Raw genomic sequence first — 72089 nt, 5'->3', positions numbered from 1 at the left:
AAAAAAATGTCACATATCTCAGCTGTGTACCAAAAATAAATTAACTCTTACTGGACAAGAGCTTTTAGTGGCACTGCCACATGAGGCTACATACAAAAATATTTTTGAGGGGATTTTCAAAAATGCAAATGTGATAGGTAGAACATAAAATACTAAAGCAAAGAATATATAATAATTAGGTGATAAAGGTGTTCACACAATAGGATCATAACAACTGTAAATTCAACATCACACTTTAAACAATTATTTTTATTTATTTTATTAAATGGACAGTTTGCCAAAAAAAAATTCTCACCATTAAATTGTTTCCAACCATCAATTTTACCTGCTGGAGTGTATTAAATTGTTTACAGGTAGCTTGTTTATCCTTATTTCAGCATTTTAAATAGCTGATTTAGACTGTGGAAACCCAACCTACACTGAAAGTTTCTATACTGGAGTCTATGCAATTGATAAGCATATGTAAACACAGCCAGCAGAAGAAATTACACTCCCAGTGGGGTGCAGGATAGTTGATTAATAAAATGTTAATTTTCCATTTTTCACTCTATGTATTGAGCTTTGGTTTACAATCAATATTAGTTTTAAGTGATTAAACATTTTAGTGTTAAAGGGAAAGTCTAGTCAAAATTAAACTTTCATAGTTCAGATAGGGCATGCAATTTTAAACAACTTTCTAATTTAGTTCTATTATCTAATTTGCTCAATTCTTTAGATATCATTTGTTGAAGAAATAGCAATGCACATGTGTGAGCCAATCACACAAGGCCTCTAGGTGCAGTAACCAATCAGCAGCTACTGAGCATATCTAGATATGCTTTTCAGCAAGTGATACCAAGAGAATGAAGCAAATTATATAATAGAAGTAAATTAGAAAGTTGTTTAAAATGACATGCTCTTTCTAAATCACGAAAGAAAAAAATTGGCTTTCATGTCCCTTTAAGTACCTTTAATTATACATAGCAGATTTAATCACATAGCCGCTTGGGTAATTTGCAGCATTTTGTAACATACTTGTTACATCATTTGCTTTTTGGCAAAGAGTGGGGCAAGCACTATTTTTTTTTAAAAAAAAAGGGGTGTTTAATTTCCCTTTAAAAAAATCATCGAGGCAATGACTATATAACAAATAAAATATGTTTATGTGTTGGGGTCTCTGCTTTGTAAAAGCTTCAAATCTGCCAACATATTAAAAAAATCACTGTTCACTGATAATGTGTGAATAGGTTATATTTTTCATAATTTTCACATAACATCTGAATTCTTTTTTTCTTATAAATCTTAGCTACATTTAGAATTGCTGCTTTTAATAAGTTGGAAAAATACAAATTGATAAACTCATTTGGGGAAAACTGCAGGTTGCTAATAATACAGCATGACATAGTATTCCACGGCTATTGTGGATATGCATCTTGTGCACTGAAAGCCAAGCAACAGTAATTTACAAAAGGCATTTCTGTGAACAATCATCAAAGTGAAGCATTACTAAAATGTAAGAAATGATCCAATGTCATAAAAATAATGTCATTATTATCATATGATGATTTTATCCAGTGGATAAGACTTAGAAAAAACAGGCTCCATAAACGTTAGCTTAGGGATAACATTATTCCATACCATATAGATTATGCATTGATATATTTGCCTCATTTTACCTAGAGAAGTAGAATTGGGAATTGTGTTTTAAATCATTATGGATCATGCAAAAGACTTTTTTGTAACAATTTAAAAAAATAAAATAAATAAATAAAATATATATATATATATATATATACATACACAAACACACACATTATTAATATAATATATATACTGTATATATATATATATATATATATATATATATATATATATATATATATATATATATATATATATATATATATAAAGTAAAGGAGAACTGGATCCAACGGACGGCCTCCGTTGTTGAATGCGATCCAAGAACAGCCGGCACACAGGAAATTTTTCAAACTCCGATTTATTCAGAAAAAAGAGAAACCAGACGTTTCGGCTCTATCGTGAGCCTTTCTCAATGGTATACAATGGTATACAAAAGCCTGCCATCCATGGATTCTGTCAGTGTTTTGATCTGTTCACCATCAACATTGCGTGCAGCAGCAACCACAGCCTCCCAGACACTGTTCAGAGAGGTGTACTGTTTTCCCTCCTTGTAAATCTCACATTTGATGATGGACCACAGGTTCTCAATGGGGTTCAGATCAGGTGAACAAGGAGGCCATGTCATTAGATTTTCTTCTTTTATACCCTTTCTTGCCAGCCACGCTGTGGAGTACTTGGACGCATGTGATAGAGCATTGTCCTGCTTGAAAATCATGTTTTTCTTGAAGGATGCAGACTTCTTCCTGTACCACTGCTTGAAGAAGGTGTCTTCCAGAAACTGGCAGTAGGACTGGGAGTTGAGCTTGACTCCATCCTCAAGCCGAGAAGGCCCCACAAGCTCATCTTTGATGATACCAGCCCAAACCAGTACTCCACCTCCACCTTGCTGGCGTCTGAGCCGGACTGGAGCTCTCTGCCCTTTACCAATCAAGCCACGGGCCCATCCATCTGGCCCATCAAGACTCACTCTCATTTCATCAGTCCATAAAACCTTAGAAAAATCAGTCTTGAGATATTTCTTGGCCCAGTCTTGACGTTTCAGCTTGTGTGTCTTGTTCAGTGGTGGTCGTCTTTCAGCCTTTCTTACCTTGGCCATGTCTCTGAGTATTGCACACCTTGTGCTTTTGGGCACTCCAGTGATGTTGCAGCTCTGAAATATGACCAAACTGGTGGCAAGTGGCATCTTGGCAGCTGCACGCTTGACTTTTCTCAGTTCATGGGCAGTTATTTTGCGCCTTGGTTTTTCCACACGCTTCTTGCGACCCTGTTGACTATTTTGAATGAAACGCTTGATTGTTCGATGATCACGCTTCAGAAGCTTTGCAATTTTAAGAGTGCTGCATCCCTCTGCAAGATATCTCACTATTTTTGACTTTTCTGAGCCTGTCAAGTCCTTCTTTTGACCCATTTTGCCAAAGGAAAGGAAGTTGCCTAATAATTATGCACACCTGATATAGGGTGTTGATGTCATTAGACCACACCCCTTCTCATTACAGAGATGCACATCACCTAATATGCTTAATTGGTAGTAGGCTTTCGAGCCTATACAGCTTGGAGTAAGACAACATGCATAAAGAGGATGATGTGGTCAAAATACTCATTTGCCTAATAATTCTGCACTCCCTGTATATATATATATATATATATATATATATATATATATATATATATATATATATATATATATATATATATATATATATATATATATATATATAGGTATAGATATATATTTTACATTAACATTATCAAGACATACAGCTCTGGAAAAAAAATAAAGAGATCACTGCAAAATTATTAGTTTATCTGGTTTTACTATTTATAGTTTTTGTGTTTGAGTAAAATTGACATTTTTGTTTTGATTTTTAAACTACTGACAACATTTCTCCCAAATTCCAAATAAAAATATTGACATTCAGAGCATTTATTTGCAGAAAATGACAACTGGTCAAAATAACAAAAAAGATGCAGTGTTTTAGGACCTCAAATAATGCAAAGAAAACAAGTTCATATTTATTTTTAAATAGCACAATACTAATGTTTAACTTAGCAAGAGTTCAGAAAACAATATTTTGTAGAACATCCCTGATTTTCATGCGTCTTGCATGCTCTCTGCCAGTCTTTCACATTGCTGTTGGGTGACTTCATGCTACTCTTGCTGCAAATATTCAAGCAGCTCCGCTTTGTTTGATGGCTTGTGACGATCCATCTTCCTCTTGATCAAATTCCAGAGGTTTTCTATGGGGTTCAGGTCTAGAGATTGGGCTGGCCATGACAGGGTCTTGATCTGGTGGTCCTTTATCCACATCTTGATTGACCTGGCTGTTTGGCATGGAGTATTGTCCTGCTGGAAAAACCAATCCTTAGAGTTGGGGAACATTGTCAGAGCAGAAGGAAACAAGTTTTCCTCCAGGATAACTTTGTCTGTGGCTTGATTCATGCGTCATTTACAAAGATAAATCTGCTTGATTCTAGCCTTGCTGAAGCACCATTAGACCATCACAGATCCTCCACCAAATTTCACAGTGGGTGCGAGATACTATGGCTTTTAGGCCTCTCGGTCTCCGTCTAACCATTAGATGACCAGGTGTTGGGCAAAGCTGAACATTTGACTTATCAGAGAAGATGACCTAGAATCGGTCTGCTCTGACAATGTTCCCAAATTTGGTAGATTGTTTTTTTCCTGCAGGACAATGCTCCATGCCACACAGCCAGGTCAATAAAGGTGTGGATGGAGGACCACCAGATCAATGCCCTGTTATGGCCAACCCAATCTCCAGACCTGAACTCCATTGAAACACTCTGGAATGTGATCAAGAGAAAGATGGATGGTCAAAAGTCATCAAACAAATGTATTATATTAATAAATAGAACATATTCTTCCATGTGAAGAACATTGGAATGTGAAATATTCATATTTCATGTCGGGTTAGCACACTTGTTTAATCTTGATCAGGTTTGCACGACTTGATGGAAGTTAGGTTTTATTCACTCATGTCCGTTGGACATATCTGTCTGCATTTATCATTGCACAAGCATTTCATCAGAAATGCTTGCGCAATCTGTCCCCTGCTCACTGATGGCCAATTGGCCACTAGCAAGAGCTGTCAATCATCCTGATCCTATCGTATGGGGATGATTTCAATCCGCCACTTTTTAAGTGGCGGACAGGATAAGGAGCAGGGGTCTTACAACCACTGCTTCTTTAATTTCAGTTGAGCCGGAAATGATGGGCCTCCAAAGCAGCAACCACTGCTTGATAAATGGAGCCCATAGACTGAACTTCACAATCACCCACCTACATAGTTTAGCAAGTAACATAAGGTTTGCGAAGAACTGGATAAATATAGCATATACATATAGAGCATATATCAAAAGTCTATACACCCTTTTGAAATGGCAGGTTTTTAAAAATGTAAAGACAGTAATAAGATCAAGGCAAATTTTAGACTTTTTCCATCTGTAATGTGATCTTCAAACAAAACTCCAGAGAAAACCCCCCCAAAAAAATAATTATTAGGAACATTTTAAATAAAAAAAAATACAACAGACTGATTACATAAGTCTGAATACCCCACCCAACTAATACTTTGTGAAAGCACCTCTTGCATTTATTACAACAGCTAGTCTTTCTGAATAAGTCTCTATTAACTTTGCACATCTATATTTTGGAATTGTATCCCCCTTTTCTTTGCAAAAAAGTTAAAGTTCCTTCAAATTGTGAGGGAATCTTCTGTTTACAGCTCTCTATAGGTAATTCCATAGGTTTTCAATGGGATTGAGGTCAGGGCTCTAACTGGGCCATTCCAAAACTTTGATTTTCCTTATCTGAAGCTGTGACTTGGTCTGCTTGGATGTGTGCTGTGGGTCATTGTCATGTTGCAATGTGAAACTCCTCTTTATCTTCAGTTTTATTGACAGAGGTTGTTGTAGTTTTTTTAAAATTAAAATGTTCCTAATAATTAACGTTTTTTGGGGGGGGGGTTCCTCTGGATTTTTGTTTGTTGGAAGATCACATTACAGACTGAAAAAGAATGACATTTAGATTGTTGTTATTTCTATCTTTACATTTCAAAAACCTGCAATTTCATCAGGGTGTATAGACTTTTTATCTCCACAGTATTAACTGGCATCTAGATCAACAGTTCATTCAGGACAATAGTCTAACATATTTATTGCATGTTAAACTGTGTCATGTTATAATCTTAACTGTAAAATTTTGGCCAAGAATGAAGTGATTTTGGTATATATCCTATAAATACCCAGTATTTTATTCCTCCTTATTACCAGCATTTGATATTACACATTTTATAGAGTGGGAAAGGTAAGGTATTAGTGGGATTGTTTGGTGGTTTTTATGAAGAATTATAACCTACAAATTTTTTTTTTAGATTTTTCCACAATATATGTTACTTTGATTCCTTTGAATTTCTCAAGTCAAAGTTGACTGACAATACATTTAGCTCTTTGATGAGTAAAAGGTCCTTTGTTATGCTGTTTGCATGGCCAGTATCTACAAATATGATCAAAGGGGGATGTTCCTAAAACTACTTAAAAACACTCTTATGCACTCTTAAAACACTCTTTGCCTACTTTAACATATGCTGTAAACTTGGTGCACACTCAATCTAAAAAGAATGCATGTTCAAAATGCAAGTCACATCACAAGGATTTCACTGCTGGACAACAAAGACCCAAAACTCCCACACAAACAATGCTGCCCCTAAAATACACTTAAGCATTTAAACCATAACATATTGTCCTAATCCCCACCACCACATACAGGGAGTGCAGAATTATTAGGCAAGTTGTATTTTTGAGGATTAATTTTATTATTGAACAACCATGTTCTCAATGAACCCAAAAAACTCATTAATATCAAAGCTGAATATTTTTGGAAGTAGTTTTTAGTTTGTTTTTAGTTTTAGCTATTTTAGGGGGATATCTGTGTGTGCAGGTGACTATTACTGTGCATAATTATTAGGCAACTTAACAAAAAAACAAATATATACCCATTTCAATTATTTATTTTTACCAGTGAAACCAATATAACATCTCAACATTCACAAATATACATTTCTGACATTCAAAAACAAAACAAAAACAAATCAGTGACCAATATAGCCACCTTTCTTTGCAAGGACACTCAAAAGCCTGCCATCCATGGATTCTGTCAGTGTTTTGATCTGTTCACCATCAACATTGCGTGCAGCAGCAACCACAGCCTCCCAGACACTGTTCAGAGAGGTGTACTGTTTTCCCTCCTTGTAAATCTCACATTTGATGATGGACCACAGGTTCTCAATGGGGTTCAGATCAGGTGAACAAGGAGGCCATGTCATTAGATTTTCTTCTTTTATACCCTTTCTTGCCAGCCACGCTGTGGAGTACTTGGACGCGTGTGATGGAGCATTGTCCTGCATGAAAATCATGTTTTTCTTGAAGGATGCAGACTTCTTCCTGTACCACTGCTTGAAGAAGGTGTCTTCCAGAAACTGGCAGTAGGACTGGGAGTTGAGCTTGACTCCATCCTCAACCCGAAAAGGCCCCACAAGCTCATCTTTGATGATACCAGCCCAAACCAGTACTCCACCTCCACCTTGCTGGCGTCTGAGTCGGACTGGAGCTCTCTGCCCTTTACCAATCCAGCCATGGGCCCATCCATCTGGCCCATCAAGACTCACTCTCATTTCATCAGTCCATAAAACCTTAGAAAAATCAGTCTTGAGATATTTCTTGGCCCAGTCTTGACGTTTCAGCTTGTGTGTCTTGTTCAGTGGTGGTCAGCCTTTCTTAACTTGGCCATGTCTCTGAGTATTACACACCTTGTGCTTTTGGGCACTCCAGTGATGTTGCAGCTCTGAAATATGGCCAAACTGGTGGCAAGTGGCATCTTGGCAGCTGCATGCTTGACTTTTCTCAGTTCATGGGCAGTTATTTTGCGCCTTGGTTTTTCCACACGCTTCTTGCGACCCTGTTGACTATTTTGAATGAAACGCTTGATTGTTCGATGATCACGCTTCAGAAGCTTTGCAATTTTAAGAGTGCTGCATCCCTCTGCAAGATATCTCACTATTTTTGACTTTTCTGAGCCTGTCAAGTCCTTCTTTTGACCCATTTTGCCAAAGGAAAGGAAGTTGCCTAATAATTATGCACACCTGATATAGGGTGTTGATGTCATTAGACCACACCCCTTCTCATTACAGAGATGCACATCACCTAATATGCTTAATTGGTAGTAGGCTTTCGAGCCTATACAGCTTGGAGTAAGACAACATGCATAAAGAGGATGATGTGGTCAAAATACTCATTTGCCTAATAATTCTGCACTCCCTGTATAAACCTAATACCAATTATTTCTTACCATGACTTCTCCCCAAAACCATTAAGTACAATTTCTGACCCACTCCCCCAAATACAACTAACCTTCACCACAACAAACACCACTACCTGTAACTAAAATAGGTGAACCTATCATAAGTAATCCTTACTATAACCTTTCTCCCTTAGCTATAACCCCAACTCGACCCCTCCCAACAACCTTCACTATCAAAACAATAAAAATACAATAAAAATGAATACAGACTGCAATCGGTACGAACATATCAATTTGAAACTAATGCATTTAGCATTAACAAAGATGTAAAATTGCATGATTCCTAATATGCAACATTAATTAATTCTCTTTAACTTAAAAAAAAAGTTTCAGTGGTCTAGAGGTAGGGACAAACAACTAAGAGGGTTTTTCGGATGTGGTTTGGAAATCTGTCAGCAAAACTCGACCTTTCTGGGATAGTGTTAGATGGGCACATAAATGGGAGCAATCTTTATAAATTAGAGACAAAACTACATATAATGCTAAGAGTTGTAATAGTTTATTTGGTGTAAATCCACTGATTAGAACTGTAAGTATAAATGTCAGCAGGGCCGGTGCTCCCGCTAGGCTAGCTAGGCAGCCGCATAGTGCGCACTGCCGCCTAGGGTGCAGCTGGCCCCAAAGTATAACGGTGGTGTGATGCGACCACCATGACATCTACATGCAAATACAGTAAGACAGTGCAGCAGTAAACATAGTAGTACAGATGTGCTTCCTATGTAGCGGCTGCGCAGCACTATGTGTGTAACTGTTCCTAGTACCTACAGGTTGAGACACATCCCCTTCCCCCACTCTAGTTCCGCTCAATCAAAACTCTGTGACCTGCCCTCCATGTCCAGGTCAAACCCCCATCACGCTCACGCTGTTCCCGGGCCACACCCACGCCCCCGTCGCCACTCCTGCCGTCTCCACACAAGCCCGTAGGGACAGAGCGGGGGAGACTTGCATTGACAAGGTAGCAGAGATTTTAAGTGGTTTTTTTTTAATGTCTCTGCATATACACCATATTAGCAGTATATTAGCACACACATCAATCATATAAGTTTTATTTATTTGGGTCTTAAAAGGGGTGTTGAATGTCTGGAATCTGGGGGGGGGGGTCACAAGTGCCAGAATATATAGTTTAGTCACAGCTTGCCTTGAAGGCTGTGAATACAAAGCCTTTCGTTTAGAAGCTTTTTTTTTTTTAAATTGTTTAAGTTGTGCTTAACACACCAAGCAACATGCTTAACAAAAAAACAAAAACAAAAACAAAAACAACTAAGGCAAGAGTAAAATATATAGATCTTTTGGTCAGTTAACCCGTTGTTGCTTTTGGTTCTTTGATATAGCAGTCTCTTTAGCAGTTCAAATTTCATTTTTTTCTTCATATTATATTAGAGCAATACAGGAGGTTGCAACTGGCAAGCTAATTCCTTGATGATTGTTTATGTTATAATATATATACTGTGTATATATATATATATATATATATATATATATATATATATATATATATATATATATATATATATATATATCATGGACTAATAATATATTGGGTTCCATTTTACCCCTTGCAGGGTGTAGTAAATTCAGACACTTTTTGTATTGCGTTCAATGGTGACAGTCCTTGTGGGCTGTCAGCTTGCAGTTCCAGTAAATTATTTAAAGAGACATTAAACACTTTGAGATGGCAATGTGAAATGCTAGATCATATACTTTATATATATAAAATCTCTACAATATACTTTCATTGTTTATTTTGTCCTCCTTTCTTGTAATTCCATTCTGAAATTGAGAGCTTTTCAATTCCTGTTAGAAATGGAAGTGCAGAACACTGTTATATTCCATACAGCTATTGGCTGCACACTCTAGTGACCTATTTATAATTGTCCTAATTGGCCACAACAGAGAAGGTAACCTAAGTTACAACATGGTAGCTCACCCTATCTGCCTGTCTCTCACACACCTACACAAACAGCCCCCTGTTCACCCTACCTGCCTCTCCCTCTCACACACACAGCCCCCTGCTCACCCTTCCTGTCCTACACACACACAGCCCCCAGCTCACCCTAGCTGCCCCTCTTACACAAACATACCCCAGCTCATCCTATTTGCTCCTCTCACAAAAACAGCAAGGGCAGCGAGAGGAAGCATCCCATTTCACCTAGGGCTATTTTTTTAAGTTTATAATCATTGTTATTATTATTATTAATAATAATATGCACTAGAGCGTCCCTTTAATCCATATTTTGTATGTCACTAAAAGTCAAGGAGTTAAGGGCTGTGTTTTATGAGTTACCTGCATTAGTGTGGCCAGCGGGTCATGTAATGACACTTAGGTGTATTATAGTAACCAGTAGCACATGTATGTTATAATTATTTTTGGTGGGTGGGGGCAAGTAACTTGTCTTGCCTAGGGCGCAAAATAGTCCAGCACCGGCCCTGAATGTCAGGTTATTACAAAGAATTAGCAGCTTTTCACTGGAAGCCCTGACATATTACATGAGACACTATGATACTACAGCTAGGGCCAGATCACAAGTGGAGTGCTAAATATTGCTTGCATGCAAGTGGTATTAGCACTCCAATTTGTAATACCAGCTCACGATAAAGTGCGTTGGTATTACAAGTTAACCGTAATGCAAATGCAAGCTTGCGTTTGCATTGCTAGGAAGCTATGCATTTAACACAAGAGCGCGATTCCATAGGCTCCTATGGGCGCCTCGTTCTGATGTCTCCCTCAGCAAAGGAGGTAAGTAGCGCAGCGATGGGCAGCATTTTTAAATATATATGTATATAACACACAGTTCCCATAGACCACAATGTAAAGGCACTTTTCACCCCACTCCCCCCAACTTTAAAGCCTCAAAACTGCCTAGCGCAGTTATTTTATATATTTTTTTTAAAAAATGCTACTTTTTTAATAAAAAAAACTCCAATGCCCTCTATTTTGAGGGGATTTGGGGCACTTTTAGAAAATTGACCAGAGATTGGATCTCTGGTTAATTTTCGGAGCGCTAATTGCTACCTCGAGGTCACGGTAGCAATAACCAGTGACTTGTAATGGCTGGTTAATTATTGCGCTCCCGCAAATGGGCAAATTTGCCCGTTTGCAGGAGTGCAATAATTTAGCGCTCCACTTGTAATCTAGCCCCTAGTGAGTAGAGATGTGCAGGGAAGAAAATTTAGTTATGGACAAAATTTCCGTTCTGAATATTTGAGGAAACTCATTTCCCCAAATATTCGTTGCCAGTACTATTTAGTTTTTATTTTGTTTAAAACAAAACGAAAATCGAATTTTTGTTAAACATTAACATTTGTTTTCGTTAAATGAATGTAAATTATTCAAAGCTACAGGTGAAAAGTTCACCTGTATCTACATAAATAAGGAAGCTTAGCTGTTCAGTAGGTCCTGTTAGCGCGGCCAGAGACCTGGCAAGAAAGGATCAGGATAGCGAGCTCTCCAGAGCATTTTAAAGTAAGTATTAAGCCTTTAAAAGTAATTTAAAGGAAACAAATAAATACTGACAAATTTCATCAGTATTTTCTAGTTTTCTTTAAATGTTGCTGGTGCCTTCATTTGGATATTCATTTTCGTTTCTGAAAACGGAAATCCGATTTTCGGTACAAATGTGCATTCGTCCATAATTGAGTGAGATGACTATATTTCTAGAGCCCTTCACCTAACTTTCACTGTAAGACTGACACAGTACGTATATCTACAACACTGGATCTTGCTGAGTATTGATGGTGAAGCAGAATTTCAGTTATGAATTTCACTGAATAGTGAAACCAAGAATTTCCTTGCTTTTTATATATTTTTAATAACTTATGCTCTGATGTTCACATACGCCTAGATTTAGAGTTCTGCGTTAGCTGTCAAAAGCAGCGTTAAGGGGTCCTAACGCTGCTTTTGGCCGCCCGCTGTCAGGCAGGAAAGGGTCTACCGCTCACTTTCAAGCCGCGACTTTTCCATACCGCAGATCCCCTTACGCCAATTGCGTATCCTATCTTTTCAATGGGATCTTCCTAACGCTGGTATTTAGAGTCTTGGCTGAAGTGAGTGGTAGACCCTCTTCCGACAAGACTCCTACCGCCCATAGAAAGGCTGTAGTTAAGAGCTTTATGGGCTAAAGCCGGTTTATAAAGCTCTTAACTACAGTGCTCTAAAGTACACTAACACCCTTAAACTACCTATGTACCCCTAAACCGAGGTCCCCCCACATCGCTGCCACTATAATAAAAAATTTTAACCCCCTTCTAACATTATGTAATCTATCATCTCTTTTCTGATGTATGTACTGTTCTTTTCATTGAATCTTAATAAAGCTTTGAAAATTGAAAAAAAAAAAAAAAAAAACCATTTGTGCCAGTCTATTATAAAAGGTTTTTTTTCACATCTAATAAATTCATAGTAACATTTCAGTTTGAAATAGAAGCATTTTTGCAATACACGTGCTTCTAGTAAAAGCTATAATCACTTTTTCAGTGAGAGGTTTTACTTTACACGGTTGTATATCTGCATAGAGAGCCAGCAGTGGTTTGTACCATATAAATGTTTGACACCATTCCAAACAAGGGGTAAGATTACATATGCGGCACAGGCTTCGGGGCAACTGCTGAAACCCGCGTCGCTGTAAATTTAGCTTGCACATCGGGGAATCACATATACGGCATTCATAACCTGCTGTAGGTCGGATAAACTGTCGATGTCCAGAAATGTGTGTAAATACACATTTCTGGAGTCGCCAGTGACTCACGGCAGTTTAGAAACTTCCGGCGCCCAAGAAAATATAAACATTTTTTACATTGACCGTAAAAGTGTAACACGCCTTCCAAAAATAAACACGACGCGTCAAAACCCCTATACCCGCCATCCACCTACATCGCAACTAATATTAAAACTATAAACCCCTAAACCACCTTTCACCCACATCACAAATCTACCTAAAACATGTATTAACCCCTAATCCGCCATCCCCCCACATTGCAAAGTATATAATTACACTATTAACCTCTAAACCGCCAACCCCCCACAACGCAATATACCTAATTAACAGGTAGATTACGAGTTGTACGTTCGTGTTTTAACGCTGAAAAAATTGGGATTTCAGCGTTAAAACAGCAACGCAGCCATTACTCTTCAATTCTGTTCAATTTCAAATTCTAATCCTACCGTTTCTTATTATGGCTGTCTGTTAAAGTCAGTGTAATCATTTATTTTTCTTATGCATTTACTTTAGAGTGGTGTCATATTATACCTTTGTAAACATATTCACGATCTATTACACATTTGTAATACTGAACAGTTGTTTAAGGGAATAAATAATAATACTTAACCTGGGAAAAAAAAATAAAAAAATTTTAACCCCTAATCTGCCGACCGCGCATCGCCGCCACCTACAGTATTCCTATGAACCCCTAATCTGCTGCCCCTAACATCGCCACCACCTATATTATATTTATTAACCCCTAATCTGCCCCCCCCCCAACGTCGCCGCTACCTAACTACACTTATTAACCCCATATCTGCCGACCGGACCTCGCCGCCACTATAATAAATGTATTAACCCCTAAACCGCTGCACTTCCGCCTCGCAAACCCTATAATAAATAGTATTAACCCCTAATCTGCCCCCCCAACGTCGCCGCCACCTAACTTCAAGTATTAACCCCTAATCTGCCGACCAGACCTCGCCGCTACTCTAATAAATGTATTAACCCCTAAAGCTAAGTCTAACCCTAACCCTAACACCCCCCTAAATTAAATATCATTTTAATCTAACAAAATAAATTAACTCTTATTAATTAAAGTATTCCTATTTAAAACTAAATACTTACCTGTAAAATAAACCCTAATATAGCTACAATATAACGAATAATTATATTGTAGCTATTTTAGGATTTATATTTATTTTACAGGCAACTTTGTATTTATTTTAACTAGGTACAATAGCTATTAAATAGTTAAGTTACAATTAAACCTAACACTACACTATCAATAAATTAATTAAATAAATTACCTACAATTACATACAATTAAATAAACTAAATTACAAAAAACAAACAAACACTAAATTACAAAAAATAAAAAAAGATTACAAGAATATTAGGCTAATTACACCTACTCTAAGTCCCCTAATAAAATAAAAAAGCCCCCAAAATAATAAAGGTCCCTACCCTATTCTAAATTAAAAAGTAACCAGCTCTTTTACCAGCCCTTAAAAGGGCTTTTTGCGGGGCATGCCCCTAAGTAATCAGCTCTTTTGCCTGTAAAAAAAAATACGACCCCCCCAACATTAAAACCCACCACCCACATACCCCTACTCTAACCCAAACCCCCCTTAAATAAACCTAACACTACCCCCATGAAGATCTCCCTACCTTGAGTTGTCTTCACCCAGCCGGGCACCGATGGACCAAAAGAGGACATCCGGAGCGGCAGAAGTCTTCATCCTATACGGGCAGAAGAGGACATCCGGACCGGCAGACATCTTCATCTAAGCAGCATCTTCTATCTTCATCCATCCGGAGCGGAGCCATCTTCTTCCAGCCGACGTGGATCCATTCTCTTCAACTGACGCCTACTCGCCGAATGAAGGTTCCTTTAAATGATGTCGTCCAAGATGGCGTCCCTCGAATTCCGATTGGCTGATAGGATTCTATCAGCCAATCGGAATTAAGGTAGGAAAAATCTGATTGGCTGATTAAATAAGCCAATCTGATTCAAGTTCAATCCGATTGGCTGATCCAATCAGCCAATCAGATTGAGCTCGCATTCTATTGGCTGTTCCAATCAGCCAATAGAATGCAAGCTCAATCTGATTGGCTGATTGGATCAGCCAATCAGATTTTTCCTACCTTAATTCCGATTGTAGTGGTGTGTGATATAGAGGCGCAGGTGTTTTCTTCTTCGGTGCTCCAAAATTGCCTGAGAATGAAAGGGCTTTATTTCTATGTGTGTAGATCAACACCACATAATTAATGCACTATACTTACTCCGAAAAAATTCAGAGTCCAGCTTCCTCTTCAAGAGTTAATCTGTGTGATGTATTGCGGTTAAAGATTCCCCAAATCCACTGTGGCTGTGAATACAGGATAACGTACTCAAAATACAATGTATAACTGATGCAAAATTTGCAGTATACTTACTCTGATAAAATCAGAATCCGACTCCTTGTACAGCGCTCCCGCTGATGTGATTGAAAAAATCCAAAAGGCAGCAAACAAAATTCGTAAAAGATACAAATTTATTTAAAAGTGTCACTGTGGACAGATATATAAAAGCTCATAAACAGAAGCTCTACGCGTTTCAACGATGTTTCGTCTTTCTCAAGAGCAGTAAAATAATGAGATGCTGCCTTTGGATTTACACAGGTGCTTTTTATACAGAAATAATCAATGTTCCTTTTCCGGTTTTACCGGAGCCAGACTCACAAAATTAAGGTATTAATATCATCAGCCGATTTCTATTTAGATCAAAATTCAAAATTAGCCTTTTTTTTGTGTGCAAAAATGCAATGAATCCCCCTTTTTGCTACATCCGAAGAAATTTCATCTACATTGGAATGAAAACAAAAGGTTGCCGAAAACTATCCAGGATTGGCCCTTCCATTAACATGTGATCACAACACAGGAGCGGACCTGTTTTGGAACTTACGTGCATTACGAACTCGAAAGGGAACTACTTTTTTTTTCTTAAATGATTTTGATTGGTCCTAAACAAGCGAGGTCAAATATTCAAAATATCCTCATCCGATTTATATATTAAAATTATAATTAGATTCATTGTATTTTTGCATTTAGATTCATTTGCATTTTGCACAGCCACAGTGGATTTGGGGAATCTTTAACCGCAATACATCACACATCACACAGATTACTGCACAGATTACTGCATTAATTATGTGGTGTTGATCTACACACATAGAAATAAAGCCCTTTCATTCTCAAGCAATTTTGGAGCACCGAAGAAGAAAACACCTGCGCCTCTATATCACACATCACTACAATTCTTACAGTCTCCTTTTGGGAGAGACTGATAGACGGCAGCGGTACATACAGAGGGGAGTATTTTTTACCTTTGTACACAGATATTGTTTTGTAACACTCTAGCATATTTGGTACTTTGTCTTTTGTTTCTTAATTCCGATTGGCTGATAGAATCCTATCAGCCAATCGGAATTATTATTATTATTATTATTATTATTATCGGTTATTTGTAGAGCGCCAACAGATTCCGCAGGAATGCCATCTTGGATGACGTCATCTTGGATGACGTCATTTAAAGGAACCTTCATTCGGCGAGTAGGCGTCAGTTGAAGAGGATGGATCCGCGTCGGCTGGAAGAAGATGGCTCCACTCCGGATGGATGAAGATAGAAGATGCCGCTTGGATGAAGATGTCTGCCGGTCCGGATGTCCTCTTCTGCCCGGATAGGATGAAGACTTCTGCCGCTCCGGATGTCCTCTTTTGGTCCATCGGTGCCCGGCTGAGTGAAGACGACTCAAGGTAGGGAGATCTTCAGGGGGTAGTGTTAGGTTTATTTAAGGGGGGTTTGGGTTAGAGTAGGGGTATGTGGGTGGTGGGTTTTAATGTTGGGGGGGTTGTATTTTTTTTTACAGGCAAAACAGCTGATTACTTAGGGGCTTGCCCCGCAAAAAGCCCTTTTAAGGGCTGGTAAAAGAGCTGGTTACTTTTTAATTTAGAATAGGGTAGGGACCTTTATTATTTTGGGGGGCTTTTTTATTTTATTAGGGGGCTTAGAGTAGGTGTAATTAGCCTAATATTCTTGTAATCTTTTTTTATTTTTTGTAATTTAGTGTTTGTTCTTGTAATTTAGTTTAGTTTATTTAATTGTATGTAATTGTAGGTAATTTATTTAATTAATTTATTGATAGTGTAGTGTTAGGTTTAATTGTAACTTAGGTTAGGATTTATTTTACAGGTAATTTTGTAATTATTTTAACTAGGTAGCTATTAAATAGTTATTAACTATTTAATAGCTATTGTACCTAGTTAAAATAAATACAAAGTTGCCTGTAAAATAAATATAAATCCTAAAATAGCTACAATATAATTATTCGTTATATTGTAGCTATATTAGGGTTTATTTTACAGGTAAGTATTTAGTTTTAAATAGGAATACTTTAGTTAATAAGAGTTAATTTATTTTGTTAGATTAAAATTATATTTAACTTAGGGGGGTGTTAGGGTTAGGGTTAGACTTAGCTTTAGGGGTTATTACATTTATTAGAGTAGCGGCGAGGTCCTGTCGGCAGATTAGGGGTTAATACTTGAAGTTAGGTGGCGGCGACGTGGGGGGGCAGATTAGGGGTTAATACTATTTATTATAGGGTTTGCGAGGCAGGAGTGCGGTGGTTTAGGAGTTAATACATTTATTATAGTGGTGGCGAGGTCCGGTCGGCAGATATGGGGTTAATAAGTGTAGTTAGGTAGCGGCGACGTTGGGGGGGCAGATTAGGGGTTAATAAATATAATATAGGTGTCGGCGATGTTAGGGGCAGCAGATTAGGGGTTCATAGGGATAATGTAGGTGGCGGCGATGTGCGGTCGGCAGATTAGGGGTTAATAATATAATGCAGGTGTCAGCAATAGCGGGGGCGGCAAATTAGGGGTTATTGAGTGTAAGATTAGGGGTGTTTAGACTCGGGGTTCATGTTAGGGTGTTAGGTGCAGACTTAGAAAGTGTTTCCCCATAGGAAACAATGGGGCTGCGTTGGGAGCTTAACGCTGCTTTTTTGCAGGTGTTAGGGTTTTTTTCATCCAAAAATGACCCATTGTTTCCTATGGGGGAATCGTGCACGAGCACATTTTGCCAGCTTACCGCTACCGTAAGCAACGCTGGTATTGAGGGTTGAAGTGACGGTACATTTGGCTCAACGCACCCTTTTTGGAGCCTAACGCAGCTCCTCAGACAACTCTAAATACCAGCGTTGTCTTAAGGGTGCGTTGGGAAAAAAAGCAGCGTTAGCTACGCGGGTCTTTACCGACAAAACTCTAAATCTAGGCGATGGTTTTTTTTATTTATATTGCATTCTTCACATGGCAATGATCAAAAATAGAAACTTGGTTAGTTTACATATTTTCTCTAGATGATCATTTTATAACCTACTTATTGATAACAGTTATCTTCCTTTCAACTAAGATTGTAATTTTGTCACAGTGGGAGAGTTGCAGGTGGTACAGAAAGCTTTTACTATGTGCAGATATGCTGCAGAAGATTTCAGTGAAATGTACAGCACAACTATGTATTAGTTACTTCTTTTTTTTTTTTTGAAGGGAAACAAATTTGAAAAAAAAAATACTTCAGTTTAGTGTCCAACATATAAAGAGGGTGACAGAGCATCATATCTAGCACTATCATAAGACAGTCTAATAATACTATAATAAAAACCTGAAATTATTCAGCAATACTGCCAGACTTTCTGGGTATCGATATGGAAGGTAAAACTGAGGTGATGTTTTTGTCACAGTAGGAAGTGAAGGTTAATAACAATAGAATAAGAGCTACTGTAATTCTATTGGCTATTAAAATCAGCCAATAGAATTACAGTAGCTCTCATCCGATTGGCTGATTTGAATTTGAAGGCTCAAATCAGCCAATAGGAATTCAAGGGACGCCATTTTTAATTGTGTACCTTGAATTCCTATTCAGTGTACGGCGGAGATCGTATGAAGAGGATCCTCCACGCTCCATGGCTCCGCGGTCTTCAGTTTCAGCGTCGCCGATCTTCAGTTCCAGCGTGGCTGGTCTTCAGTTCCAGAGTCGACGGTCTTCAGCTCGGCGGTCATCGGTTTTCAACTCCTCCGCTCCACGCCGGCTGGTTCCTGGTAGAAGAAGAGGTCGCCTCTTGGAAGAAGACTTCACCACCTGGAACAGGACCTACTCCGCCGGTCTTCAGGACAGGTAAGGACCACTTGGGGGTTAGACTTAGGTTTTTTAAGGGGGGATTGGGTGGGTTTTAGAGTAGGGGTGTGTGGGTGGTGGGTTGTAATGTGGGGGGATTGTTCTTTTTTTTACAGGTAAAAGAGCTGATTACTTTGGGGTAATGCCCCGCAAAAGGCCCTTTTAAGGGCTGGTAATAGAGCTGATTACTTTTGTAATTTAGTTTAGGGTAGGGAAATTTTATTATTTTGGGGGGGCTTTTTTATTTTATTAGGGGGCTTAGATTAGGTGTAATTAGATTAAAATTCTTGTAATATTTTTTTATTTTTTGTAATTTAGTGGGGGGGTTTTGTAATATAGTTTATTTTTTTAATTGTATTTTAGTTTAGATAATTGTAGTTTATTTAATTAATTTATTGATAGTGTAGTGTTAGGTGTATTTGTAACTTAGGTTAGGATTTATTTTACAGGTAATTTTGTAATTATTTTAACTAGGTAGCTGTTAAATAGTTATTAACTATTTAATAGCTAGTGTACCTAGTTAAAATAAATACAAAGTTACCTGTAAAATAAATATAAACCATAAAATAGCTACAATGTAATTATTAATTATATTGTAGCTATTTTAGGGTTTATTTTATAGGTAAGTATTTAGTTTTAAATAGAAATAATTTATTTAATAATATTAATATTATTTAGATTTATTTAAATAATAATTAAGCTAGGGGGTGTTAGGGTTAGACTTAGGTTTAGGGGGTAATATATTTAATATAGGTGGCGGCGGTGTAGGGGGATCAGATTAGGGGTTAATGCATTTAATATAGGTGCGGCGGTGTAGGGGGATCAGATTAGGGGGTAATACATTTAATATAGGTGGCGGCAGTGTAGGGGCATCAGATTAGGAGTTAATACATTTAATATAGGTGGCGGCGGTATAGGGGGATCAGATTAGGGGGTAATACATTTAATATAGGTGGAGGCGGTATAGGAGGATCAGATTAGGGGTAATACATTTAATATAGGAGGCGGCGGGGTCCGGGAGCGGTGGTTTAGGGGTTAATACTAGGATAGGCTTATTGCATTGTGGGGGGTTGTCGGTCTAGGGGTTAATACATTTATTGTTAGGAGTGAGAGGGGGGATTGCGGATAGGGGGGTATACGTGTCGGGTTATTTTTGGGAGGCGTGTTACGGCAGACAGTTACGGCAGATTTAAAAGTTTAGTTAGTTTTTTTAGGCGCCGGCAGTTTCTAAAGTGCCGTAAGTCACTGGCGACTCCAGAAATTTGTACTTACGCTTATTTCTGGACATCGCTAGTTTGTCCGATTTACGGCACTTTAGTCAATAGGATTGAGCTCACATTCTATTGGCTGATTGGAACAGCCAATAGAATGCGAGCTCAATTCTATTGGCTGATTGGATCAGCCAATAGGATTGAAGCTCAATCCTATTGGCTGATTGCATCAGCCAACAGGATTTTTTCAACTTTAATTCCGATTGGCTGATAGAATTCTATCAACCAATCGGAAGTCAAGGGACGCCATCTTGGATGACGTCCCTTAAAGGAACCTTCATTCTTCAGTAGCCATCAACAGAAGAGGATGCTCCGCACCGGATGTCTTGAAGATGGAGTCGCTCCGCGTCGGAAGGATGAAGATAGAGGATGCCATCTGGATGAAGACTTCTGCCCACCTGGAGGACCACTTCTTGCTGCTTGGATGAAGACTTCTCCCGGCTTCGTTAGAGGACTCCTGCCCGCTTGGATGAAGACTTCTCCAGGCTTGATGACGATGGATGTCCGGTCTTCAAAAACTGTAAGTGGATCTTCGGGGGTTAGTGTTAGGTTTTTTTAAGGGTTTATTGGGTGGGTTTTATTTTTAGCTTAGGGTTTGGGCAATGGAAAAGAGCTAAATGCCCTTTTAAGGGCAATGCCCATCAGGGAAATGGGGAGCTTAGGTTTTTCAGATAGGATTTTATTTGGGGGGTTTGGTTGTGTGGGTGGTGGGTTTTACTATTGGGGGGTTGTTTGTATTTTTTTTTACAGGTAAAAGAGCTTATTTCTTTGGGGCAATGCCCCGCAAAAGGCCCTTTTAAGGGCTATTGGCAGTTTAGTTTAGGCTAGGGTTTTTTTTATTTTGGGGGGCTTTTTTATTTTGATAGGGCTATTAAATTAGGTATAATTAGTTTAAATATTTGATAATTTCTTTTTTATTTTGTGTAATTTAGTGGTTTTTTTTTGTAATTTAGTTAATTGTATTTAATTAATGTAATTGATTTAATTGTAGTGTAATGTTAGGTGTTAGTGTAAGACAGGTTAGGTTTTATTTTACAGGTAAATTTGTATTTCTTTTAACTAGGTAGTTAGTAAATAGTTAATAACTATTTATTAACTAGTCTACCTAGTTAAAATAAATACAAACTTTCCTGTAAAATAAAAATAAACCCTAAGCTAGCTACAATGTAACTATTAGTTATATTGTAGCTAGCTTAGGGTTTATTTTATAGTTAAGTATTTAGTTTTAAATAGTTATTATTTAGTTAATGATAGTAATTTTTATTTAGATTTATTTTAATTATATTAAAGTTAGTGGGTGTTAGGGTTAGACTTATTAACATAGTAACATAGTAACATAGTAGACAAGGTTAAAAAAAGACTGAAGTCCATCGAGTTCAACCTATACAAATCTAAAATACTTACAAAAAGCTCCAGTTAAGCTTAAATAACCCCACTAAAAGGTGACCCATTTAATACTAGCAATCATATCCATGATTTTTGTTTATATACAGAAATGTATCCAGACTATTTTTAAATGCATCTAGAGTATTGGCATTCACTACCTCCTTTGGTAATGAGTTCCACAATTTTATTGCTCTTACAGTAAAAAAACATTTCCGTTGCAGGAGATTAAATCTCCTTTCCTCCAAACTTAAATTGTGACCTCTTGTCAGAAACAATTTTCTTGGAATAAACAGAGCTTCTGCCATCTCTGAATATGGGCCTTCAATATATTTATATAAAGTTATCATGTCACCTCTCAAGCGCCTTTTTTCTAAAGAAAACAGACACAATTTGGCTAGCCTCTCCTCATAGGTTAATTTCTCCAATCCCATTATTAGCTTTGTGGCCCTTCTCTAAACTTTTTCTAGTTCTGCAATATCTTTTTTTGCTATCGGTCCCCAGAACTGCACTCTATACTCAAGATGAGGTCTTACCAGGGCTTTATACAGTGACAGAATTATGCTTTCCTCCCTTGAATCAATGCCTCTTTTAATACATGCTAGTATCTTATTAGCCTTTGAAGCCGCTGCCCTGCATTGTGCACCCATCTTTAGCTTGTTATCTATTACTGCTCCCAAATCCCTTTCCTCCTCTGTTTGGCTAAGTCTTGTCCCATTTAAAAAATACGTTGCCTGCTTATTTTTACTTCCAAGATGTAGAACCTTGCATTTTTCTGTATTAAATCTCATTTTCCATTTACTTGCCCATACTTCAAATTTTTGCAGATCCCTTAGTAATGAAAGTTCATCCTGCTCTGACATAATGACCTTACTTAACTTAGTATAAACTGCAAAAATAGAGATGTCTCTATTTAATCCTTGCTCCAAGTCATTTATAAAATTATTAAAAAAAGAACAGGGCCCAGTACTGATCCCTGGGGGACTCCACTGATTTACCTTTGTCCAATCTGAGTATGATCCATTTACTACTACTCGTTGCTCCCTATCTTTTATCCAGTTATTTATCCATGAGCTAACATTTTCAGCTATTCCCAGTCCCTTAATTGTGTGCATTAATCTCTTATGTGGCAGTGTATCAAATGCCTTTGCAAAATCTAAGTATATCACATCAACTGATTCCCCTTTATCTATATTTTTACTTACTTGCTCGTAGAATCTAATTAGATTAGTTTGACATGATATATTTCTCCTAAAACCATGCTGATTAGAACTCATAATCTTGTTTACACGAATATGATCATCAATATAATCCCTTCAAATATCTTCCCCACTATTGATGTCAGACTAACTGGTCTATAGCTTCCTGGATCATCCCTGCTTCCCTTTTTGAAGAGTGGCACCACATCAGCTTTATGCCAATCCTGGGGTACCATGCCTGAGGATAATGAGTCTTGAAAAATTAAGAGTAGAGGTTTGTCTATAACAGTGCTAAGTTCCCTTAACACCCTTGTGTGTTTTCCATCTGGGCCTGGAGTTTTATTTACCTTAATAGTATCCAGTTTTTTTCCTAATATCCTCTAAACATAACCCAGTTAATGGTATGGATTGGCATGTTCTATTTTGTTCCAAAGTATCATCCAATGGTTCCTCTCTTGTGTATACTGAAGAAAAAAACTGGTTTAGTACCTCAGCCTTCTCCCTGTCATTATTTATCATGCTACCCTCCACGCATTTTAATATACCTATATTGTCCTTCTTAGATTTTTTGCTATTTATGTACTTAAATAACCTTTTAGGATTAGACTTAGAATCCTTTGCAATTAATTTTTCATTTTCAATTTTGGCTAATTTGATTGCTTTTTTGCATGCATTGTTACATTCCTTATAAATAGTAAATGTTGAGTCTGTACTATTTTCTTTGAATAATTTAAATGCCCTACGTTTTTTCCTAATTTCTCTTAACACATTTTTATTTATCCACAACGGCTTTGATTTTTTATTTTTATTTTTAAAACCATATGGTATTTGTTGATATGTATATTTACTTAACAACGTTTTAAATATTATCCATTTATCCTCTGTATTTTTATTAGAAAATACATTGTCCCAACTTATATTATTTAAAGATTTCCTTAAATTGTTGAATTTTGCTTTTTTTGAAGTTAAAAGTCTTAGTTAAACCTTTAAGACACTGCATATAAAAAGAGATTTTAAATGTGACCATGTTATGATCACTGTTACCCAAATGTTCTTTGACTTCTATGTTTGATATTATATCTGTATTGTTTGATAGCACTAAATCCAATATAGCTTTACTCCTAGTTGGCTCTTCTTAGGGTTAGGTTTAGGGGTTAATAACTTTAGTATAGTGGCGGCAATGTTGGGGGCGGCAGATTAGGGGTTAATAAGTGTAGGTAGGTAGCGACGACATTGGGAGCCACAGATTAGGGGTTAATAAGTGTAATGTAGGTAGCAACGACATTGGGGCAGCAGATTAGGGGTTAATAAGTGTAATGTAGGTAGCGACGACATTGGGGGCAGAAGATTAGGGGTTAATAAGTGTAGGTAGGTGTCGGCGATGTCGAGGGCGGCAGATTAGGGGTTAATAAGTGTAGGTAGGTGGCGGCGACATTGGGGGCAGCAGATTAGGGGTTAATAAATTTATGTAGGTGGCGGCGACGTTGGGGACGGCAGATTAGGGGTTATTAAATTTATGTAGGTGGCGGCGACATTGGGGGCGGCAGATTAGGGGTTAATAAGTGTAGGTAGGTGGCGGCGATGTTAGGGGTGGCAGATTAGGGGTTAATAAGTGTAATTTAAGTGTCAGCGATGTCAGGGGCAGCAGATTGGGGTGTTTACACTCAGGGTTTATGTTAGGGTATTAGGTGTAAACATAAATTTTCTTTCCCCATAGGAATCAATGGGGCTGCGTTACGGAGCTTTACGTTAATTTATTGCAGGTGTTAGGCTTTTTTTAGCCGGCTCTCCCCATTGATGTCTATGGAGAAATCATGCACAAGCATGTAAAACGAGCTCAAAGCAGCTCTGGTATTTGTGTGTGGTATAGAGCTCAACGCCGGGTTTTTGCAAACCTGTAATAGCAGCACTATAGGGAGGTGAGCGGTGGAAATAGCTTGCAAATTATTACCGAGCCGCTCATAACTCAAAACTCGTAATCTGGCTGAGTATTTGCTTATAGTTAAAAAAAATATGTTATAAATAAGTGTATATTTGTTTTTGTTTCTCTTTAGAGGTGATCACAGGTAAGGAGCGCAGACGTTAAACGTAAATTTTATAGTGTAAGGTCGGGTTACCATAGCAACTAATTGATTTTCAAGAAATGTGACGTCGGATAGAAGTGTTAACTTAAATTACACCTACATGAAAAGAGCAACTGCAAGCAATGCGCAAAATATTTCAATGGAAACCTGGTACTAAAATGGAGCCGTAAACCACTTTTAGCTGTCGGCAAGTAGTGGACAAGTAGCCATTTACTAGCAGATTGTTTATTTTTAGTATTACTCTTCTTCAATATCCTGAAAAACAAACTATATTCCCTTGAATTGACAGTCACATTGGTCGCTTCCTTTGATTTGTTAATAATGGAGTCATAAGCTACCGACTCCATTATTAACAAATCCAAGGAAGCGAGCAATGTGACTGTCAATTCAAGGGAAAATATTTCATTTTGCAGGATATTGACCAAGAGTAATACTAAAAATATACAATCTGCTAGCAAATGGCTACTTGTCCAATGCTACTGTAGAGAAAACTGCTAAAAAGGCTAGCTGACAAGCAGCACTTGTAATAAATAGATAAGAATAATGGCTTACAGCTATTTTACTTAAAGATGAGAAACCAGCAGACAGCATTACAGATGAGTTAGTAGCCTGAAGAGAAGAATTGCTAAAGATAATGCAGGCTTAATATTAAAAGGTCAGAAGACACCAGTTGTTACTAGGAGGCCTGGGAATACAGATCTGCTGTTGAAAGGCCAGGTATACAGGCTTAGAGCTCAAAGGGCAGTGTTTCCACTTACTGTTGATAAGCCAGGAGCAGGGGCGGACTGAGACTATTCAGGGCCCTGGGCAAAAATAAGGGAAGGGCCCCCACTGTCTCATAATGACCCAAATGTATTCAAATGTAGGCAAATGATCTTGGTTGCCTCCCTGCCCCTACCAGGCCCCAAAACATCTAGGGCCATGACCCCCAACATCAAGGGCCAGAGGCAGGGCCCCCAACCTCCAGGGCCAGATCTCACACTCCATGGTCCTTACAGAGACAGCCCTTCAACAGTGCCCCCCACACTCTAGGACCCCCCAGAAACAAACCCCACATCCAGGCACAAGGCCCCCACTCTGGGGACAGGGCCCCACTAAACCCACACTTGCTTAGTTACTGATAGGGCAGTTGTCAGCCCCAGCTTAAGCAGCACTCCAGAAGCAATGGAGATGCCATTTGTGGGCCCCCAGACATGCTGGGCCCTCGGTGCAGGTCCTATTTGCAGGGCTGATCAGTCCGCCCATGGCCAGGTGGGCCAGAAGACACAGGCTAGGAGAAGAGAGGCCAGGAGACACAGACTTGCAGCTGAGAGGATAGAGGCCACAACCTTTCTGCAAAGAGGGTTGACAACAACTGTCCAGTATTTAACAAGCTGTCAAAAAAAAAACTACACAAGAATCTGGACACTAAGTGGCAGCTATATTTTTATGACTTGGGGACCGATTTATCAATGTCTATACTGTGTTGCTTAATATGTTCAATCCCAGTTACTTTTAGATAGAATTGCATTGTGGTATTAATGATAGATGACAATTTCTAATTGCAAAGTGAATGCCATGATGTTATTTTTGTTCACGATGGACAATAGCATGAAGGATGTGTTTTCCCTTAAATAGGATAAATTTCTCTACAAACATTCTATTATATAAATATGTCCTTGTAAATAAGCTGAATTCTTTATCATTTTAAATTAATGTGGATTTACTTATGCAGTATTGCATTAATAACATAAGATACTGGTGTCCTTTTAAGGATGAAAAGGGAAATTGAGAGCAAAGAAGGAGTTTACTGTGGAGTTAAAAGACCGGTCTCAACAGACAGAAAGCATCTGACGAAGTCCCAGTGCCAGCCCAGGAAATGAGAGGAGTGAAACTTGTCATGCCTGGCACTCTATTTACTGGTATCTAATATCCTTGGAATACCTGCTTTTCCTGGGGTAACCCTGACCTTCATGTTTGTTTATAACGGCGGTGTGCAGCTGGAAGATATATGAGAGAATCTGTGACAAGGTATCAGAGATAACGGTGCACTCCAGCTCTCTACTGAATTGGCAACCGTGGAGGTTCACTTATAGGGGATCCAATTACCCGGAGTTTAAAGCAGCAAGTATCGTTTGTCTTATATTCTTCATGAGTTTGGAGCGTGTTGTTACACTAAGAGCTCTTTTGTGCATTTGGCAACTTTTGTCTCAGTCTTAAAAGGATTGTAACTTTTATATGATACAACTGCTCATCATACGTACTTTATGAGCTTGTGTTAGGACAAATTATGAACTGTTGCTTCATCTATATGGTGGGGTCTGTTTGAGCGTGTATTTTATACTTATGTGCTCATGTGTTTGTCCTACAACTGTATCCTACTCTATCTGAGCATAATTTTGTATTCCTGGCCTGGATATCTGTGATTGTCAGGCACAACTAAGGAAGAAAAAATGTGTGCAGCTTAGTTATTTGGACCACAACTGCTGGAATGGAAAAACAGTAAAAATTGTATGTTTGTTTGCAACAGAGTGAAAAGGTAAAACAAAATTTAGGAATTAGGCAGCTATGTAAAACCTTATTCCTTATTGCAAAGTTTTAGTATACAGGCAGTAATTGAGCATATTCCCTATCGCTGCCACATGTGTCTGGGTAGTCACTGTGAGAAAGTAAATGCAGCAGGGGTATGCCCAGATATACCTGAGATTTTAAAAATAATAAAGGTAAAAATTAAATAAGCAAGGAAAAAATGGTACTATGATCATAGAAAAAAAAAGCAATTGCTATTGTGAACAGAGTTACGGTAAAACAGCAGGATATGAGGGAATGAACAAAAAGTCACAGAAATAACAGCAGCAACTGAGATACTAATCTGAAAGTATAGCAGCTAAGTAAAAATTCAGAGACTGGCTTACCGCTAACAGAACTGTTATAATGATAGTTGCAAACACCGGGTTGTAATGGCGACTTGCCAGAGGGAGCAGGGAAGCTCAGTAGCAGCTGGCTGATGACGTCACAGCATGAGGAAGCAGAGCTCCGTGAAAGGTGAATCCCAAGGCCGGTGAGCTGCAGGGAAAACTGGGTTAGAGGTAAAGGTTGCAATGAGCCTTTTGAAATAGCTGAATCTTCTGAGGGAGAAGCAGGCAGGTAGGAGAGGAATGACAACAGAAATCCAGTTAGATGGAGTAGAGGAATCCAACAAACAGAAGTAGTATGATAAATCTCACAGAGTGCAGGCTCAGGTTAAGGTTTTAAGACAAACTTCAATACTAAGCAATGTGAAAATGCTGGGAGGGGCCTTAAATAGGCTGAAGTTAATGGGAGCAGGATGCTTTAAAGGGACAGTGCAGAGAATAAGTATGCTATTATCCTGACAGAATCCCCCCTCCAAGGAGCCACTCCAGAGGCTCAAGGGCCAGGACGATCCGGATGTCTCTGGTGGAAATGAGATATCAAACGAGGAGCGGATATGTTGGTAGCTGGTTCCCAGGAATCATCATCTGTAGAAAAACCCTTCCAACGAACAAGATATTCAATACGTCCCCTGCGGAAACGGGAATCCAGGATTGAGTGAACTTCATACTCCATTTCAGGGTCGAGAGAAATAGGTGGAAGTTTGTAAAGAGAAATCCCTGAGATCCTTATAGGGTTTGAGAAGGGATACATGGAATGTGGGATGAACCCTTAAATTATCGTGTAATTTAAGCCAGACAGCATTGGCATTAATGATGAGTTCAACAGGGTATGGACCAATGAACAACGGAGAAAGTTTTTTCGAAGGGGTTTTCAAACTTAGGTGTTTGGTGGATAGCCAGACGAGATCACCTTTAGTGTAGACAGGAGGCGGAGTTCTGCGGCGATCATAATACTGTTTCTGGAGTTGTTTTGCTGCTATGATGTTGGACTCGATGGTTTTAAAGTTGGAAGAGATGGAATCAGACAAATCTGATATACTAGATACTGGAACGGTAGAAGATGGTAGGATGTGAAATTTGGGGTGAAAACCGTAGTTTGCGAAGAAGGGAGTTTGACCAGTAGTGGAATGAATAGTGTTGTTGTAACAAAATTCAGCGTAATGCAGGAAGTCACTCCAAAGATGTTGTTGAGAGGAACAGAAGAGTCTTAAAAATTGTTCCAACCACTGGTTACAACGTTCAGTTTGACCATTACATTGCGGGTGGTAAGCGGTAGTTAACTTTCTCTCAACAGATAAAGTTTTACAGAAATGGTACCATAGTCTGCTAGAAAATTGACTGCCACGATCACTGAGGATTGAAGTGGGAAGTCCATGATACTTAACAATATGTTTGAGAAGCAAATGTACTGTTTCCAAAGCGGTAGGAAGTTTGGAGAAGGGGATGAAATGGCACATCTTCGTGAAGAGATCTACAACGACAAGGATGGTGGTATTCTTTGAAGAGACTGGCAAATCTACAATAAAGTCTAAAGCAATCTCAGACCATGGATTCTTTGGAGTAGGCAAAGGCAAAAGCAACCCATATGGAGAGTGTTTATCCCTTTTTGAAATGGTACAATTAAGACAAGAGTTTACATAGTCCTTAACTTCAGTTGCCATATGAGGCCACCAGTAATCTCTTTTTACTAGATCGAGAGTTTTATGGATACCTGGATGACCAGCTAGAGGTGAATCATGTACAGATTGAAGGAGAATGAGTCTGAGGGAAGGTGGAACTTATATCTTTGAATCATGAGAATAAAGTCCTTGAGTATTAAGTTGAAGAAGATGTGATGGCTTTGTAGAGTCGGCCAACTGTTCCTTTTTAAGGTTAGATGAGACTTCGAGAGTAAAAGAAATGAAGTTTTCTTTTGGTATGATGGATTGGTCGGTCGTTTGATGTGGAAGACTTGTGGGTAACCGGGATAGTGCGTCAGCTTTTTGGTTCTTTCCAGCAGGATGATATGTGATGAGGAAATTAAAACGAGAGAAAAAGAGATTCCAGCGAACCTGTCTTGCTGACAAGGTTCTAATGGCCTTCAAATACTGCAGGTTCCTATGATCTGTATAGATGAGTGTAGGAATGGAAGTACCTTCAAGGAGGTGTCGCCAGTGTTCCAGGGAGAGTTTTATGGCTAAGAGTTCTTTGTCACCAATAGGATAGTTTTGTTCCGCACTATTCAAAGTCTTGGAGTAAAAAGCCACAGGATGTAACGGTTTTGACAAGTTTTCTCTTTGGGAGAGAACAGCGCCAACAGCAGAATTTGAGGCGTCCACCTCAAGAACAAATTGCAGATTAGGGTCAGGAAAACGGAGTATTGGTGCTGAAGTGAACTTTTGTTTGAACAAATCAAAAGCGGATTGTGCTTCTTTAGTCCACCTGAAATGTGAATTATTTTTTGTTAGAACAGTTAAAGGAAGAGCAAGTTTGGAGAAATTTTTAATAAATTTGCGGTAGAAATTCGCAAAACCCATGAAGGACTGAACTTGACGTTTAGTTGTTGGTATGGGCCAATTTAAAACTGCATCAACCTTTTTTTGTTCCATATGGATACCTGAAGGAGAAATTTCATATCCCAGAAAGGATATGGTCTGTGAATTGAACAGGCATTTCTCAGCCTTAGCATACAAGTGGTTACCTCTGAGCCTTGATAAAACTTGTCTAACATGGGAAATGTGTTCCTGATAGGTCTTGGAATAAATTAAAATATCATCCAGATAAATGACAATAAAGACATCTAATATGTCCCTAAAAATGTCATTAATTAAGTGCTGGAAAGTTGCGGGCGCGTTGCAGAGCCCAAAAGGCATCACGACGTATTCGAACAATCCGTATCTTGTTCGAAACGCCGTGAGCCACTCATCTCCAGATCTAATTCGGATGAGATTATAGGCTCCTCTTAAGTCCAATTTTGTGAAAAATTTTGCTCCCTCCAACCTTTCAATTAACTCCGGGATGAGGGGTAAAGGATATCTGTTTTTTACTGTAATTTTATTTAGTTGTCTGTAGTCAACGATTGGCCTCAATGAGCCATCCTTATTTTTAACAAAAAAAATCCCAGCACTAGCTGGAGAGGTGGAGGGACGGATGAAACCTTTCCTTAGATTTTCATCTAAGTAAGATTTAAGGTGTGTTAACTCAGGGTTTGAGAGTGGGTAAATATGACCCGTGGGGATCTCAGAGCCAGGTATGATCTCAATAGGACAATCATACTTCCTGTGAGGAGGAAGATTGTCGCATTGGGTTTTGCTGAATACATCTGCGTAATCCTTATAAACCTCAGGAATTTGAATTGTCTCATTGGATTCAGTGGTTTGCAAAATAGTAACTGGGAAACAAGTAGTAGAGCAGAATGTAGAATTAAATGTGACTGTTGAGGTAGACCAATTTACTTCAGGATTATGAATTCGGAGCCAGTTTATACCGAGAACTATGGGTGAAATAGGGGATGATATTACATCAAATGACATATACTCCCTATGGTGTTCTGGGGTAACAACAAGTAAGGGTATTGTTTGATATTTAACTGGACCTGATGTGATTGGATTACCATCTATTCCACGTAATAACACAGGAGACCTTTTTTGCACAAGTGGAATTTTATTGAATTTAGTGAATACAGTATCTATGTAGGAGGCTGTAGCTCCTGAGTCAATAATCGCGGGAGCGTTGATTCGATGTGACTCCCACTGTAAGAGAAGAGATAAATTTAGGTAAGGGAGAGCATGATCCTGAGTGGTACAACAAAAAGGTTCTTTATATATCTTACCCTTGTTTTGTTTCAGGAGGGAAGGACAGTCCCTGACAGTGTGTTTGTCTGAAGCACAGTATAAGCAGAGGTTATTAGCCCTTCGTCGCATCTTCTCCTCAGGGGTTAATGGTCCCTTTATAAAACCTATATCCATAGGTTCAGCAGTTGATTTGCTGGGGCTGGGTGTATTTTGTTTCTTTGCAGGATATTCATGAAATGATCTCTCCTGCTGTCTCTCTCTCAGTCTTCTGTCTATAGTTATGCTAAGTGACATTAAAGCCTCAAGAGTATGTGGTAGTTCAGATCTAGACAACTCATCCTTAATTCCTTCTGAAAGGCCTAATCTAAACTGATTTCTCAGTGAAAGGTCATTCCATTGAGTGTCTTTCGCCCATTTTTTAAATTCGGCAATGTAATCCTCAACTACTCTTTTCTTTTGTTTCAAGCCTCGCATTGCAGTTTCAGCAGTAAGCTGTTTATATGGATCCTCATATAGCTGACCCATAGCAGAAAAAAAACTTTCCAAAGAATTAAGTATATCATCGTTATTCTCAAAGTAAGTGTTGGCCCATGTGCGGGGCTCACCTCTCAAATAGGATATAACTGTGAGTACCCTTGCTCTATCAGTGGGATAGGTATGAGGTTTAAGGGAGAACATAAGCAAACAAGCATTCTTGAAATCTCTATACTCAGATCTCTCACCACTAAATTTTTCTGGTGTACTAACCTGTGGTTCTAATATAGGTACCCTCTTATCAACCACATCCCTGATATAAGCTTTTAAAGTATCATTTTCTGTTTTCAAAGTAATAACAGCTTCAGTTAATAAATCAACCCTCTGTGTGATATTTTGCACATGTGCGTTCATTCCAGCTGGGTCCATAGTTTAGGCTTAGTATTATGTCAGGCACAACTAAGGAAGAAAAAATGTGTGCAGCTTAGTTATTTTTACCACAACTGCTGGAATGGAAAAACAGTAAAAATTGTATGTTTGTTTGCAACAGAGTGAAAAGGTAAAACAAAATTTAGGAATTAGGCAGCTATGTAAAACCTTATTCCTTATTGCAAAGTTTTAGTATACAGGCAGTAATTGAGCATATTCCCTATCGCTGCCACATGTGTCTGGGTAGTCACTGTGAGAAAGTAAATGCAGCAGGGGTATGCCCAGATATACCTGAGATTTTAAAAATAATAAAGGTAAAAATTAAATAAGCAAGGAAAAAATGGTACTATGATCATAGAAAAAAAAAGCAATTGCTATTGTGAACAGAGTTACGGTAAAACAGTAGGATATGAGGGAATGAACAAAAAGTCACAGAAATAACAGCAGCAACTGAGATACTAATCTGAAAGTATAGCAGCTAAGTAAAAATTCAGAGACTGGCTTACCGCTAACAGAACTGTTATAATGATAGTTGCAAACACCGGGTTGTAATGGCGACTTGCCAGAGGGAGCAGGGAAGCTCAGTAGCAGCTGGCTGATGACGTCACAGCATGAGGAAGCAGAGCTCCGTGAAAGGTGAATCCCAAGGCCGGTGAGCTGCAGGGAAAACTGGGTTAGAGGTAAAGGTTGCAATGAGCCTTTTGAAATAGCTGAATCTTCTGAGGGAGAAGCAGGCAGGTAGGAGAGGAATGACAACAGAAATCCAGTTAGATGGAGTAGAGGAATCCAACAAACAGAAGTAGTATGATAAATCTCACAGAGTGCAGGCTCAGGTTAAGGTTTAAGACAAACTTCAATACTAAGCAATGTGAAAATGCTGGGAGGGGCCTTAAATAGGCTGAAGTTAATGGGAGCAGGATGCTTTAAAGGGACAGTGCAGAGAATAAGTATGCTATTATCCTGACAGTGATCTAGTTGTATTTATATTTTCAGCGTTTTTTTATTTTTTGCAGGTGGTTGAGATGGTGTTAAGGGGATAAATAAAACTATTTTTCAATTTGAACCAGAGTGCAGCCTTGTCATTCTTTAATATCCACGGTTTGTGAGGGTGTTTTCTCTGTCTATATATGAATTATATTAGCTAGTGACTGCTTGCACCTTAATTTTTGGTTCATGTTAATTAACTAGCAGAGTGCACACACCCCTCTATAACCTACATTTGAAACCTGTTTAAAATTGCATGCCCTATTGGAATTATAAAAGTTCAATTTTTGACTAGACTGTCCCTTTAATGTTATTATTGTTCGAGTACAAGGGATAACTATGAACTTGTAAAATGAGCGTTTCCACTTTGTGCTTGTCCTTAAAAGTATAAGGAGCATTAGGTATCGTGATCTTGCTCAAGTGAGGTCACTCCCGACTTGGGGGCCTATCTATTAAACCCTGTACGGAGCCAGAAACGCCAGTTATCAAGCAGCACTCCATAACCCTGTCTGCCTGCTCTGATGAGGCGGACAGGAATCGCCTGAATTCAACCCGATCGAGTACGATCAGGTTTATTGACACCCCCTGCTGGTGGCCGATTGACCACGAGTCTGCAGGGGGTGGCGTTGCACCAGCAGCTCACAAGAGCTACTGGCGCAATGCTGAATACAGAGAGCGACAGACATATGATAAATAGGCCTCTTGGAATATGGGTTCTAGCGGTAAGAATATTGTGACCTTGCGATTGTGCTTGTGCTTCTTGCGGCAGCAATTGTGTTCCAATTTAATCCAGGCCTTTGAGTATTATGCTCATTTAAACTCTAAACAATGGTCTCACTATAACATATATCTTATTGTTATTACCAAGCCTTCACTAAGTACATTGTTATGACTTGTAAAGTAATTTTACATAAAAAAAAACCTATTGGTCTAGTTAGCTGGCAATTCTAGTTTCCATTCTATTTGTGTGCACAGGCTCCAGCATAATAATGTGGTAACTATTTATAGACAATTCTACTTCCTTTGCCAAATATTTTGGGATATGTTGGTCTATAATAATAAAGGAACTTAGAACAGCTGAGTTTGTGACGTCAATGGAGCACTTTATAAATAAAGTTTTGGAATTGTATAAGAAAAGAATAATGAAGGTGCATATTTGTACCTACAAGTATGTAATCTAAGTGGAACTGATATTTTTGTTCTTCTTGTTATTTTTGAATAGTATTTAAACAGGCCATGCATTATGTTAGCTACATGTAATCAAACAAATAATTTATATGTTTTCCATTCTGAACAAGGCTTGTTATGACTACTAATACCACAGCATGCTAATTCATCGCTTTGTGCACCTGTCTGACTAGAGTTAAAGGGACATAAAACCCACATGTTTTCTTTCATGATTTAGATAGAACATAACATTTCAAACAGTTTTTTAATTTACTTCAATTATCATATTTTCTTCGTTTTGTTGTTAGCCTTTTTTGAAAAGCAGGGATGTAAGTGTGTGCACGTGTCTGCAGCATTATATGGCAGCAGTTTTGCAACTTTATATATTAGCAGGAACACTAGAGGGCAGCACTATTTCCTGTCATGTTGTGCTTTAGGCATGTGCGCAATGCCTGCATAGGTATCTCTTCAACAAAGAATAACATGAGAATTAAATAAATCTGATAATAGAAGTAAATTGGAATCTTTTTAAAAAATGTTTTCTTTATCTTAATCATGAAAGAATTTTTTTGGGTTTAATGTCCCTTTAATATCTGCTGTAGTCAAACAATCTCTTTCAGTTAATGTAGCTCTTCTTACAGACCAAAAAAAAAGGCATTAAAATATTGTCGCAATGGTAGAAACCAAGAACAATGCTCTGCCATTTGCTACTGCTAAGTGGCCTGTGCACAAGATTGTCTGAAATGTTAGTTTCTGGTAGAGTGCAGTTAGGAACAAATGCCCTTACATTTCATGGGGTAGAACTGAGTAACTTAAAGGGACTGTTAACTCAAAATTAAACTTTCATGATTCAGATAGAGCATGCAATGTAAAAAAAAAAAATATCAACATGAAATATGTGGGTAAGTAATAGATGTCATTCAATTTGTACAGTATTTCATGTTGTGCTGTGGTTGAGTGATAATAATAACAAATACATATTTGATTTTTAAACTGTTTCTTTCTCCATAATAAATCCACTTTCTAAAGTGCATTGAGAATTACCGGCTACTTTGTTCTTTGCTACTATATTTGCGATCTGGCTTGAGTCTCTTCAACCCTGCAATCCTACAGAGTTACTGGTACATGATGTCATAAGGCAAGCCCCAATCAGATGAGAAAACCCATGGGTAGAGAGGAGAAGCCGTGGGCCAATACTGCGTTATTTCACTCACTTACTCTTGGACTGTACAAGTTGAGACACTAACGGAGAAGGTTGGAAGCAAGCGGAGTCCCAGACCGAGTGTATCCCAGAACAAAGGAACACACATGCAGTATGCTTACCGCTATTACGATTTGCCTTAACCCGTTTTGAATTGACTCTCTTGTATCAAATAAGTGAAGTGAGTTAGGGGACTTGAGCCTGTTTTACCTGATCGTAAGGTTACGCTTTATACCAAACGTTTGGAGCCAGCTAAGGGAGATCTTTTGCTTGCTATTCTATTATTCAATTTCTCGTCTTACGCTGTGGTTATAAGATACCGGGTTTAGATTGGATTACAACTGTGCACTTATTACTTATATAATAAAGCACATGACAATCAGACACTATTTATCGTCATTTCCCCTCTCAATGATTGCTTGGTAATTTGGATTCATGGATACATGTTGTACAACTATTCAGCCCTGTTATAACTTGTATTTATCCTTTACAGCGGCTTCCTACAAGTTCCTGATAAGTTCTTATTGTCTCTTTGTTATACAACGTTTACCTGCCTTTAACGTATTGTTTCCTTTGCAACGAGCAGCTGTGGTAACTGAATTGGAATCCTCTCACAGACACGCCAGAGCGTGTGACGTCATCAGTAGTACACTAACAAGCTATGCATCTCGGAAACCGCACTAACTCTGCATGAACTGGTATCGTTAAATTTCTTCTATATTCAATACTGGCATAAGGTTGTAGAGTACATACTTACCTGAACTTTGCTCGCACTTTACTGTGTTAAATATCATTACAACTTGCACGAACCAAGGGCTCTGTGTGCTAGTTTTGCTGATGACGATATGCTAACAATTCCTCAGCTGGATATAACGCTAATAAGTGTCTTGATTCTTGTACACGCTTCTGCTGCAATTCTCAGCTCTGCCTATACCATTTGATGATTGATACTATATACAGTATATATATATGAACTCTTTTGAAGGTTCTTGGGAAACGCATTAAGGCAAACTAAGTGGACAGAACCGCATACATATGTATATGAATACTGATCTATTGAATACATAGACACATTCTATAGTATTTCTGTTACTACCTTATATCTCTGTCACATTTACTCCTTTTTTTGAATTTCCTTCCTTGACCATCTCTGGGTCACTCTCAGTTCTATGATCACAAATAGAATATAAAATCTGATTGTATCCCAAGGTTTGGTGTGAGACTGAGTGGAGAAGGTTATTCATATATGTATACTTGGGTAAACATTTCAGTATCCTAACAATAATTAACTGATGTAGACTTTCTCTGGATGATAAATTTATTAGACAGAAAGAGACTGCCTATAAGTGATGTATTTTTACTGATGGAAAGGACACTATCGAAGGAGTACAAAATCTGGTGGGATAAAAGGGCCCTTGAAAAATTATACCTCAGGGACTTAGATTAAATAAATATCCAACATTTCAGGTTGAAGATTTAGATTTCATAAAAGAATGGAACAACACACTAAGTGAATGCTCTTAGAAATTGATGGGACTTATCATCAGATTTAAAGAGACACAACTTGAGAAAGCAAGAGAGGAAATTAAGAACATTCAAGTTCAATTTAATGATTTCACAGATCACCCTAAGTATACTGAATTAGACCATCTTTTACAAGAGACTGGGAATAAATTTAGAACTGAACTTTAAGTTAAGAAATGTGAATAACAGGGTGTACACATGACACTACCACTCTGGCTTTTAGGGTTCTAGACAGAGAAGATTTAGGTCTAGATCAAAATCTAAGGCTCAGTATACATCCAAGAAGCAGGATAAGAGAGTCACATATTCGGATACTGACTATTCAGTAGATAGAACAGAGCAGCCCTTTAGAAATTATTCTAGTGCACTCAGAGGAATCAGACCCAAAGAGACTAGGGGTATAAGCCTAGAACTTGTTATAACAAGAAATTCCAGTAGCAAAAGGATGCAGGCCCTTCTAAATTGAAAATAGAACAGAGGAGATTAGAATTTCTAAATGATAGTGAAGGAGACACTAGGCCATTAGGCATTTGATCCAAATCATGTATTAAGTCTAGTGAACAACAGGTTTTTCTAAAGTTCACCAGAGCTACAGAGGGAGGAGGAGATGTAGAAAGAGGCACAAGAGGAAGGTCAGGGCCAGCGAGAGCAAGGTGAGGCTGGAACAAATACCTAGTATGAGGATTATAAATTTGTCTAGTACAGAAATTACACTCATGGAATTAGAAGTACTGGGTTTGGGCTTGGGTTTTGTTCTAAACAATAATTTTAATTTATTTGAAATGATAGTAGATGTGAACAAAATGGTTAGAGATCTAACTTTAAGGACATTTTTGGAATAAAGATAAACAAGGAGAAAACAATGAAAATCAGGTAGATGTAGTTGGGAATGAGTACAATTTGAGAACCTCTAATATTTAAGACCTGGTTGATTTTAAGGAAACATGTGATAATCTAATTTTACAGGAACTTGGCGAAGAAGCAGATACATTCCATACACATCTCAAATCAATCCCAGATCAGTGTTTTACCCAACCAAGGATATGGGTCCCTTTTTGGAAGCATTCCACCATAGAATTAAGGAAGATCTAATAGAGTTGTCCAGAAAGAGCCTATCCTAATTTAACTAATCTACAGAGATCTTGAGAGTCTGAAAACTAGAGACAACATAGTCATAAAGGAGTCAGGCAAGGGAGGTAGCATTGTTGTTTAGGTTAAGATTGTTTACATGAATGAGGCCAAAAGTTATATGATGAGAATGTTTACCAAAAACTCACTAGAAATCCCACTGAGGATTTTAAATTACAACTGTGGAATCTATTAGATAATGGGTTTGAGGACGGAATTCTAGACCCTGATACTTTGGATTTTCTTTTTGTATCAAGACCAGTGAACCCTATCTTTCACAATCTTCCTAAGGTGCACAAGTCCTTGGAGGAGGTGAAGGGTAGACCCATTGCTTTGGGTATTGGGTCACTGTTTGAAAATCTCTCGAGCTGGGTGGAATCTCTCCTTCAACCAATTGTATACCAATTGCCTTCTTACCTCAAAGATACCAAGCACCTTCTTAATAGTCTGGACCAAGTTGTTTGGGATTACAACTGCACATGGTTTACAGTCGATGTGGTCAGATTATATTCGGCCATTCCACATCGCTGTGGTCTTGAGGCAGTGAAATATTCATTGGACCATTATAGTAATGATAGTACATTGAAAGACTTCATAATTAGAGTATTGGATTTTTTGCTAAGCCAAAGTTTATAAAAGATACATAGACAACCTTCTGCTTATCTGGACAGGCGCTCAACAAGATATTAATGAATTTATATCATATATTAATCAAAACAACTTTAATTTACAGTTCACTCATACTGTTGAAAAACATAGTATACCCTATCTAGACATAGCTTTGACAGGCAATGATGTATCTAGGAAAGTTCACACTATCGTGTATAGAAAACCTATTATATCTAATGCCATATTACATGCACGTAGCAACACCCCCTACTGTTTGGCCACAAATCTGTAGGGGGCGGCATTGCACAAGCAGTTCACAAGAACTGCTTGTGCAATGCTTTTATCAATGTGTGGCTGACATGATACACTACATCGTATCATGTCAGCTCGCACTTTAATAAATAGGCCCCTATATCAGAGAATGTGAAATTCTTAAATCACAATTACTTGAAAGGGGTTATTCAAGTAAGATAATCAATAGGGCTAATTTGAAAGTAACCCGTATGAACAGGGACCATATGCTACCAGACATTAGACCAAATACTACCCAAAATAAATTTGAAAACCCCAAGCCCATTTTTATTACCACATTTAGTTCACAATTCAGAGAGGTGTGTAATATCATTGATAAACATTTGCCTATTCTGACTGCAGAGGACAGTCTAAAAACCTTTTTTTCTAATGATTATGTTGCTAGAAGTGGTTGTACGTTGGGCAACCTGTTGTCACCTAGTATGTTAAAAACAACTAAAATCAATAATATTAGTTGGTTGAATATTAAGGGCCACTACAAGTGCTACAATAGTAAATGTATTGCCTGTGGGTGTACCAAAGTATCACGTAATTTTCAATCTAAAGTCACACAAAAAGTGTATGAATTGTCTGGATGTATTAATTGTCGCACTACATATGTTGTTTATTTGGTAGAATGTACTGTATGCGACACACAATATGTAGGGTGCTCTACTAGAGAGGCACGTACCCATATAAGAGAGCACCTCAACAATATTGGCAATGGTGTAGAATGTTCTGATCTAGCCAGGCACTTTATTTTTCAGCACAGACAAAATGTTACAAGTTTCAAATGGCAGGTAATAGAACGTGTACAAGCTCCATTGCAAGGGGGTGATAGAACTAGCAAACTTTTGTACAGAGAAGCTTTTTGGACTTTCCAACTAAAAACAAGGAGGCCATATGGCTTCAATATTAGTGATGTCGCGAACCTAAAATTTTGCGTTCGCGAACGGCGGACGCGAACTTCCACAACTGTTCACGAACGGGCGAACCGGGCAAACCGCCATAGACTTCAATAGGCAGGCGAATTTTAAAACCCACAGGGACTTTTTCTGGCCACAATAGTGATGGAAAAGTTGTTTCAAGGGTACTAACACCTGGACTGTGGCATGCCGGAGGGGAATCCATGGCAAAACTCCCATGGAAAATTACATAGTTGATGCAGAGTCTGGTTTTAATCCATAAAGGGCATAAATCACCTAACATTCCTAAATTGTTTGGAATAACGTGCTTTAAAACATCAGGTATGTACACTACTGTTACACCAGATATGAGTTGCACTGGGGTGACACTGTGCCATGGAAGGCAGGCACTTAAACGTACACGTGTGAAGGAAACTGACTGCTATTATTTAACACAGTCAAAAAATTGTTTTTTTTTTTTAAATCTACACTACTGTTACACCACATATGAGTTGCACTGGGGTGACACTGTGCCCTGGCAGGCAGGCACTTAAACGCACACGTGTGAAGGAAACTGACTGCTATTATTTAACACAGTCAAAAAAGTGTTGTTTTTTTTTAAATCTACACTACTGTTACACCAGATATGAGTGGTGGCACTGGGCAAGTGGGCACAGTATATGCTGTGAGCCTGACACACACGCTGGCAGGCAGGCAACTGCAATTAGATTACACAGGAAAAAAAAAAACAGCCCTAAAAAGGGCTTTTTGGGGTGCTGTCCTTACAGCAGAGATCAGATGAGTCCTTCAGGACTGTAGTGGACACTGAATACACTAGCCTAGCTATAGATTTCCCTACTAAATCAGCAGCAGCTACACTGTCCCTCCTCTCACTAACAATGCAGCTTCCGAATGAATCTAAAATGGATGCTGTCCAGGAGGTAGGAGGGTCTGGGAGGGAGGGTCTGCTGCTGATTGGCTGGAATGTGCCTGCTGACTGTGAGGTACAGGGTCAAAATATTACTCAATGATGATGAATAGGGGGCGGATCGAACACCGCGGCAAAAGCAAACATGCTATGTTCGCCGGGAACTATTCGCCAGTGAACAATTCGTGACATCACTATTCAATATTGACGGAGATGTAATAAACTTCTGGTCACGTCAATTAGTTAACTTTTGATCTGTTATAGATAAATGTATTCAAATATTTGACAATTATTGATCCCCAAAGGACCTCGTATACAAGTATGTTTTATATTTACTCCCCATTGTTGATATAATGGGAATGGTGTTCAGGCTAATTTGCAGCACTTGCAATGCAGAGGAACCTATGACTTGGTTCTAAATCCTCTATATTTATCTCACCCTGCAATGTACTCGAATTCATTATTAGCTTGGTCTTAGATGTATCATTTTTTAAGGGTTATTATGAATTATTTATGTGACACAGTGTATGTCTAATTAGGTGGCCATGCAACAAAGTTGCATGACAACCTATTTTTTTTTTTTTATTATTATTTTTTTTTTTTTGGTTTTAAATGTTTTTATTGAAGGCTTCATACGTCATAACAACAGAGATCATCATATTCGCAAAGAACACAGAATACAAAACATATATTTCCAAATATTACTGACAGACACAGCTTTCTATCCAGATGTCCGATCCGGAAATTACAACTCCTATTCAAAGAATATCCATTGCCAACTCGGCGGAAAAGGAAAAGAAGAAAAAAAAAAAAAAAAGGAACCCGCTATATACACTATCTATCGCCACAATTCATAATCACTTGCCAGCCCATCCCTGACAGAGAGGCAGAGAGGCATTAAAGCCAATATGTCGGAAGAACTTCCCCAACTACCAGTGACATGAAATTTACGTTCTTCTTAAGTGCTGGGGCCATGCTAAAATTACCCTCTTCCACTTATCAAAGAAGGTCCTTATTACCTTTTCCGATCCCCCAACCAAATACTGTCTTTCTATGGTCATTTGTAACTTGATAGTATTAAGAAATTCCCCTATCGTCGGGACCTCAGAAGCTCCCCATTTCACGAATATCATATGTCTGGCAGCCAGAATGGCCATATTAATTAATAGTCCCTCGCCTTTATACCTCCCGTATTCTTTTAAAAGAAAGATATGTCTTAATTGGGGAACCCACTCCACACGTAAAAACCTGTTCACCCAAAATTGGATTTTACTCCAAAATTGACGTATTTTAGGGCACTCCCATATAAAATGCGGTAAGTCTGCACCCTCTCTCTGACATTTGAAACACTTCCCCTTATGTCTCGGCTGTCCCCATTTGCTGATCCTCATTGGAGTGAGATAAAAATTATTTAGGAGCTTAAACTGTGATTCTTTCCAGCTAGTAACTCTCGTGGCTGCATTTGCCAGTTTTATGCTCCTACCAATATTTTCATCTTGAAGATGATTAATATATTTAGTTAGAAACAATTTCCTGTTATTGACGTGTGCTTGCACTGGTATATTTAGTAGAAGTGTATACCAATATGATATTGATCTTTTCCCACTCAAGTACAATTTCACTCCTGCCTCAATCCCTGGGTCCCACACAAATCTGCAGAGGTTTAGAGAGAAAACTTCTGGCTTGTAAATAGGCATAGAAAGTTTTTATCGGTAACTGATATTGTTTAGCCATTACTTCAAATGTTTGCAAGACTTGCCCTTCACCCTGAACTAACTGAAAAAAATATTGCAACCCCTTCTTCCGACAGATTTTGAATGCCGTATTATCGTTAAACCCTGGTGTAAAATCAGGAGAGCCGATAAGTGGCAGGTATTTTGAAAGATGAATATTTATCTCACCCTGCAATGTACTTGAATTCATTATTAGCTTGGTCTTAGATGTATCATTTTTTAAGGGTTATTATGAATTATTTATGTGACACAGTGTATGTCTAATTAGGTGGCCATGCAACAAAGTTGCAGGACAACCTATTGTTATTGTCAGGATTATTATTATTATTTTTTATTTTTTTATTATTATTATTCCGCCAAGCTTATTCAAATGCATATAAAACAGCAGCATAACTCAAAAACTAATGAAACTTGGCACAATGCTAGAGATCTATGATGTGCATAATCCTGTGCAAAATAAATCTAATAGGTTATGTGATCTAGCAGCCATATTGCTTTTTGCGACAAATGTCGACAACTGCTTGAAAATCTGCTTCTCCGGAATGTTACAGCTGTGAAACTTGCTGTGTGTACTGCTGTATTGACCTAGAAAAAAGTTTGTTCAAGAGAAGTGATTTAGTCACATGATCTAGCTGCCATTTTGAAATGTGCGAAAATCTTTAAACATCTTCTTCTCTGCAACCACTAAGTGCAATGAAGCATAATTTTGCACATGGGCTCCTTGAAAGGTCCTCTACCAAGTTTGTTCAAACTGCGAATTTGCCATAATCCACATGGCTGCTATGAGCCATTCGTCTTTTTATTACTGTTTAATTGCGTAAATTTGCACTTTATGCATTATGTTTACACTATTTAACTATATTACAGTGTAGCAGAAACATGAGTACACATAGTCATGACACCTAAAGGCAATATTGCAGTAAAAATTTGCACTGCACAGTCGCCTTCGTGAAATAAAACATTTGCAAATTTTCATAAAACTTCTGTAAATTGTAGAGGTCTATAGTGAGCATTAGTATGTGCAATTTGAAAGCCATGCAATGCATAACTTGGCGTCCATTTTGTTTCGTTTGCGCTGTTTTTAAAAATTACAAAAATCTTCTCCGAAACCGCTTATGGCACAGACTTGAAATTTTGTTTACAGAGTTATCTTATGACTAACATTCAGATTTGTTCAAGAGAAGTTGATAGGTCATGTGGTTTGGCAGCCATTTTGAATTGTTCAAAATCGCTTAACAATATCTTTAAATTAATAATAAAACAAAAACCGTTTTACAAAAATGCTTTATTTTTGCCATGTTTATTGACATCTATGGTGAGAATTATTGTGCATAATATGGAGGCTGTATATCATATGATCTGGCAGCCATTTTGTTTTATGCAAAAATTTTGAAAATCTAATTTCTCTGCAACTGCTTATGTTAGAACTATGAAACTTGCTGTATAACCTTATATTATGACAGAGTCACATTTGTTCATGTTGAAGGAATTGGTCACAAGCTATGGAAGCCATATTGGTTTACAAGAAAATTTCAAAAACGTGATTTCTTTGCAACCGCTTATGTTAAAGCTGTGAAATTTGCTATATAGTTATATATTGTGACTTAGCAACTTGTATGCCATTGCAAAGGCGATGCACGTGGCCACCTCTATTGCTTCTTGTATCTATGTTTGCAAAGTTAAAATTATTTAATGCACTTACTGAATATGTCATTATGTAGCTTAACATTTAGTTGTGGATCAACAGTTACATATACAAAGTCAGTAAGTTAAAGAGATGATTGTTACTTTAAAGGACCATGTTTAAACACTTGAAAGTGATGCAGCATAGCTACAAAAAGCTGACTAAAAAATATCACCTGAACATCTGTATGTAAAAAAGAAAGATATTTTACTTCAAAATGTCCTAAGTATTCACAACCCATTGTAAAGGACTTTAAGCAGCAAATCAGTATGCCTGTCCTGGGACCGGCAAGGGAGTGAGCCTCATGCACACTCATATTATTTCCCTATTCAGTTTAAGGAAGTTTACTATGAAATCTCATAAGAGGTAAGTGAAATCTAATGAGATCACAGTAAAAGAGTTCATGACCTCAGCACTGTTGATGCTGATTGGCTGCCTCCATTTTTCATTTTTTTTTTTTTTACCTGCAGCTGGACAGCAGCTGAAGTATAACTTTTTACACAGGACTTACTCTGGTGGGATTTGAGAGGTAAAATATCTTCTTTCTTTCAGGTGATATTTTTCTGTCAGCTTTTTACAGTTATACTGCATCAGTTTCAAGTGATTTAGCATATGAGTATTATGTCCCTTTAAGATTCTCAGCATGTTTCAAATGAGGTGCTGATTTCTGAGCTACTTAAGAGCCAGCAGCTGCATACTCAATATGTCTATGATTAAAGCGATTGTTGCCAAAATGAATAAGACGCTGAATGATGCTGAAATCATATCATGATTTTTAAACTGTTAGTTTCTCTATAATAAATCCACTTTCTAAAGTGCATTGAGATCCGCCAGCTACTTTGTTCTGTGTTACATATTAAAGGTTGTATAAGAAAAAACATTATAACATTATTGTTTAATCCATTTGAGCTGGGGCATTATGGGTAAATAGTGCACGTGTGTATGGTGTGTTATTTACATGCAATATACTATAAAATTGTTCACTATACATTTTTTTCTAACTTTGCTTATTGTAAAAAAAAACATGTTTTTTTATATGGTGAGTTTTTTGTCTTGAGACAAGATTAACACTATGGGATATTAACAAAAAAATAAATAAATAAAATAGTAGCAGTATTTCCCAATTACAGTAGTGGGTTTTTAAACATTTCTCAGACTGTAAAACATATCAAAAGGCACCTTGTATATTATTGAAACTAATGAGCCTCTTAAAGGGACACAAGATTAAATATTACCTTAATGTGTTTGTTGTACCTCGGACACCCTACACCATCCGTTGACACTTCATGCTTGACAAAACAATACGTTTTTTCAATCAAATACTTTGTTATTCTGCAGTTAAAAGATGGCAGAATTACTACGCCCATACAATAAATGGACATGTCTATGGGGATTATCGTAATTGTTGTGAGATTGATCTGACCTAGTTATCAAAGCCTCAAGACCGGCAAATGTTGAAATTTGTGACGTAACATACGATCCCGCGATCTCAATCCGACGCAGATTGATGCTTACGTCATTACAGATGTTCCAAATACACATTCGACTTTATTTGACACTTTTCCCCATTTATGAAATAGTTAACAGGTACGCTCGCGGCTATTTCAACGCATCGTACCTGGTTTTCAATCCGCCACCATTGAGGCCGCGGATGCCATAGAAATCAATGGAAGTCTGAAAGCACCGAAAGCTTATGTTCGATGCTGCAAGAGAATTAAATATACCCCATTGATTTCTATGGTAGAAAACAAGTTACGTTTACACCTAACACCCGAACATAAACCCCGAGTCTAAACACCCCTAATCTGCCGCCCCAACATCGCTGTAACATAAATAAAATGTATTAACCCCTATTCCGCCGCTCCCCGACACCGCCGCCACTAAAACTTATTAACCCCTAAACCTCTGGCCTCCCACATCACCACCACTAACTAAACCTATTATCCCCTAAACCTAACAACCCCTTAACTTTAAATTAAAATTACAACATCCCTATCTTAATATAAATAAAAATTTACCTGTGGAATTAAAATAAACTTATTTTAATCTATTAATTAACCTATTATACTAAAATTAAATTAAACTACCAATTAAATAAACTAAATTACATATTATAAAAACCTAACCCTACTAAAATTATTTAAATATAAAATTAAACCTTATTAAAAGTACTAAATTACAACAACAAAAAAACACTAAGTTACAAAAAAAACACTAAATTACGAAAAATAACAAACCAAATTATCAAAAAAAAATTTTTTACACCTAATCTAATAGCCCTATCTAACTAAAAAAGCCCCCCCAAATAAAAAAAAACCCTAGAAGAAAGAAGAGGAGGCACACTTGGTAAAAGTAAACCAGACAGGAACTTTATTCCATGAGTCACTACATACACACTACCAACAGGAGACGGAGGAAAGGGGGGCGTGTCCTTACGCATTTCGTGCCGTGCGGCACTTAGTCATAGGATAACAGGTAAGTGAAAGTCAGGTAAGTTTATACCCCACCCCACCAATTAGATTACAAGAGATAACAAGAACAGGTGAGTAAAGGGATACAAAAAATACACACAAAGGGTTACAAGGAAACAACAATACATAGCAATGTTAAATGTCACATATCAAAAAATGGGCTGTCACAACAAGTCAAAAGATGAAATTTGGCAATTAAGAATGAAAGGAATTTAACATTCGAGACAATGCCATATAATCTACTAAAATACCAGACAAGATTGAATTGCGCTGTTCAATTTATGAATATACTCCTTGATAAACAAAATTGATAACCAAAATATTACTAAAGTGCCTCAATCTGTATTAATGCACTGTGGAGTAATCATTGTGCAAATGAGGCAAAAGCCTCAGTATATATGAGCTTACTATATTACATTAGTTAAGTTTATACTTATACCATAAAAAATTATTGTATATGAACTACAACACAGTGCTAACAATAAAACCTATAAAGCAGCTAATAAATAAGATATGGCCATATAAGTAATTTAATTAATCATCTATTAAAAATTCTACAAAAAGAGATGTTTCCCTCAGTCTCTATAGTTGTCTGTAGCAAATATACATCCTGGTTCCCTGAATCATAAAGGGAGAACACATTTTTATATAAATGTATATGGTCACATCTTTTTAATCCACTATAATAGGGATCTTATATTCTGAAAAAAAAGGGGAAATTTATGATTGCTCAAAATAAATATAGATATTATTCTACAAATATACTAATGTCCCACTCCCTGTTCAAACCATTAGGTTCTCTGGTATTTAGTGTCAGAATCCAGAACAGCTCTTTCTTCATAAGAATCTTATTCTTATTGCCACCTCTAGGTGGTCTATTCACTACCTCAATAACTTTGACATTTAAATTGGATATGTGTGTAAAATGGTAGCAGTTGAAATGTCTAGCTATAGGTGACTCTTTGGAGTAGTTTTTAACATCCCTTTTGTGCTCCCCAACTCTGGTTCTCAAGGATCGTGAGGTTTGACCCACATATTGAATTTTGCAAAAATTGCACTCCAAGAGATAGACCGCAAAGGTGGTAGCACAATTGGCATAATGGTCAATTCTATATGTATTTCCTGAATGAGTACTGCTGAATGTATCACCCCTAGAGATGTTCTCACAAGTAGCACAATTAGAAGACAAGCAACGGAAAGTGCCTCTTTTGTTCAACCAGGTTCTAGATCTAGTTTTATCTGTTATACAGACCATACTTGGGGCAAGTTTGTTATCCAACGTGGGTGCTTTCTTTGGAACAAACTTCATATGTTCTATATAATTGGAAAGTATGTCATAATTTTTTAAAAACACAAGGTTCCTCTTAATAATATTACAGATCTCTCCATATTGAGATGAATATTCTGTAGAGAAAATAACAGACTCTCCAGTAAAACTATTTGTATCCTTAGTGACCTTTTTCTTAACACTATCCAAGGGTTTGTCTATTACCTCTTTTAAAGCTGTAGCTAAAAGACCATGATCATAACCCCGTGCTAAAAGCCTTTCTGTAAGTTTGTCTGCTTGCTTTCTGAATAAATCATCTGTAGAGGCATTTCTTCTGAGTCTTAAATATTGGCTCTTGGGTATTGCTTTAATCAGGTGTGTTTTTAAAAAATTATGACATACTTTCCAATTATATAGAACATATGAAGTTTGTTCCAAAGAAAGCACCCACGTTGTTGTTCTATATAATTGGAAAGTATGTCATAATTTTTTAAAAACACAAGGTTCCTCTTAATAATATTACAGATCTCTCCATATTGAGATGAATATTCTGTAGAGAAAATAACAGACTCTCCAGTAAAACTATTTGTATCCTTAGTGACCTTTTTCCCAACGTGGGTGCTTTCTTTGGAATAAACTTCATATGTTCTATATAATTGGAAAGTATGTCATAATTTTTTAAAAACACACCTGATTAAAGCAATACCCAAGAGCCAATATTTAAGACTCAGAAGAAATGCCTCTACAGATGATTTATTCAGAAAGCAAGCAGACAAACTTACAGAAAGGCTTTTAGCACGGGGTTATGATCATGGTCTTTTAGCTACAGCTTTAAAAGAGGTAATAGACAAACCCTTGGATAGTGTTAAGAAAAAGGTCACTAAGGATACAAATAGTTTTACTGGAGAGTCTGTTATTTTCTCTACAGAATATTCATCTCAATATGGAGAGATCTGTAATATTATTAAGAGGAACCTTGTGTTTTTAAAAAATTATGACATACTTTCCAATTATATAGAACATATGAAGTTTGTTCCAAAGAAAGCACCCACGTTGGATAACAAACTTGCCCCAAGTATGGTCTGTATAACAGATAAAACTAGATCTAGAACCTGGTTGAACAAAAGAGGCACTTTCCGTTGCTTGTCTTCTAATTGTGCTACTTGTGAGAACATCTCTAGGGGTGATACATTCAGCAGTACTCATTCAGGAAATACATATAGAATTGACCATTATGCCAATTGTGCTACCACCTTTGCGGTCTATCTCTTGGAGTGCAATTTTTGCAAAATTCAATATGTGGGTCAAACCTCACGATCCTTGAGAACCAGAGTTGGGGAGCACAAAAGGGATGTTAAAAACTACTCCAAAGAGTCACCTATAGCTATACATTTCAACTGCTACCATTTTACACACATATCCAATTTCAATGTCAAAGTTATTGAGGTAGTGAATAGACCACCTAGAGGTGGCAATAAGAATAAGATTCTTATGAAGAAAGAGCTGTTCTGGATTCTGACACTAAATACCAGAGAACCTAATGGTTTGAACAGGGAGTGGGACATTAGTATATTTGTAGAATAATATCTATATTTATTTTGAGCAATCATAAATTTCCCCTTTTTTTCAGAATATAAGATCCCTATTATAGTGGATTAAAAAGATGTGACCATATACATTTATATAAAAATTTGTTTTCCCTTTATGATTCAGGGAACCAGGTTGTATATTTGCTTCAGACAACTATAGAGACTGAGGGAAACATCTCTTTTTGTAGAATTTTTAATAGATGATTAATTGAATTACTTATATGGCCATATCTTATTTATTAGCCGCTTTATAGGTTTTATTGTTAGCACTGTGTTGTAGTTCATATACAATAATTTTTTATGGTATAAGTATAAACTTAACTAATGAAATATAGTAAGCTCATATATACTGAGGCTTTTGCCTCATTTGCACAATGATTACTCCACAGTGCATTAAAACAGATTGAGGCACTTTAGTAATATTTTGGTTATCAATTTTGTTTATCAAGGAGTATATTCATAAATTGAACAGCGCAATTCAATCTTGTCTGGTATTTTAGTAGATTATATGGCATTGTCTCAAATGTTAAATTCCTTTCATTCTTAATTGCCAAATTTCATCTTTTGACTTGTTGTGACAGCCCATTTTTTGATATGTGACATTTAACATTGCTATGTATTGTTGTTTCCTTGTAACCCTTTGTGTGTATTTTTTGTATCCCTTTACTCACCTGTTCTTGTTATCTCTTGTAATCTAATTGGTGGGGTGGGGTATAAACTTACCTGACTTTCACTTACCTGTTATCCTATGACTAAGTGCTGCATAGCACGAAACGCGTAAGGACACGCCCCCCTTTCCTCCGTCTCCTGTTGGTAGTGTGTATGTAGCGACTCATGGAATAAAGTTCCTGTCTGGTTTACTTTTACCAAGTGTGCCGCCTCTTCTTTCTTCTATGATGTACCGGATTGATTCTCCTCTTCTTGGTGAGCACCCCTTTACTTCCGGCTATATTTGAGTCTTCACCGCTCAGTCTGAGCGTGTACCGTTTGTAGTCTGGGTTTGCCGCTGCTCTCCGGGTGCTGCTTTTGGAAACACGCTGTTCTCCTTCTTTCACTAAAAAAAAACCCTAGCCTACAATAAACTACCAATGACCCTTAAAAGGGCCTTTTGTGGGGCATTGCCCTAAAGATATCAGCTATTTTGCCTGTTAAAAAAAAATGCAAACCCCCCCCAACAGTAAAACCCACCACCCAACCAACCCCCCCAAATAAAAACCTTAACTCTAAAAAAAAATCTAAGCTACCCATTGCCCTGAAAAGGGTATTTAGCTCTTTTACATTGCCCAGACCCTAATCTAAAAATAAAACCCACCCAAAAAACCCTTAAAAAACCTAACACTAACCCCCGATGGTCCACTTACAGTTCTTAAAGTCCCGCTTGAAGGATCCATCCAGCCGGCAAAGTCATCATCCATGTGGCAAGAAGTCTTCATCCAGGCGACCTCTTCTATATTCATCCAGCCGGCGAAGTCATCATCCATGCGGCAAGAAGTCTTCATCCAGGTGGCCTCTTCTATCTTCATCCAGCCGGTGCAGAGCGGGTCCATCCTGAAGCCATCCGATGCGGAGCTCCTGTTAAAATCAGCCAAAAGAATTTCAGTAGCTCTCATCCTATTGGCTGATTTGAACAGCCAATAGGATTTCAGAAGCTCGTCTCCTATTGGCTGATTTGAATTTAACACTCAAATCAGCCAATAGGAATACAAGGGACGTCATCTTGAATCGCGTCCCTTGCATTGAAGCTTCAGTTTATGGCAGCGATCGTAAGAAAAGGAGCTCCGCGTCAGATGGCTTCAGGATGGACCCGCTCCGCGCCGGCCCACAAAAGGCCTTTTTAACGGACATTGGTAGTTTATTGTAGGCTAGGGTTTTTTTATTTTGGGGGGGCTTTTTTATTTTGATAGGGCCTTTTTTTAGATTAGGTGTAAAAAAAAATATTTTTGATTATTTGGTTTGTTATTTTTCGTAATTTAGTGTTTGTTTTTGTAACTTAGTGTTTGTTTGTTTTTGTAATTTAGTACTTTTAATAAGGTTTAATTGTATATTTAAATAATTTTAGTAGAGTTAGGTTTTTTAATATCTAATTTAGTTTATTTAATTGGTAGTTTAATTTAATTTTAGTATAATAGTTAGGGCAGGTTAATTAATAGTTTAAACAGAATTTATGCTTACCTGATAAATTACTTTCTCCAACGGTGTGTCCGGTCCACGGCGTCATCCTTACTTGTGGGATATTCTCTTCCCCAACAGGAAATGGCAAAGAGTCCCAGCAAAGCTGGCCATATAGTCCCTCCTAGGCTCCGCCCACCCCAGTCATTCGACCGACGGACAGGAGGAAATATATATAGGAGAAACCATATGGTACCGTGGTGACTGTAGTTAGAGAAAATAATTCATCAGACCTGATTAAAAAACCAGGGCGGGCGTGGACCGGACACACCGTTGGAGAAAGTAATTTATCAGGTAAGCATAAATTCTGTTTTCTCCAACATTGGTGTGTCCAGTCCACGGCGTCATCCTTACTTGTGGGAACCAATACCAAAGCTTTAGGACACGGATGAAGGGAGGGAGCAAATCAGGTTACCTAAACGGAAGGCACCACAGCTTGCAAAACCTTTCTCCCAAAAATAGCCTCCGAAGAAGCAAAAGTATCAAATTTGTAAAATTTGGCAAAATTGTGCAGTGAAGACCAAGTCGCTGCCTTACATATCTGGTCAACAGAAGCCTCGTTCTTGAAGGCCCATGTGGAAGCCACAGCCCTAGTGGAGTGAGCTGTGATTCTTTCAGGAGGCTGCCGTCCGGCAGTCTCATAAGCCAATCGGATGATGCTTTTAAGCCAAAAGGAAAGAGAGGTAGAAGTCGCTTTTTGACCTCTCCTTTTACCAGAATAAACAACAAACAAGGAAGATGTTTGTCTGAAATCTTTTGTAGCCTCTAAATAGAATTTTAGAGCACGGACTACGTCCAAATTGTGTAACAAACGTTCCTTCTTTGAAACTGGATTCGGACACAAAGAAGGTACAACTATCTCCTGGTTAATATTTTTGTTAGAAACAACCTTAGGAAGAAAACCAGGCTTAGTACGCAAAACCACCTTATCTGCATGGAACACCAGATAGGGCGGAGAACACTGCAGAGCAGATAACTCTGAAACTCTTCTAGCAGAAGAAATTGCAACCAAAAACAAAACTTTCCAAGATAGTAACTTAATATCTATGGAATGTAAAGGTTCAAACGGAACCCCTTGAAGAACTGAAAGAACTAGATTTAGACTCCAGGGGGGAGTCAAAGGTCTGTAAACAGGCTTGATCCTAACCAGAGCCTGAACAAATGCTTGAACATCTGGCACAGCTGCCAGTCTTTTGTGTAGTAAGACAGATAAAGCAGAGAACTTGCAGATAATCCTTTCTCCAAACCTTCTTGTAGAAAGGAGAGAATCTTAGGAATTTTTATCTTATTCCATGGGAATCCTTTGGATTCACACCAACAGATATATCTTTTCCATATTTTATGGTAAATCTTTCTAGTTACCGGTTTTCTGGCCTGAACCAGAGTATCTATCACAGAATCTGAAAACCCACGCTTCGATAGAATCAAGCGTTCAATCTCCAAGCCGTTAGCTGAAGGGAGACCAGATTTGGATGTTCGAATGGACCCTGAACAAGAAGGTCCTGTCTCAAAGGTAGCTTCCATGGTGGAGCCGATGACATATTCACCAGGTCTGCATACCAAGTCCTGCGTGGCCACGCAGGAGCTATCAAGATCACCGAGGCCCTCTCCTGATTGATCCTGGCTACCAGCCTGGGAATGAGAGGAAACGGTGGAAATACATAAGCTAGGTTGAAGGTCCAAGGTGCTACTAGTGCATCTACTAGAGTCGCCTTGGGATCCCTGGATCTGGTCCCGTGGCAAGGAACCTTGAAGTTCTGACGAGACGCCATCAGATCCATGTCTGGAATGCCCCATAATTGAGTTATTTGGGCAAAAGATCTCCGGATGGAGTTCCCACTCCCCCGGATGGAATGTCTGACGACTCAGAAAATCCGCCTCCCAGTTTTCCACACCTGGGATGTGGATCGCAGACAGGTGGCAGGAGTGATCCTCCGCCCATTGAATTATTTTGGTCACTTCTTTCATCGCCAGGGAACTCCTTGTTCCCCCCTGATGATTGATATACGCAACGGTCGTCATGTTGTCTGATTGGAACCTTATAAATCTGGCCTTTGCTAGCTGAGGCCAAGCCCTGAGAGCATTGAATATCGCTCTCAGTTCCAGAATGTTTATCGGGAGAAGAGACTCTTCCCGAGATCATAGACCCTGAGCTTTTAGGGATTCCCAGACCGCGCCCCAGCCCACTAGACTGGCGTCGGTCGTGACAATGACCCACTCTGGTCTGCGGAAGCTCATTCCCTGGGACAGATGGTCCAGGGTCAGCCACCAACGGAGTGAATCTCTGGTCTTCTGATCTACTTGAATCATTGGAGACAAGTCTGTATAGTCCCCATTCCACTGTTTGAGCATGCACAGTTGTAATGGTCTTAGATGAATTCGTGCAAAAGGAACTATGTCCATTGCTGCAACCATCAACCCTACTACTTCCATGCACTGCGCTATGGAAGGACGAGGAACAGAATGAAGCACTTGACAAGAGCTTAGAAGTTTTGATTTTCTGACCTCTGTCAGAAAAATCCTCATTTCTAAGGAATCTATTATTGTTCCCAAGAAGGGAACTCTTGTCGACGGAGACAGAGAACTTTTTTCTATGTTCACCTTCCATCCGTGTGATCTGAGAAAGGCTAGAACGATGTCTGTATGAGCCTTTGCTTTTGACAGGGACGACGCTTGTATTAGAATGTCGTCCAGGTAAGGTACTACTGCAATGCCCCTCGGTCTTAGAACCGCTAGAAGGGACCCTAGCACCTTTGTGAAAATCCTTGGAGCAGTGGCTAACCCGAATGGGAGGGCCACAAACTGGTAATGCTTGTCCAGAAAAGCGAACCTTAGGAACTGATGATGTTCTTTGTGGATAGGAATATGTAGGTACGCATCCTTTAGATCCACGGTAGTCATAAATTGACTTTCCTGGATAGTGGGTAGAATCGTTCGAATGGTTTCCATCTTGAACGATGGTACCCTGAGAAATTTGTTTAGGATCTTCAAATCCAAAATTGGTCTGAAAGTTCCCTCTTTTTTGAGAACTACGAACAGATTGGAATAAAATCCCCTTCCTTGTTCCTTTATTGGAACTGGGTGTATCACTCCCATCTTTAACAGGTCTTCTACACAATGTAAGAATGCCTGTCTCTTTATTTGGTTTGAGGATAATTGAGACATGTGGAACCTTCCCCTTGGGGGTAGTTCTTTGAATTCCAGGAGATAACCTTGAGAAACTATTTCTAGCGCCCAGGGATCCTGAACATCTCTTGCCCAAGCCTGAGCAAAGAGAGAGAGTCTGCCCCCCACTAGATCCGGTCCCGGATCGGGGGCTACTCCTTCATGCTGTTTTGTTAGCAGCGGCAGGCTTCTTGGCCTGCTTACCCTTGTTCCAGCCTTGCATCGGTTTCCAGGCTGGTTTGGGTTGTGAGGCATTACCCTCTTGCTTAGAGGATGCAGAATTAGAGGCCGGTCCGTTCCTGAAATTGCGAAAGGAACGAAAATTAGACTTATTTTTAGCCTTGAAAGACCTATCTTGTGGAAGGGTGTGGCCCTTTCCCCCAGTGATGTCTGAAATAATCTCTTTCAATTCTGGTCCAAATAGAGTTTTACCTTTGAAAGGGATGTTAAGCAATTTTGTCTTGCATGACACATCCGCTGATCAAGACTTTAGCCAAAGCGCTCTGCGCACCACGATAGCAAACCCTGAATTTTTCGCCGCTAATCTAGCTAATTGCAAAGCGGCATCTAAAATAAAAGAGTTAGCCAATTTAAGTGCGTGAACTCTGTCCATAACCTCCTCATATGGAGTCTCTCTACTGAGCGACTTTTCTAGTTCCTCGAACCAGAACCACGCTGCTGTAGTGACAGGAACAATGCACGAAATTGGTTGTAGAAGGTAACCTTGCTGTACAAAAATCTTTTTAAGCAAACCTTCCAATTTTTTATCCATAGGATCTTTGAAAGCACAACTATCTTCGATAGGAATAGTAGTGCGTTTGTTTAGAGTAGAAACTGCCCCCTCGACCTTAGGGACTGTCTGCCATAAGTCCTTTCTGGGGTCGACCATAGGAAATAATTTCTTAAATATAGGGGGGGGAACAAAAGGTATGCCGGGCTTTTCCCACTCCTTATTTACTATGTCCGCCACCCGCTTGGGTATAGGAAAAGCGTCGGGGTGCACCGGAACCTCTAGGAACTTGTCCATCTTGCATAATTTCTCTGGAATGACCAAGTTGTCACAATCATCCAGAGTAGATAACACCTCCTTAAGCAGTGCGCGGAGATGTTCTAATTTAAATTTAAATGTCACAACATCAGGTTCAGCTTGTTGAGAAATTTTTCCTGAATCTGAAATTTCTCCATCTGACAAAACCTCCCTCATGGCCCCTTCAGATTGGTGTGAGGGTATGACAGAACAATTATCATCAGCGCCCTCCTGCTCTTCAGTGTTTAAAACAGAGCAATCGCGCTTTCTCTGATAAGTAGGCATTTTGGATAAAATATTTGCTATGGAGTTATCCATTACAGCCGTTAATTGTTGCATGGTAATAAGCATTGGCGCACTAGATGTACTAGGGGCCTCCTGCGTGGGCAAAACTGGTGTAGACACAGTAGGAGATGATGTAGTATCATGTTTACTCCCCTCATCTGAGGAATCATCTTGGGCAATTTCATTATCTGTGGCAGTACTGTCCTTACTTTGTTTGGACGCTATGGCACAATTATCACATAAATTTAAATGGGGAGACACATTGGCTTTCATACATATAGAACATAGCTTATCTGAAGGTACAGACATGTTAAACAGGCTTAAACTTGTCAACAAAGCACAAAAAACGTTTTAAAACAAAACCGTTACTGTCTCTTTAAATTTTAAACAGAAAACACTTTATTACTGAATATGTGAAAAAGTATGAAGGAATTGTTCAAAAATTACCAAAATTTCACCACAGTGTCTTAAAGCATTAATAGTATTGCACACCAAATTTCAGAGCTTTAACCCTTAAAATAATGGAACCGGAGCCGTTTATAAATTTAACCCCTATACAGTCCCAGCTATAGTCTTTGCTGAGACCCAACCAAGCCCTGAGGGGAATACGATACCAATAGACACCTTCTAGAAGCTTTTCCAGCAATTTTTAGATCCTCACACATGCATCTGCATGCCCTGCTCTCAAAAAACAACTGCGCAGTAATGGCGCGAAAATGAGGCTCAGTCTATAACTAGGAAGGCCCCCTAACTGGAAAAGGTGCCTAACACAGTGCCTGCCGTTTAATAAACGTTCCCCAAGTTTATAAATGCAAATTGTCAGCATAAATATGAATAAAAAGCCCAAATAAAGCAATCGATTTAGCCCATAAAAATGTCTACCAGTTTTTTTAGCCCATAATAAGCCCTTTATTCTGTTTGTTTGACTAAGAAAATGGCTTACCGGTCCCCATTAGGGGAAATGACAGCCTTAAACACCAAAAAACTCTTAACCATCTCCGTGGAGATGTTGCCTGTGCAACGGCAAAGAGAATGACTGGGGTGGGCGGAGCCTAGGAGGGACTATATGGCCAGCTTTGCTGGGACTCTTTGCCATTTCCTGTTGGGGAAGAGAATATCCCACAAGTAAGGATGACGCCGTGGACCGGACACACCAATGTTGGAGAAATTAGTTTATTTTAATTCTACAGGTAAGTTTTAATTTATATTAAGATAGGGATGTTGTAATTTTAATTTAAAGTTAAGGGGTTGTTAGGTTTAGGGGTTAATAGCTTAATTTAGTTTTTGGCGATGTGGGGGGCGACGGTTTAGGGGTTAATAGGTTTAGTTAGTGGTGGTGATGTGGGAGGCCAGAGGTTTAGGGGTTAAGAAGTTTATTTAGTGGCAGCGGTGTCGGGGAGCGGCGGGATAGGGGTTAATCACTTTATTTAGGTTGTGGCGGTGTCAGGGAGCGGCGGGATAGGGGTTAATAACTGTATTTTAGTATAGTGGCAGCGTTTGGTGAAATGGTATAAAGTTAGGAAAAACACGAATAACAGCGTCATCGATGACTGTTAGTTAACAACAGTTCAATGCTCATCGCCCCATACTTGGTGCGCGTGTTTTTGACGACATTTTTTATAAATGTGGAGATCGTATTCAGATCCGCGACCGCAATGTTTTGCGATGTTAGGCGAGCGTATTGATGCCGGCAAATGTAACATAGTTGATGCTTTGATAAATATCCCCCTATGTGTGAGTTGCATCCAATCAAAAGGCTCTCACTTGTAAAATCTATGATGTGCGCCTATAGTTTTGCGCATGTGCAATTGGTCTAAACGTATGTCTTATGTAATCTAGTCCCCTGGATATCGTTGAGCTGTGACATCACCTGCACTGCCGGGAGCTGTTAATACCAGACCCACAAGAAGGGTAAAGGAGTAAGGAGGAGTTTGGCTGCCATATTAAAATGTCCCGATAAAGAAAGTTTCCCTACCATACATGATTTACTTTGGCCCTGCATGATGATGCACCGGGTGGTGTGTGGTGTACCTGGTAGAACAATTAGTTTAAGGTGCGTATAAATATTGTATAGGCTTCCCTTTAATTCTCACAAAAATGTAATCTCTCACTATACAGAATGGGATCCGGAAAATCTGCAGTAAAGGGGGATAAAGCACATAGCATATATCAGCAATCAAGTACCACATTACACAATACATTTGTTTATCATTTGACATTGTTATTTTTAACGCAATTTACAAGTTTTGCAAAGCAAGAGTTCAGGTATGCTGCTTCTGAAAATAATTTTGGAATCCAGGTTCCTGGATGAATGTGCTTTTGCCATTTAGAGGTCATTGATCTTGTGATGTGAGCTGACCAACCCCTGTATAGAGTATTGCAGGCTTAGGTGGTCAAATTCCTCAAACTTAAAGGGACAGTAAAGTTGAAATTAAACTTTTATGATTCAGATGGATCATGCCATTTTAAACAACTTCCCAAAGTACTTCTATTATCTAATTTGCTTTGTTCTTTTTGTATCCTTTGTTGAAAAGCAAAGCTAGATGGGCTAAGGAGCAGCAATGCACTATTGGGAACTTGCTGCTGATTGGTCGCTACACATATATGCCTCTTGTTATTGGCTCATCAGATGTACTCAGCTAGCTCCCAGCAGTGCATTGCTCCTCCTTCAACAAAGGATGCCAAGATAATGGAGCATATCTGATAATAGACATAAATGGGATTATTTATTTTTTTGTTTAAAATGGTATGCTCTATCTGAAACATAAGAGAAAATATGTGGGTGTAAAGTTCCTTTCAGTGTGATAGAGGCATTCCATCCGGTCTGGGAGGAAGTAAAACAAGAATACTTTTCAAATGTATTATTCAGTCAAACCAGGCAACGTAAATACTGAATGTATATTGCAATGTTATTCTATTTTTCTTAACTAAATGAATGTCGCTTTAACCCCTTTACTACCGGGACTTTCAGAGAAGAACTTGCCAAAAATATTGGAGAATAAAAAAAAATATGTTAACTTTTTCACAGCTTCTCTAGGATCCACTTTGTTCAGAAATAGCAGACATACAGGGCTTTGACATTGGATTTTGGTAACTAGAATGCAGCCATTCCCAGCAGTTAAGGGGTTAATCAGGTAGCTTGCAAGGTTAATTTTAGTTTTAGTGTATAAATTACACTCCCAGCTGACACCTCCCATCCCCTGATCACTATCTGATCCCTCCCAAACAGCTCTCTTTCCTCCCTCACCATCCACTGGTCACCACCATCTTAGGTACTGGCAGACAGTCTGCCCATATGCAGTTTAGGGTTGTTTTTTTATATTATATATATATATATATATATATATATATATATATATATATATATATATATATATATATATATATATATATATATATATATATATATTATTATTATTATTATTTTTTGCAGTGTAGGGATCTTCCTCAACCTCCCCACCTCCCTGATCCCCCCCCCCCCCAACAGCTTTCTAACCCTCTCACTTATAGCGGCCATCTTTAGTACTGGCAGCTGTCTGTCAGTACCTATACATACATATATTTTTACTTTTTTGTTTTTTTTCTGTAGTGTAGTCCCCCCAACTCCCCTTATCTGATGATCGCTAGCTAGGGCCAACCCAATCCCTCACCCCACCTTTTTTTGCTGTAGCATAGCTCCCAATCCCTCCCTTTCCTTTCATTTTTTGTGTGTAGGGCCCATCCCATTCCCTCCACCCTCCACTGCTGGAACGCCCACCCACCTCCCGCTTTCCCTTCCACATCTCCTGCCGTACCCAGCAGATTATCATTACAGACGGTGACACACACAGTGTCAGCGTCTGTAACGATCTGGCATCTGCCTTCATATGGAACCCGAGATATGGAACCGATCATACTCTGGTTCCAAATGCAGGCAGATGCCTGTAGCTCAGGAACTCCAGCTCTCGGCTGTAACTTAACAGCCAAGACTGCTGAAGATTCCTGCAGCTCCAACATATATATACGTTGTGCAGTACAATATGGAATTCCTTTGGTCTAATTAACAGATACTTACAGCTGCTTAGAACAAAGTCCAGTGCACATGGTTGTGCTGAGATTGAGGAAGAGATGTTGTAGCTTCTTATGCTCGTATTTGACCACTGTCTAATTAATCTTGATCAAAAAAGCTATATAAGAAATATCTTTATACAATCAGTTCTCTCATTCCGTCTTAAAGCAGTCATGTACATGTGCGCATGTGCAGCTTAACATATGTAGTAGCAAATTTTGATTTTAAACGAGGAAACATTACGTCGGGAATTATGTTTTAATGCGTATACGTGATACACTGATAAACCAAACTTAGGTAAAGGGCATGAGACAGACAGCATTTACTTGCATAAACCTTTTTTTTCTTGTAAGTTATTCATTTAAAAAAAAATGTAATATAGAGACCATGTTGGTGCTGTAGATACCATAGCTCCTTCCAAGAATGTTGTGTGTTGAGTATAAATATTGTTTTGTTTTTATATTCTGTAGAGGTCACCAAAATATTTTATTGTGGTATAACATTAATTGCAAAGATGCAAAGCAGAATGAATCAGACCAAAATGATGAGACAGAGACAACCACTGTAAACATAAATTACTGATCAGCTTTGTGCTTCATTTATTTTTATAACTTCAGTGTGTTCAGTTTGTGCACTCCAGGATAGTTGCACCACAGTAGCAATCATGAACAACTAAACAACATTCTGCAATCAGACATGTTTAAAGAGGTTTTTCATACAATAAAAAGGAGATGACTGTATAATAATATTAAAGGTGAGTCTTGGTTGTTCAAGGAGCCATCTTAACATTAGGTAATTTTCCAAGTTTACTCACCTAAAACCCATTATCAATATCAAATCTGCAGAATCAAATTAACTCATTCAACTACACCTTGTGGGTCTTCTTCAATGCTAAACCCTCTAAAAAGCAGTGGGACCATTTTGAAATTGATATGCCTGACTGCGGTATCAAGAACAGACCTTGCAAGCATATATCTCATATCATGATGTCCCACCTGAACCAGATTAAGATGATGATTCTGAAGTTCCATTTAATATGAGCCTTGTTACAAGATCATTCAGTTACATAAGGGACTGTATTGTCATGTACATGGGCACCTCATTTTGAAGCTTATAATAGGTCAGCTCAAAAACAGTTAGCCTGGAGAAACACATTAATCAAGTCACTATGCAACATTCTTAAAATCAACAAGGAAGCTATGAGGACCACCATATTCTTGCCTTTTTTACAGCTTCTACACAAACAGAAAAGTACTGGGGCATAAATACAAGGGTCTTAAAAGTGTAAATTAATCACTACAGCGAGCCATTATGGGGGGAATCTTCCCCCATATTTTACAGGAAGGCTGTACATGTGCATTTTAGCGAAAAACTTGCTCAAAATTCCAGAGAATTTTTAGAATTTTTCTATCACTCCATTTAAACAGAAATAGAACCTTGTTTTTTTTTTAGTAGACAACCCAAAGTATTGATCTAGGCCCATTTTGGTATATTTCATGCCACTGTTTGCCCGCCAAATACGATTATATTAAAAACAATTTTAGCTTTTTCACAAACTTTGGGGTTTTCACTGAAATTATTTACATACCGCTTGTGCAGTTATAACACAAATGGTTGTAAAAGCTTCTCTGGACTGTGATCCCTTTTGTTCAGAAACAGCAGACATGCATGTCTTTGCAATTAGTTTTTGGCAATTAGAAAGCCGCTAATTACAGCTGCGCATAGGGTTGCCAGGTGTCCGGTATTTCACCAGACAGTTAAATATTGTTTTTTTGTGGGTTTTTTTAATTAGTGCACAGTTGTTTTAGTTCTCTGCAATCCGATTTCTTTCACCTTTTGTTTAGGGAGAGTGCATGGGGTTAATAGGGAACTGCCGTGCTGCGGAGGAGGGGCATCTTCTAAAGTTGTAGAGAGAGAGAGACAGACAATAAATTAACAAGGGAAGGAAGAGAAGGAAGCCAGCATTGTTTTCTTTTGCTCCCTATCTCTGACATATGAGCTGCAACGGACCTACACCATCCTGCCCTGCTTATACTATATGTAAGCGCCAGGCTGTGAATCTTACTACAGTCCGTGAATTTTTTATAAATACTTTAGTCTTGTTAATAAGTATTTTACCCCTTGCTCGCCATAGAGGGCTGTCATACCTTATGTAGTAGTAGATGTGCAGCTCTCTCAGGCAACCAAGTGCTTGAACACTGCAATAAAATCTTAAATGGCCTATTTAGCCTTAAAAGGAGGGTTAATGTTTTTTTTTTCCTCTTTTTGGGGGGTTTTACAGTAAAATCAATATATTTATCTAAATAATATTTTACAATTTTGGGCTAGTGTTTCCCCTTTAATGGTAAATAAGTTTTCCATGTGTACATATATTGTTTTTAATAAGTATGAATATTTAACCCCCATTTATGTATATATAATGTGTATATAATGCATTTAATAACTGTAAATATATATATTAAACCCCCCCCATATACCCCCCATATTCGCGGAGGACACCTGGCAACCCTAGCTGCGCACCACACTTGAAATTCCTTGCAGTGAAGGAGTTAATCATTTAACATGTAAGGTTAATTTTTGTTGTGATGTATGTGTTTCAATACAGAATGTTATAATCTGTCAACCTCAGTAAGACTTTAAATTAAGAGTTTGAGGGATTTAAACACATAAACCTAGATTACAAGTGGAAGGCTAATAAAATGCTCCAGCACGAGCGTTAACGATGCATGCATCGGGTTGCCCCCGTATTATAAGTTGTAAGTAAACTGTTTTCTATCACGCATTAACCCGATGCTCATAAAAAGCCAAACTTAGAATATCGCATGTATGATAACCTATTATTATTATCATTATTATTTATTTGTATAGCGCCGCCAAATTCTGTAGTGCTCCCCCATAGAAGTCATTGGAGCAAATAAAGTTTAAAAAAACACCCTACTCGCACGCAAACCTAATCCCATATTCTCAATTGCGCTTACCCGACATAAAAATATGAGTATTTCACATTCCAATGTTCTTCACATAGAAGAATAAGCTCTATTTATTCATAAATATATATTCCTATACATATTTTATATTTTTTTGCACAAATATATATTTATACCTATATATACACATGATTGTATATAGGTATAGATATATACAGATATATATAGGAATGTGTATTTACAAATACTTAGAACATGTTATGTGCAGAATATTGGAATGCAAAATATTTACAGTAAATACACAGAATGTGTACAAATGTATTTATATGTTTATATGTGTAAATATGTCTGTAAATACATATATACACGTATAAATACATGAATACATATATACACATATAGATATATCTATATATATATACATACATATATATACAGTACCTGTATATGTATGTATCTCAATGGTAGAGCCCTCTAGCTGCTTTATATTTGAGCCTTTATAATTTTTTTATGCAATTTTTAAAAAAATAATTGTTATTAGACAGTGCTAATATGAGTGTACTTTTACATATATTTTTTATGTGTTTTAAGACACTTTTTGTTACGCAAAACAGTTAACCAGAGCTCTGAGGTCACTCTATCCCGATGCATGTTAACTTCAATTGCGCTCAGCCGATCGCTTTTACTTTTACCTTGTAATACAAGCCACTCGTAATCTGGCCCATAGTAATCTAGGGTCGATAATGCAATAATTAGATTCTCTAATAAATAAGAACATTATTTTGTTTGCTTTAGAATTAAGTAAGTCAATTTGATATTTGCCTTTTTTGCACCCACGCTTAGTTATCAATCCAAAATAAAAAAAGCAATTATATTTAGTGAATGGAAACACATTTTGTGAAGCCTAGATACTGTGCATATATCGACTTGCTGTAAAATTATTTCCTAGCCAAGTGTTAAAGCACCTCTAGATAAGTGTGAATATAGTACAGGAATTTGAAATAACACAGAAATATCTAAGTTTTTATTCAAGTGGCTTTGATGAATGTCACACTTGTAAATCCACATGTGTGAAAAAAAGCCCCATCAATGTCACTGCCAAATGACACTATAAAACAATTTTACATTTAATTATAATATTTGTATACAATGCTAGTACAGTTTAGATTAAGCAAATCATTTCCAAACAACAAAAATAAATAGTGACATTTTATATTTTTTTCCAATAACCTTAAAATTGGCCCCTTGCAAAAAAACAAAAAACAAAACAAAAAAACTTTAATTAAAAGAGAAAACCACAGTGTAGAAATGGAATCACAGAATCATGAAATAGACCCAAAGGTTAAAACTACTGTCTGTGTGCAGATCAAGTTGCAAAGCCATACCATGATTTATTTTTTCTGATTAGATATTCAGAACATTTCAACACTTAAGGGTAAATGGATATCAAAATGAATTTTTATTATTCAAATAAAGTGTAAAGTTTAAAAATCGTTTTAATTTACTAGGAACCAACATGGATGCAAAAAATAAGCAGTGAATGAAAGAGACAGTGCCTCCACTAATATTGGCACCCTTGGTAAATATGAGCAAAGAAGGCTGTGAAAAATTGTCTTTATTGTTTAACCTTTTGATCTTTTGTTCAAAAAATACACAACAATACTCTGCTCTCATGGATATCAAACATTAGCAAACACAACACAGGTTTATAAAAAGAAAAACTTTGTTAAATATATGTGTGACACAATTATTGTCTCCCATATGAATTTATATGAGAAAAATATATTTGAAGTATATTCCCACTGATATTTTACAATTTGTAGGACACTTGGAGGACTAGGAACAGGAAATTGTTCAACCATGACTTGCTGTTTAATAGGTTTTACAATGGTAAGACCAAGGAATATAGCTGTGATGTGATGCAAAAGGTTGTTGAGCTTCACACAATGGGAAGTGGCTATAAGAAAATAGCAAAAGCATTGAAATACCCATTTCCACCATCATGCCAATAATTAAGAAGTTCCAGTCAAATGGAAATGTTATGAATCAACCTGGAAGAGGAAATGTGCCTATACTGTCTCAAAGAAATGTGAAGAGGATGGTTTGAGTGGCCAAATTATCTTCATGGATTACAGCTGGAGAATTTCAGAATTTAGTCACATCTTGGGATCAGAAAGTCTCCAAAACTACAATCCAATATCACCTACATCACAACAAGTTGTCTGAAAGGTTTTCAAGAAAAAAGCCTCTCATTCAAAAACAAACTCAAGCATTTTCAGTTGGCCAGACACTACTGGAACTTGAAATGGGATAAGGTTCTATGGTCAAATGAAACCAAAATAGAGCTTTTTTGCCAGTAAATACCAGAGGTGGGTTTGGCGCACACAGAGAGGTAGCCATTTGGAAAAGTACCTCATGCTCAGGGTTAAATATGGTTGTGGTTCTTTAATGTTTTGGGGCTTTTTCTGTCAAAGAACCTGGACATTTTGTTAGGATACATGGCATCATGGACTCCTGATTGCCTCTGCCAGAAAGCTTAAAATGGGCTGTGGTTGGATCTTCCAGCAGGACAATTATTCAAAACATAAATCAAAAACAACACAAAAATGGTTTACTGACCACAAAATCATGAAACTGCCATGGCCATCCCAGTCCCCTGACTTGAACCCCATATAAAAACTGTGGGGTCAACTGAAGAGGAGAGACAACCAGAAATGAAATTTGAAGGATCTGGAATAATTCTGTATAGTGGAAAGGTCTCAAATCCCTTGCCATGTATTCTCCAACCTCATCTAGCATTATAGGAAAAGTCTCAGAGCTGTTATCTTGGCAAAGGGAGGTAGCCTAAAGTATTCACTAAAAGGGTGCCACATATATTTAACCCCTTCACCCAAATAGACGTATATATACGTTGTGTGGTACTTTGGCTATTGTACTGCACAACGTTTATATATTTATACAGCTGAGCTTCAGGAAGCTCCAGCAGTCTCGGGTGTTAAGTTACTGCCAAGAGCTGGAGTTCCTATGCTTCAGGCATCTGCTTGCATATGGAACCGGAGTGCAATCGGTGCACCGGTTCCATATGATGGCAGATGCCAGATCATTACACAAATTGACACTGTCTGTCTCACTGTGTGTAATGATCATCTGCTGGTGCTGGCGGGAGGTGTGCAAAGGAATCCAGGAGGCGGGTGGGATTGCTCAGCGGGGAAGAGAGTGGGAGGACCCTATGCTAAAGAAAATAAAATAAAGGGACAGGGAGGAGGCAACTACACTACACAAAAGAGGTTGTGGAATCCCTAAATGGGGATCGTGGGAGGTGGGGGGACCACTACACTACAAAAAATAAAAGAATAATACATTTTTATTTTTAAATGGTATAAAGGGATTTATAGTACTGGCAGACAGGGGGAGGGTCAGAGAGCTGTTTGGGAGGGATCAAGGAAGTTGGAGGGTAAGGAGGGATCCCACACTGCAGCAAATAAAAAAGAATGCCTTAAATATTCATACTGGCAGACTGTCTGCCAGTACTTAAGATGGTGGTAACCAGTGGGGAGGGAGGGAGGGAAGAGAGCTGTTTGGGAGGGATCAGGGGGTGAGAAGTGTCAGGTTGGATGGTAATTTCTACATTAAAGCTAAAATTAACCTTACAAGATACCTGCTGAAAAGAATAGAAGTGTGGTGCGCAATGGCTAAGCCAAATATGTTAGCTATTTCTGAACAAAGGAGATCCCTGAGAAGCTTTTACAATGATTTGTGCTATGATTGCACAAACAATATGTAAATAATTTCAGCTCTTTTACCTGTAAAAAAGAAATACAAACAACCCCCCAACAGTAAAACCCAGAACCACACAACTAACCCCCCAAATAAAACCCTAACTAAAAAAACCTAAGCTCCCCATTGCCCTGAAAAGGGCATTTGGATGGGCATTGCCCTTAAAGGGCATTTAGCTCTATTGCAGCCCAAAACCCTAACCTAACAATAAAACCAATCCAATAAACCCTTAAAAAAAACTAACACTAACCCCTGATGATCCACTTACAGTTTTGAAGAGCCGACATCCATCCTCAACGAAGCCGGGAGAAGTCCTCATCGAAGCGGAAAGAAGTCCTCAACGAAGCCGGGAGAAGTCTTCATCCAAGCCGAGAGAAGTGGTCCTCCAGACAGCAGAAGTCTTCATCCAGAGGGCATCTTCTATCTTCATCCATCCGGCGCGGAGCGGGTCCATCTTCAAGACATCCAGCGCGAAGCATCCTCTTCTGCCGACTACTACCCGATGAATTAAGGTTCCTTTAAGTGACGTCATCTAAGATGGCGTCCCTTAGATTCCGATTGGCTGATAGAATTTTATCAGCTAATCGGAATTAAGGTTGAAAAAATCCTATTGGCTGATGCAATCAGCTAATAGGATTGAACTTCAATCCTATTGGCTGATCCAATCAGCCAATAGGATTGAGCTTGCATTCTATTGGCTGTTCCAATCAGCCAATAGAATGCAAGCTCAATCCTATTGGCTGATTGCATCAGTCAATAGGATTTTTTCAACCTTAATTCGGGGGGGGGGGTGTTTGGGGGGGCTTTTTTTATTTTGATAGGGCTATTAGATTAGGTGTAATTAGTTTAAATATCTTGTAATTTGATTTGATTTTTATTTTGTGTAATTTAGTGGGGGGGTTTTTGTAATTTAGGTAATTGTATTTAATTGAGTTAATTGTATTTAATTTAGGTAATTTATTTAATTGTAGTGTAGTGTTAGGTGTTAGTGTAACTTAGGTTAGGTTTTATTTTACAGGTAAATTTGTATTTATTTTAGCTAGGTAGTTATTAAATAGTTAATAACTATTTAGTAACTATTTTATCTAGTTAAAAAAAATACAAACTTGCCTGTAAAATAAAAATAAACCCTAAGCTAGCTACAATGTAACTATTAGTTATATTGTAGCTAGCTTAGGGTTTATTTTACAGGTAAGTATTTAGTTTTAAATAGGAATTATTTAGTTATTAATAGTAGGTTTTATTTAGATTTATTTTTATTATATTTAAGTTAGGGTTTTTTTTAGGGTTAGGGTTAGACTTAAGTTTAGGGGTTAATAAATATAGTATAGTGGCGGCGACGTTGGGGGCGGCAGATTAGGGGTTAATACATATAGGTAGGTGGTGGCGATGTTAGGGGCGGCAGATTAGAGGTTAATAATATTTAAATAATGTTTGTGATGTGGGAGTGTGGCGGTTTAGGGGTTAATATGTTTATTATAGTGGCGGCGATGTCCGGAGCAGCAGATTAGTGGTTAATATATATAATGTAGGTGTCAGCGATGTCGGGGGCGGCAGATTAGGGGTTAATAAGTGTTAGATTAGGGGTGTTTAGACTCGAGGTTCATGTTAGGGTGTTAGGTGTAAACATAAAATGTGTTTCTCCATAGGAATCAATGGGGCTGCGTTACGGAGCTTTACACTGCTTTATTGCAGGTGTTAGACTTTTTCATAGCCGGCTCTCCCCAATGATGTCTATGGGGAAATCGTGCATGAGCACGTAAAACCAGCTCACCGCTGACTTAAGCACCGCTGGTATTGGAGTGCGGTATGGAGCATAATTTTGCTCTATGCTCACTTCTTGCCTATTAATGCCGGGTTTATAAAAACCTTTAATAACAGCGCTGTAGGTAAGTGAGCGGTGACAATAACGTGCAAGTTAGCAAAGCACCCCTCATAACACAAAACTTGTAATCTGGCTGAAGGTTTGTGAAAAAGTTAACAATTTTTTTTTTATTTGATCCCATTTGGCAGTGAAATGGTGGCATGAAATATACCAAAATAGGCCTAGATCAATACCTTGGGTTGTCAACTTAAAAATATATATATATGGTTTTGACAGGTAAATAAAATAAGGCTCTATTTCTGTTTAAATGGAGTGATAGCAAAATGCTATTCACAGATATTTTGGGCACATTTTTATCTTAAATTCATGGTGGGGAAGGGTTAACAAAAACATTTTTTGGATAAACCTGTGTTGTGTTTGCAGTTGTTTGATATCCATGAGAGCAGAGTATTTTTGTGTATTTTTTGAACAAAAGATCAAAAGGTTAAATAATAAAGACAATTTTTCACAGCCTTCTTTGCTCATATTTACCAAGGGTGCCAATATTAGTGGAGGGCACTGTAACTATCAGCAAATATCAATACACTGTCGTACCATATGTAAGTACTAAGCCATAGTTTAAGGGACATGAAGTCCAAATTAAACTTCCATGATACAGATTGAGTATGCACTTCTTTCCACTTTACTATGTTCTCTTGGTATGCTTTGTTGAAGAGCATACCTAGGTAGACTCTCGGCCGTGTTCATGTGTATATGGCAGTAGTTCTGCAACAATGTTTTCACATTGAATGCACAGTTTCATCATATATTGTGCATTTGGAGAAGTTGTTTATTTCTTTGAGTCGGAAATAAAACTTTGCTGTAAAAGTACTAGTGTAAACAAACAATTGTGAAAGAACAGTAATTCATTCACAAAAGAGTGTGCACTCTCTTTCTATGTGCACACTTTATAAGGCACCAGTTCCAAATAAGCATGTGCCAGAGTTTATAGCTCATATACATGTATGACTCTCTGATTGGCTGATAGCTGTTATGTGGTACAGGGGGCACTGTCTTCATTTGTTTGATTACGCTCTTCATGTCTATTTAATGGTCATCTAAAGGGGCACTAAAGTCAAAATTAAACTTTAATGATTCAGATAGAGCACGCAATTTTAAATAACTTTCCAATGCACTTTCATTATCTAAATGTGCACAATCTTTTAATATAAACACTTTCTGAGGCACCAGCCCCTATGAGCATGTGCAAGATTTCAAAGAAAAGGGACCAGATAACAAGTGGAAAGCGTTATTTGCGCTCCACTGTGTAATACCAGCGCACACTAATGTGCGCTGGTGTTCCAAGTTGACAGCATCAGAACCTAAGCACAGCAAAGGGGGTAAGTAGTGCAGCGATGGTAGCAAAGTGTAAATATATATGTATATATGATTATATACATAATACACATATTAACACATAAATATATATGTATATAAGCATATACATACAGTATATATTTACAGGGAACACAAACAGCTAGATTATGAGTTTTTGTCGGTAATGGTGTGCGGGGCTAACAAGCCTTTTTTTCTCACCGCTCACTTAAGACAACGCTGGTATTACAGGTTTTCTTCAAGCCGGCGTTAGCCTCAGAAAAGTGAGCGTTGAGCAAAATTTAGCTCCACATCTCACTGTAATACCAGCGCTGCTTACGGTAGCGGTAAGCTGGCTGAACGTGCTCGTGCACGATATCCCCATAGGAAACAATGGGGCTGAGCTGGCTGAAAAAAAAAACTAACACCTGCGAAAAAGCAGCGTCCAGCTTCTAACGCAGCCCCATTGTTTCCTATGGGGAAATAAAAGTTATGTCTACACCTAACACCCTAACATGAACCCTGAGTCTAAACACCCCTAATCTTACACTTATTAACCCCTAATCTGCCGCCCCCGACATCACCGACACCTACATTATAATATTAACCCCTAATCTTCCGCTCCGGACACCGCCGCCACCTACCATTATACTTATGAACCCCTAATCTGCTGCCCCCAACATCGCTGAACCCTACATTTTATTTATTAACCCCTAATCTGCCCCCCCAATGTTGCCGCAACTATATTAAATTTATTAATCCCTAATCTGCCGCCGCCAACGTCGCCGCCACTATGATAAATTTATTAACTCCTAAACCTAAGTCTAGACCTAAACCTAAGTCTAAACCTTAAGGTAGGAAAAATCCTATTGGCTGATGCAATTGATTGGAACAGCCAATAGAATGCAAGCTCAATCCTATTGGCTGATTGGATCAGCTAATAGGATTGAACTTCAATCCTATTGGCTGATTGGATCAGCCAATAGGATTTTTCCTACCTTAATTCCGATTGGCTGATAGGATTCTATCAGCCAATAGGAATTGAAGGGACGCCATCTTGGATGACGTCACTTAAAGGAACCTTCATTCTTCAGTCGCCGTCGGATGGAAGAGGATGCGCCGCGTCGGATGTCTTCAAGATGGACCCGCTCCGCACAGGATGGAAGCAGATAGAAGATGCCGCCTGGATGAAGACTTCTGCCGGTCTGGAGGTCCTCTTCTGGCCGGATCGGATGAAGACTTCTGCCCCTCTGGAGGTCCACTTGTGCCTGGCTGGGTGAAGACGGCTCAAGGTAGGGAGAACTTCAAGGGGGTAGTGTTAGGTTATTTTAAGGGGGGGATTGGGTGGGTTTTAGAGTAGGGTTGGGTGTGTGGGTGGTGAGTTTTAATGTTGGGGGGGGGATTGTATTTTTTTTACAGGTAAAAGAGCTGATTACTTTGGGGCAATACCCCGCAAAAGGCCCTTTTAAGGGCTATTTGTAATTTAGTATAGGGTAGGGAATTTTATTATTTTGGGGGGGCTTTTTTATTTTATTAGGGGGATTAGATTAGGTGTAATTACCTTAAAAAAATTGTAATTATTTTTTTATTTTCTGTAATTTAGTGTTTGTTATTT

General features: G+C 38.2%; 1 long non-coding RNA gene across 1 annotated transcript; it reads right to left on the bottom strand.

The window, feature by feature from the left end:
* Window positions 1-31363: 31363 nt before the first annotated feature.
* On the bottom strand, window positions 31364-31640 carry LOC128659411 (uncharacterized). Its single transcript, XR_008402371.1, has 2 exons — window positions 31553-31640; window positions 31364-31472 (listed from the first exon to the last, which is right to left on the bottom strand). It is a non-coding gene; the product is annotated as an uncharacterized LOC128659411 (long non-coding RNA).
* Window positions 31641-72089: the final 40449 nt, after the last annotated feature.

Source organism: Bombina bombina, chromosome 5 (genome assembly GCF_027579735.1).
Source record: "Bombina bombina isolate aBomBom1 chromosome 5, aBomBom1.pri, whole genome shotgun sequence".
Taxonomy (NCBI): Eukaryota; Metazoa; Chordata; class Amphibia; order Anura; family Bombinatoridae; genus Bombina; species Bombina bombina.
The sequence above is the reverse complement of the archived record's forward strand: the minus strand, read 5'-3'. Positions and strand labels throughout refer to the sequence as shown.